The sequence below is a fragment of the Cricetulus griseus genome, chromosome 5 (assembly GCF_003668045.3).
Source record: "Cricetulus griseus strain 17A/GY chromosome 5, alternate assembly CriGri-PICRH-1.0, whole genome shotgun sequence".
Classification (NCBI taxonomy): domain Eukaryota; kingdom Metazoa; phylum Chordata; class Mammalia; order Rodentia; family Cricetidae; genus Cricetulus; species Cricetulus griseus.
Window position 1 is genome coordinate 180,864,609 of NC_048598.1, and position 51,127 is coordinate 180,915,735.

Genomic DNA, 51,127 nt, shown 5'->3' on the forward strand with positions numbered 1-51,127 from the left:
ATGGCATTTTATCATAGCAACAGGAACCCTAACCAAGATACTTCTTTGGCTTGGTTTGGTTTGGTTTGGAACAGGGTCTTGCTGGATATCCCAGACTGCCATCAAAGTCACAGTGCTCTGCCACAGCCTCCCTGTGTTGGAATTGTAGGCTGGTGCCACTATACCTGGCCCACGTGATAGATTTCCGTTGGTCAGTTGCTTTAAGACAAGATCTCATTATGCAACCCTGCCTGACCTGGAACTCGCTATGTAGACTGGCCTGGTCTCAATCTACAGAAATTCTCCTGCCTCTGCTCCCTGGGTGCCAGGGTTGCAGGCGTGGGCCACCACACCTGGCACATGATAGATTTTTTTTTAGGGGGGCAGTTTGAGGCAGGGTTTTTCTGTGTAGCTTTTGAGCCTGTCCTGGAACTCTTTTGCTCTTTAGAGATCCGCCTGCCTCCTCTGCCTCCCAGAGCACTGGGATTAAAGCCGTGCGCCGCCGCCACCACCCCTGGGCCCACATGATAGATTTTTAACTGATGCTCAGAGTAAATGAAGAACATGCCACAATATGGAAACCCTTAATAAAATATGTAGTAAGAAGTAAGTCATGGGCTGGAGAGATGGCTCAGAGGTTAAGAGCACTGAATGTTCTTCCAGAGGTCCTGAGTTCGATTCCCAGCAACCTCATGGTGGCTCACAATCATCCGTTATGAGATCTGGTGCCCTTTTCTGGTGTACAGATATACATGGAAGTAGAATCAATCAATAACTAAATCAATAAAATCAATCAATCAGTAAATAAATAAATAAAAAAGAAGTAAGTCGTAGGAGGTTTTGTAGAACTAAAAATTATCCGTTTCATGAATACATATAGATTCAATAAAAGTAGCCAAGCATCGTGGCACACCTCTGTAACTCCACTTCAGAATGCAGGTGGAGGACTGTTGCAAATTTGATTCCAGCCAAGGATATGTATCGAGGCCCTGTCTCCCACAAAAAAAAAAAAAAAAAAAAAAAAATAAGTAAGTAAATCGTATAGAAGAAAACCAAAGAAATGCGGCTGTAGGGCCCGGGGAGAGGAGTGGGAAGGCCCTGTTCACATGGGCGCAACTCTGGTTTTGGGCGGTGGGAGTGCAAGTACCCGTTACATTATAAAAACCAGCACGTGAAATTCATCCCAAGGATGATGGTGCCTCTAGCTCTTCAAACTAAGACCCATTTAACCAAGGATCGACAACAAATAAAAGCCCTACAAGCCCAGCAAGGGGAGGCTGAGGCAGGAAACCTGCAAGTCAAGCCTAGATGGGGATAAACAGCAAGATCCTGTCTTTAAACAACAGCAAAAAAAAAAAAAAATCCATTTAAGGAAAATAAAATTAGCCTGGCGTTGGTGGCACACGCCTTTAATCCCAGCACTCGGGAGGCAGAGACTGGCAGATCTCTATGGGATCAAGGCCAGCCTGGTCTACAGAGTGAGTCCCAGGACAGCCAAGGCTGCCCAGAGAAACCCTGTCTCAAAAAACCAAAAATGGGGAATAATAATGGAGAAGGAAAACGGAATTACAAAGGAATCCAGAGAAGGGATATTCCCAAAAAAGAATGAGACAGTCAGCCCCACAAATAGCCAGGGAAAAGATAATTAATCCAGAATGCAGAGCCTGGCTGGCAGCCACTGCTATGACTCTGTCAAGGCCAGGCCTGGGTGAGGAACTGAACATCGAGCTGCCCACACCACTGAGAACACAGGTCACAGTGAGGGCTGAAAAGACCGAGTTAGCAGGGCACAGCACCTGTGCTTCCAGGGGTGACACCTTTCTTTGCTACTCCTGGTCACAGGGCACCCAAAGAGTAAACCCTTTTCCTGCTCCCCACCTGAGTGTAGGGCACGAACGTCTAAGTTCTGGACAGAAAGGTATGGTTTGCATACCTTGCAGAGGATCACGGGAGAAAGTGGTTGGTCACTGGTGAATATTGGGAAGTGATTGACTCCTGAGGGCTCTGACCTCATGAAAGATTTACGATTTCGTAGTGTCGTTAGAAGCAGTAGACCCTGGAAGGTGGAGCCTGTTTGAAGGAAATAGGTCTTTGAAGGGGTCTCTGTCCACACACATACCTGCCTGGCTGCCATGAAATGAGTAGCTTCCACCACACACTTCTGCCATCCTGACATTGTCTTCCCTCAGGCCCAAAACAGTGGAGCCAGCTACAGACTAAAATCTCTGAACTTATGAGACAAAAATAAATCTCTTCTACTTTAAACTGTTTCTGACATTTGTCTGTGAAGAAAACCTGCCTAACTCAGGAGAGTGAGCGTGTGTCTAAAGTCAGCCTCCAAGCACCACCCACAAAGAAATCCTATCAGGGCCCTTTTCAACCTCTTCAGCCCTCTCTCTGGCTACAACCTAAGGGAGTAGCTGAAGTCCTAAAAATGTAACTCACACCAAGGAAAATGAGACAGGAGGTACTTGGGTCCCAGAAGAATAGCGGCCTGGCTACCTGCCCAGACTTGCAGCAAAGAGGAATGAACTCCGATGGATGAGTTAAATGCTCTCTCCATGTTTGTACTGCTGTCACAATATGCTCCACGCTGGGAAACTTATCAATAACGAAAGCTTACCTCTCATGTTTCTAAAAGCTAGAGGTCCAAGATCAAGACGCTAGCAAGTTGTGTATGGTGAGAGTTAATCTCTGCTGCCAAGATGGTACCTGCAGCATCCTCCCACTGGGTCATCAGAGAACAATGGTGAACTCCCCACTTTAAGCCCTTTTGTAAGGGCAGAACCTTGAGTTAGTTCACTTTGGGTTTAAGGTCTTGGAAGGACACAATGTCAAGCTGTAGAGTTGCCCTGAGTTTTCTATCTCAGAGGGAAGTTGTATACTCCTTGGCTGAGCCAACTATGCCAATCCTAGCTCAGGTAAGCACAGAGTCCACTCAAATCAACCATGACACCAGGGGGAAATCTCAAGAAAACTGAAGTCTTACCACAGGGAGGAGTTGGCTTCTGGGCCCTTGTGCTATCTGGTTTTATGTCAACTTGACACAAGCTAAAAATCATCTGAGAGGAGGGAATGTCAGTTAAGAAAATGCTTCCATAAGATGGGGCTGTTATCAAGCATGGAGGTCACTTTCTTAATTAGTGATGGATGGGAGAGGGACCAGGCCATTGTGGGTGGTGCTTTCCCTGGTCTGGTTGTCCTGGGTTCTGTAAGAAAGCAGGCTGAACAAGCCATGAAGACCAAGCCAGTAAGGAGCACCCTTCCATGAAGTCTACCTCAGCTCCTGCCTCCAGGTCCCTGCCCTGTTTGAGTGCCTGTCCTGAATTCCTTCAGTGATGAACAGTGGTGAGGAAGCCTAATAAACCCTTTCCTTCCCAAGTTGCTCTGGTCACAGTGTTTAATCAAGTGACCCACTAAGACGGCCCTGTAGGCCAGTCCTGATCAGGCCTCCTGGGGGCCTGCCTCTGCCTCCTGCACTCTGTCCTGTGTCCTCTCCAATGAGCCCTTTCTCTTTCTTCATTCATCCAAAGCCGTGCATCTTGGGGGGTCCAGCACCAGGTACAGTCCTGCCCCCAGAGAATTCCCACATACCTACAGGTTTGGCACACACCTGCCCTACCCAGAGTGAGCCACAGAGGTAATAGCCCCTTTGCCCACCTCTGGCTAAGGAAGTCTTTGCATTTCTTTCTCTTCTCTCGTTTTCACAAGTGAAGTTGCTCAGGTCTTAACATGAGGGTGGTCCCCAGCTCCTCACTTTATCCTGGGCTGAAGGCTTAGCAAAGGAGCTCCTAGGAGGCAGGGTAAACCATAAAAATGAGGAAGGAGTAGATGGCTTTTCTGAGGGCCGCTGGTTGGTATCCCTCTTGTTTCTTTGCTCAGAGGAATCCGATCACAGAAAGTTTCTCCTGTTAAGATAAGTGGGCTTGATTTTGGTGAATCCCGATTTCGTTATTTTGAGACCACTGTTCTGTAGCAAACGTGAGGGTGCCTGAGAGTGGACGATGAAGGGTCACAGGTTCAGACTTTCCCCTGTGGTGGGATCAGACTGGCAAGACCAGTCTGGCCCCGTCCCACTGTCACTCCAAATAATATCAAAATAAAGATGGAATGGGTATTCCTAGGCGTCCCTCCCTCCTCAGAAGCCCTAGCTTGGGACCCAAGGGGACCCAAAGCCTCATCTAGCTCCTAGGACAGCCTCTATACCTTCTTGTGGTTCTGCCATGCGTGGTCATGTCTGGGATTTGACTTTGAAAGCCTGCCGTAGTGTCATGGTAGCAGAGAAAACACTGACTCCTGATCCCAAGATCAGCACCCCAAGCTCAACGGGCAGCACACCAGAGCCTGAGGGTTCTGCTTCCTCTTGGCCTGGCCCCAGGAAGACAATAAGGACCTGGCAGGTGCTCCCCAACACAACTCACAAGAGCCTGCCTCCTCTAACATTAGCCAGTGTGGCATGGATAATGCTGAGGTCTTCAAGGTCTGCCCAGGCATCGCACACAACAAACATAGTCCTCACCCCTGCCCTGACCCCTGACCAAAGTCTGACTAGAGAAAGGTAGAGCCAGCTGAGCGGTGGTGGCGCACGCCTTTAATCCCAGCACTCGGGAGGCAGAGGCAGATGGATCTCTGTGAGTTCGAGACCAGCCTGGTCTACAGAGTGAGTTCCAGGACAGCCTCCAAAGCCACAGAGAAACCCTGTCTCGGAAAAAAGAGAGAGAGAGAGAGAGAGAGAGAGAGAGAGAGAGAGAGGGTAGAGCCAAGAGCCATAATGCACACACCCCTCTCACCTGCGCCAGAAAAGGACTACGGAAGAGTTATTCTATGGCTTTGCCCTACCTTTCCTTCCCCGCCCCCGTTGGGCTGAAGATGTCATTCAGTCGGCAGAGTGTTTGTCTATCATGCAAGCATCCTGAGTTTCATACAACACCCCTTTTACAAAAGGGTGGTGGGCACAGTGTTCGTGCCTATAATCCCAGCTCTGGGAAGTAGGGCAGAAAGAGCGGTGGTTCAAGGCCATGATCCCCAGATTCAGAGTGAATTCAAGGCCACCTGTGAGACATGAGACCCTGTCTCCATAAATAAGCAGACTGTGTAGGTCAGGAAGGTGGCACCCGTGTTCTCAGCTGCTGAGGAGGCCAAGGCAGGAAGGCCACTGGAGCCCAGGAGTTTGGGACCAATCGAACTGTGTACCAGTATGAGAGCCCATCTCAGAAATGAACAGTTGGGAAAGCTGAGAGGAGACCGCTGTACTCGCTGCTCTTGCGGAGGACTGGAGTTCAGGTCCCAGCACCTGGGCTGTGGGAACAAGTCTTGAGCACCCTGGGGTTAGGCTCCAGGTCTGCAGACATCTCTGAACTCTGGTTAAAATTTCAGATCTTGGGACGGTCAAGCTCCATACAGTAATGCCACTGTCTCTCGGGACAGTGCAAGTTGAGCACACCACAGGTCCCACCCTGGGACATGGGCACAGGTGGTTAATGTATCCAAACAGGGCTTCTCTGACCCTCCAGTGAGCCTTGCCACATAAGTTGGAAATGTCACGTGACCTTGTCTGGTAGGGGGTGATGAAGGTGAACGTGCTGTTGATGATATCACAGATGGGTCAGTCCCTTGGAGGGTTACGGCTCCTGGGGACAGCCTCCGCCCCAGGGCATAGCCTTGATGCCCATTTCTCTTCCTCCTGACTCTTGTCCAAGCACTCGGGGAGTATTTCCCTCCCCAACCCCCACAGGCCTTCCAGAAGCACCCTCCCCACCACGCCCTCCAGTGCAAGCCACCTCTCTCCTCTCCTTAGGCTGTCTTCACTGGTTGGTTCACTCTCTAAGGTGGCTTAGTGTAGGGGAAGCTGTAGCCACGCCTGCTTAGGGGCTGGCTACAGGTGTGCCTGACCACTCCTTCAAGGGCGTGGTCAGGGTGACATAGAGTGAGGGATGCTTATGTGGTTGGTTGCTTTTGCTGTCATCTTTGGCTTGTTGTACAGACTGCTGCCCGCCGGCTGGCTAGGTAGCTCTGTAAGTAAGGCTTTTCCCTATTAAATTCCCTTGTATTTTTACCTGGCTAGCCTTTGACCTATGATGTCTAAGGCTTCGTATGATCTCAGACTCCCCTTCTGAAACAGGCACATTCAGGGACCTCACAGTGAACGTACCCCGACACTCCATCCTTCCAAAACCTACTTGAGGGCTTAGGAGGAATCCTCCATACCTCACAGGGCGTGGGGCCCCTATTCTGTTCACTGCCCACCTCCCTGTCCTTTTGCAGTCATCAACTTCCTTACTCAACGCTTCGCCTGAGGTACTCAGTGGGGGTCCCCATGACTACAGCTCTTCCCCCCATCTCAAGTGGTACCTTTGCCAAGCCACCACTCACAGCCCTGGGACACCTAATGTTTGAGGGTCCATGTCCAAACTTCTGTCCATGTACTCAGGACCCGCTCTCGCCAGTGCCTCTCCCGGAAGCCTATCATCCCCAGTCCTCTCGAGGCTTGTGGGTCAAGGTCAGCACCTAGCACCAGGGTTTATTAACCAAGACTGAATGACTGAGCACAAAGGGACCCCTAGCTCCCTTCTCTACCACATCTGGCCACACAAGCCATTCAAGAAGTTGGGGAAAGAGGCGGGCAGTGGTGGCGCCCACCTTTAATCCCAGCAGGTGGATCTCTGTGAGTTCAAGGCCAGTCTGATCTACAGAATGAGTTCCAGGACAGCCAAAACTGTTAAATAGAGAAACTTCCTCTGCGGGGAAGAAGTTAGGAAAGGGACAGCCAGATGTATCTGACGCTTTAGCAAATGTGAGCACAGAGACAAGAGTGGACAGATAGGATGGTCCTGCCTTCAACAAGAGAAGGACACAGGCAACACCCCAGATGCTCAGAATTACAGCTCACCTCTTGGGCCTCATCCATTGCGCCCCCCGTCCAAGACCACACAGAGCCAAAGACAGCCAGGGTCTGCGCACTAACTGAGGGACTCCTGCAGCCAGCCCATGCACACTCTACAGGGTCACTGTCCTGCGTGCACCACAGGCCTCCACTCTCTCAGCTTGTCAGTAGGTTGCAGTGTCTTGGGGTGTAGAACCCAGAGCCAAGGCCTTCGGGGTGCTCATCAGGCACTGTGGGGGATATAGTCTGAGGTAGGGACAAGGCCCAGTATGGAAGCCAGAGAGGCACTAGCCACCCTCCACCAAGTGAGGGGAACAGACACATGGGCCATCCCTGTGTCTCCGAGGACAGCTGCTTGCAAAGCAGGCGATGCTCTAAATTCAGACTCAGAGAAGCAGCTCTCTGGGTAGGGAAGGGACATCCAGAGGTGGGCACAGGTGGGCACAGTCAGTGCATCCAGAGGTGGGCACAGGGATGGAGCTGCCCTGCTGGGCACAGCTGAATCCACACCCCGCTACAGCAGGTCAGACCGGACAGCAGACCTCCTACTCTGAATCACAAGGGTGTAAATCAATGTGAGGACCAGGCAATGCAGTGACACAGGCCTGGCAGGCCATGGGGGTCCGCATGGCGCTGCAGACGCCAGGCCAGCCATTACCCCTTACAGTTAAGGCCCCCTCAAACAGCCTCATTAAAGCCCCTCCCCAAATGCCCCAAAGAGACCCTCCTAGGCCCGGTGAACTCAGTCACTGCAGATTTGGAGTGGAAGTCAGGGAGAGACCACAGACAGACATCAAAGCCTGTGCACTGGGCCAGGGCACTGCGGGACTGGCCAGTGTCTGGGGCAGGGCCAGGCTGGGGTGACACGAGGCCAGACTGCTCTTCTGGCGGAGGTTGCATGCAGCTTCAACTTGGGAACAGAGCTGGCACCTGGTCCCATTTGACACTGGCAGTCATGAGCCCACGTCACCCACAGACAGAAGAGGATGTTTGTACATGAAGGGGATGGATGCGAGGACACTTCTGAACCTGAGTGGGAAGGGCGGGGACATGAGGCCTGGACAACTGTGAACACTGAAGAACTGGGGGCACAGGAGGGTCAGGATACCTCAGGAAGAGCAGAGTCTGTAGGAACAGACGCAGGGAGATGGGAGAAGAGGCAGTGTCTCTGACACAGGGCCATAATAACAGACCCACCCAGGAACGACTGAGAACCACCTCAAGAAGAGACCCAGAAGTTTGCTCCAGAAGTACCTGGCTGCCCATGGCCGCCAGCACTCACCAGTCCTTGCCACTCTGCCCAGCTCTTAGGCAGGGGACTCGTGAAACAGGAAAAACAGCCAGGCTTTGTGTACAAAACTGTAAACACAAGTCTTTAAAATGACAGAGGCTTCCTTGGCCCCAAACTCTGAGCCAGGGGCTCCTACCGTGTAAGTCTAGATCTCCTGGAACACTGACCTCCCTCCCCACCCCGGCAGCCCAGCAGCAGGCGGGAGCTGAGGCATCTCCACTTGGGACCAGGCCTCACCAACTGCCCTGTGCATCGAGGAGAGCCAGTGGAGTGGGAGCTGAAGGTCCGTGGTCCGAGAGATTCCTGAGATGAAGAAGCAGACGCGGCCCCGGCACCCCAGGCACTGCACAGGTACTCACAGCACCTGTCCCTAATGGGAGCCTGCCTCATCCCATCCCATGCAAACCACACGCGCGCGCAGCAGCTAGTCCAGCGTCTGTGCGGCCCGCGGGGGGGGGCCTGTCACGTGTCCAACGCGTCACGAGTGGGTGAGGGCCCGTGGGGACGCACTGGCGGACCATGCAGTGGTGCAGGCGGCGGCACCGAATTGCGCTGGGAAGGAGGTGGCTGCAGCTCAAGCGCAAGCGCAGGTGGTGGGAAGTCGCGAACCTGGCGACGGTACTCGAGGAACGTGCAGGCCTTGGTGGCCAGTGCCACCACGTTCTTGCCCACGAAGATGGCCGAGACTCGGCTATCTCGGAAGAGCGCCATGTTGGCTGCACGGGCCAGCACAGCCACCACGTTGACAGTGGCCAGGCTGAGCACCGGGTACAACATCATCTTCTGCGGTGCGATGTGCTCCCCTTGCATGCTGACCTCGCTGAGCGCCACGCAGGGCAGCACCAGCAGCAGCATGTAGCAATAGAAAAAGGTGAGGCCTTCGGCCCACAGCGGCAGCCCGGTGCGCGGCGGCTCCCAGAGATTGGCCTGCATGTCCAGCAGATCCAGCAGATCTAAGGCCACCCAGAAGAGGCGGCCGCGAAGGTCTTCGCGCTTTCGGAAGGTGCGCACGTACTCCATGCGGTCTAGTGCCACAAGCAACAAGAACAGTCCTGGCACGCACACGGACAGCAGCAGTGTCAGCGCCTTGCGAGCCACCGGGTCGGCCGCTCCACGCCGCGCTGCCTTGTAGTTCTGAAAGATGAAATAGAGCTTGATCTCCAGCACGAAGATATAGAGGAACCAGAGGATCATAGCGTAGCCACGCTTGGCCGTGCGCACCTCGGCGCCCACCCACACGGCCACGTAGCGCAGCACCAGCAAGAAGCACACGTCGCCTACCAACACGATTATGCACACCCCGATCTTGCGCGGGCCCTGGTTCTGCTCCACCAGGTACGCGTCCATGACTGCCATACTGCCCATGATCACCAGCGTGGTCAGGCACACGTGGCGCCGGTCCGGAGGCGGCAGCACCATGGTCAGCGGCCCGGGCTCTGCCCTGGCGCGCGCAGTCCCCACGCAAAGCGGGACGAGGTCCTGCTGTGTCCCAGAGCAACGTCCGCGACACTCAACCCTCCGGCATGGCGCAGCGCAGCCGGGCGCGGGGTTTGTCCAGCTGCCCGGAGCGCGCTGCCGCTCCTGGCCGGCGAGCTCGGAACCTGGGAGAGACCAGAGACAAGTCAGATTGTGCTGTAGAGGCGGTAGCGCTGGGGTTGGCAGGGAGCACCACAGCCTCCCCAGGCCTGCGCGCGGTGCTGTCCCCACGCCCGGTGCAGGAGGCCTCCTTGGACGCACGCACGCGCCGCTGCTGGCACCCGAGACCTGCAGCCAGGAAACGGGGCCTCCAGAGGGCGCTGCAGCCCCACCTGAGGGACCATCTCATTCCCGCCACCGCCAGGAAGGAAATGGAACGGAAGTGGTCCCCCGCCCCCCTCCCACACACACACACACACACATACCCGCCGCCACTCGCATTCTAAAAACCCTGGTGATTTGTGGCGGCTGGACCCACATCTCCGTCTCTCCTGGCTCTGACAGCCTGGACCACAGCGCCAAGACCCGCGGCTTTAGGCCGCTTGTTTGGAGGTCGTGGGCATCCTTTCCTGGTGCTGTGCTGTACTAGGCGCACAAGGAGAATTGGAGACCCGGGTCCCACCCTGGAGACAAGGCACTGAGCGAGTTTTCCGATCCTTAGATGGACAGTCATCCAAATCCTGAGATACCCATCCTACAAGCGCCGCCCCCCCCCCGCGCACACACACACACACACACACACACACACACACACACACACACACACACCCGTGCTTTTCTGCGACGGCCTTACACCACCACCCTCCCCCTTTCCTCTCTCCCCTTCCTGGGGCTGTCTAGGACAAAGCAGACCATTATCGTCCCTGACCCATCGCTGCTAGCCGTCGCCCAGGAGAAGTGTTCTCCTCCTGACCACACCTCCTGCTGTGTCCTCTATCTGAGCCAACACATTTGCACTTCCAGTTCCTCCGGCCTGTCGGTGGGCTTCTGCGGCCGGCTTCCCTCCACCTCCAGGGCCAACCTCGGGAAAGCTCTGGCAGGACTGTCTCTTCCTAAGTCCCTAGTACTGGCTGCCACGTCTGTGGTACCCAGATTGTGGGTTCTGATATCCGGGCCTGTTCACACTTCTGGCAGCCTTCACCCATCCAACCGAAAGTCACTTCCAATCAGGGCTCTACTCTCCCCTCCTCAACACCTGGCGTGAGGCCTCTGTTTGCTGTCCTGTCTAGACAAAGACATAAAACTTATTTGCCACCCTCGACAGAGATGCATTCAGCCTGCTCCTGGCGACACCACAGTCACCCTCAAAGTCCACAGCCCTTTCTCATCTCAGCTTTTGCTGCTCTATTCGCCCCTTGGGCTCTCACAGCCACACCACAGCTAACAAGGTGTTTAGGGAGTCATCTGCCCACACCAGGACTCTAAGGAGCCACACAGTCCTGCTACTCAGGGACACACCACATTTTCACGCCCACTGGTAGGTGCTCACTCCTCTCCCAGGAGCGCGGACTGGGCCCACTCCTGTCCACCGGGAACCCCACTGGCTACAGCCAAACACTGACAGCTTTCCTTCCTCTAAGCAGTTTGTCCAGGCCAAAGAGTCTCTGCGGGCTAATCCTCTCTCCCCGTCATCTGCACGCCATCACTCCTTTGCTCAGTCACTGTCAAATGCCAAACGCCACGAGCAAAAGGCTTTAAAGTAGTAATGGACAGACCTCCAACCCCTAGGAGTGCCCCGGCCTCCGGAAAGCCAGAACCCAAACCCCGCGTCCCCTCCCCCACATTCTGTCCTAGCCATGTTCCCAGGGACCAAGGCCAGGTCCACCTCCCCTGGGTGTCTCAAGCCAGGCCCAAATGTCCGTCCCTGCCAAGCCTGCCCATTGCTCAAGCATCACACACAGATTCAGGCCTCCAAGCTCTAATACGCCTGCCTGTTCCTCAGCTTCGCAAGGACCCCCCACTCGCGTGGTACCTCCAAAGGAGGGGCTGAGGCAAAGAATGGTCCTCCCTCCTCGACCCCGGAGAGGAGGGTCTAACGGCCCCCAGCAGGTCGCGTCTCGGCTTGTCTTTCCCCATTAAAGGTTTCCCCAGTAGTGCCTGGGCCTGGTTCCGCCGCCATGCAGCTGCCCCTGCCCATCCCACGGCACGCAGCCTGGGGGCGGGAATAGCACAGGCCCAGCTGGCCGCCACCGCCGTGCCGCTGCAGCCGCCGCCTACCGCCCAGCTCCCCCGACCCGGTCGGCCCAGCAGCCCGCCTCCTGCTGCCCCACCGTTCGTTCGCATCCCGCGCCTACCCGGCCGGCCAGATGCAGCGCGCCGGCGGCCGGCCCCGCCGAGCCTCAGCGCGGGGGCCCAGGCGCTCGGTGCTGCGCTCCGCCCCTCCGCCGCGGGCACCGCCTCCAGCCGAGGCCCCGCCTCGCGCCCCCGGGACGCCCAGACCCTAGCCAAGAGCGGACCCAGGTCCTAGGGCCGTTGCGTGGTACGGGTTGCCATGACGACAGTTCTGAGCCGCTCCTGCGCCCATGACAGGTGGCACTAGGTGCCAGACAACCTGCCATCCGCCCCAGACCACGTGGTCTGTCCATTTGGCCTCAACACACCGCAAAAAATGAGGCAGATGGGTATCATCGGTCCCCCACACACCCCGAAATCCCTCTGTAGCCCTCCAATCTCAGACCCTGACGGCCACTAAAGTGACTGCTCACCTACAACAGGCAGACCACTGGACCGGGACCTGCGGAGGGTGGGGCGGAGCTGATCGCCCCGCTGCTAGCCACTAGCCCCAATTATACCTCCTGGCCAGACTCCCCAGTGGGCCACAAAGACACACGTGTCAGGGCCTAGACCTTAGCTCTATAATTGTATACCCTGTGGGCTAAATCCAAACTGTGCGGCTCCCAGAAGAAGGCCCGCATGGGAGCGCATCAGAGTGCGTTAGCAAGGCTCCAGGCTTGACCTCTCTCCAGGTCCTGTCCTCTCTGAGCGTCCCATTTCTAATCTGCCACGCTGAGGGCAGGACTCCCCTGTCGCTGGAGGAGGACAACTAGGGAGGCTTGCTGGTTACCTACACTCCCCGCCCCGCGCGCGCCCGGCGCTGCAGTGCCCTTGCCTCTGAAGCTGGGTGGAGCTGAGCTTCCCCCAAACCTGTCAGCACCCTAAATAAGACATGGGGCACACTGGTGGCCAATTGTGAATGGGTGGCAGGTTTTGTTCTGGTGACTAATTTGTGGCCCTCCCTTGACTCTGGGGAGCTAGAATAGCAGGCCAGAGTGGGCTACCCTGGGGGGTGGGGGGAGGTCCAATATAGCCACCAGCAGAGAGTAGTGAAGAGTGGGTAATAAGTAGTATCGATGCCACCAACCCACTCTCTCCCTCTAAGCAGTGCCCAGGAAGAGACTCTGCATCTAGCAATGAGCCATTCAGATCTCCTCAGCCTCAGGGAGCAGGGGGCTGGACATCAGGGCCAGGCCAGACCCATCTTGGAGAGAGGAGACAGCAGTTGAGAGCCCTGAGCCTGGGAGCAACACCCCCTGGAGGACTCTAGCAAGACTGAGATGGGGTACTGGGAGGAGAGGGATGGGCAGCCCTGTCAGGCCTGTCCCGTCTGTTTCTTCCTCCTTCACTCCTGCATCCTCTCATCACGGTTAATCCAGCCCTCACCTGAGACCTGCAAGCTTGCCTCAGTGCCCTGTATCTCATGTTGGCATCCTCGAACCTCTGGCCAGATGATCAGACGTGGGAAAAGGGACAACTCTACAGCTGTGTTCATGGTCAAGACCACGAAAAGAGACATCACCCTGGACCATATGGGTGGCCCAGAGTCTTTACAAAGGTCCTTAAGAGAGAAAGGCTGCCAATGAGATGATGAGACAGACTTAGTAGACTTCCTAGGGGAGGTCTCATCCTCTCTGAGGAGCAGATGGAAGGTGGGGCGGGGGAGCAGGAGGAGGGGAGAGAGGGGAGCTGGAATTGGAATGTAAAAAATAAATTAATAAATATATATTTTTTAAAGATTTTATTTATTTATTATGTATGTATACATATGTATGTATACAACATTCTGCTTCCGTGTATATCTGCACACCAGAAGAGGGCACCAGATCTCATAACGGATGGTTGTGAGCCACCATGTGGTTGCTGGGAATTGAACTCAGGACCTCTGGAAGAGCAGTCAGTGCTCTTAACCTCTGAGCCATCTCTCCAGCCCTCTAATAAATATATTTTTAAAGACTTCAAAAGAGAGAGAAAGGCTGGAGGGTTGGCTCAGAGGGATGTGAAGAGGCCACAGCAGTGAGCGGCTCTGAAGGAAGTCCCGGGCCAGGAGGCCAGGGGCATGGACTTCTAGAAGGTGGTTACCTCAGCACGTGGACTCTACATGGTCTCAGGAAGAAGCCGCTTTGATTACAGCCAGCTGAGGCTTGGGCCTATACCAACGCACAGGTAAGTTTGCTGCTTCAAGCAGTTTGTTACAGCCACAGTGAGAAGCCAATACAATTTCTGGCCCGAAGCAACTCCACACGAGTAAATCCAGAAAGCTTTGAGGTGTTGTCCATAAGTAAGAGAAAGCCAGCACTGTGACCATACCTGTAGTCCCAGCTTCTCAGGACTGCAGCAGGACGACAGCGTGAGCTCAGTATCTTACAGCATGACAAAAATTAACCCAAAATGTACATAGGCCCTAATATAAATGCAAAGTTAGGAAACTTTCAGAAGAAAAAAAAATCAAAAGAAAAGCCTTACAACCTGAGGCAAAAAAAAAAAAAATAGATTCTTAGATATGACACGAAAGCACTATTCATCAAAGGTAAATTGGGAATTGGGGTGAAACTCGGGGCAGAGAGATAGCCTAGCCCAGGCAAGGCCCTGGGTTCATCCTGCAATACACACACGAAAAGATATGTTATAAACTGATAAATGAACTTCGTAAGAATCTACAACCTTCTGCTTGAACTAGAGGTATGTGTGGCTAAGTGAAATAGAGTATCTTTAGCATTATTGGGGTCCCCTGTCAACCAGCAGAACCAAGAGAGGAGGGAAACATTGTTCTCCAAAAGTTACTATTAAGAGAATTAAAAAGTCAGCTGGGCAGTGGTGAGGCAAGAATATTTAAGACATAACAGTACAGGCAGGGTGGGGAAACACAAAGACTTGCATTAGTTGGAGCTACAGTTCCTGAAATGTTTGATAAGGCATCCCAGGGTGCCACAGTGAATTCTCAGGGAACACTGCAGCCATTTGGGAGCAAAGGGTTGTTTTGAAACAAGAGTCTCATTGTGTAGCCAGCCCTGGCTGTCATGGAACTCACTCTGTAGACCAAGCTGGCTTGAACTCACAGAGATCCACCTGCCTCAGCCTCCTGAGTGCTGGGATTAAAATACACTTGATTATTTTACATTTAAGGGGACATAACACAGAAACATACAGCCTGTCAGATACCTCCTGACGGAGAGAGCTCAGAGTTCCAACACTGGGAACATTCTCCTTTGCTTACCTCTTTAACAAACTGGGTTGGCAACCATTGCTGTGGTAAGAAAGCAAATTCCAGGTGAAAGCCAAGGCAAACCAGGAAACTCAATCAAATTAAAGCTTGAAAGTTAGACCCAGAACCCTTTCAACAAGCAAGTGCAGTTGTTTAAAAACTAAACCAAGGGTTTGTGTCTTTCACTTATTTCCATTTATGTACCCTTCACTTATTTTCAACTGTAATTATTTTTTTCTTTTGAGACAAGGTCTTATGAATCCCTAACTAGCTCCAACCTGTTGATCTTTAATTTCTGATTCTCTTGCCGGCACCTTCTGAGTGCTGGGATCATGGGCCCGTGCCATTACATCCAGCTTGCCAGGTGCTGGGAACAGAACTCAGGACACACAAGCTAAGCAAGAACTCTCCCAGCTGACTTACAACCCCAGCTCCCAGCTAACCTCCTAGGACAGTTGAGAAATTGCTGTGTTGTTTGGCCCAACAAATCAACAGAATGATTAGGTCTTTCTTTTGTTGGTCTGTGTGTGTTTGTGTGCACATGTACACACTTAGAAGCCAGAGATCAATATCAGGCATATTCCAGTTTAGTTCTCCACCTTGTTTTTTGAAATAGGGTCTCACTGAACCTGGAGCTCACCAATTGACTGAACTGGCCGGCTAACGATTGCCTAGGATTCTCTTGCCTCTTGTTTCCAGTTCCTGTTTAGTAGACGAAAGACTCCATGCCCAGCTTTTTACATGGTTACCATGCTTTCTTGTCAAGCATTCTACCCACTGAGCTATCTCCCCTCTTTTTGACCAAAGGATGTCCAAGGAAATTAGTGAGACACACATGGAGCTCGGAGACCTCCAGGCCTGCAGCAAACAGCGAGAGCCACAGAGGGGCAGCTAACAATCGCTGCCGTGTCCCTCAGGTTTGCGTGTGGGTGAGAGGTGACATTGACTCATCTAGTTCCTGGCTCCCTGGCTTGCATCCCAGGGCTTCAGAGGCCTGATAGTTGTCCCTATCACATTCATTGTCCCTATTACCACATTGTAATGTCCCTAGGGTACAATGGTGATGCAGGGCAGAGTGGTTCGGGGAAAGCTCTGGTCCACAAAGAGGAAGTAGGGTTGCAGACATACCACACTGGAGAAAGAGTTTGGCCCACACTCTCTCTCATCAATAAGATCCCCCTGACTGCCAGGTGCTGTGACTTACAGGTCCTTTCTCTTAGGATGAGTATGAGGGTACCACCATCCCCAGGCTGTCACTTCCTGCTCGTACAACCTCAGGTGACCTCATTTTCCTAGCGACTGCTTGTGGGAGACCCGGGGCTCAGGCCTCAGACTTGGATCTTGGCTTCATCACTCCAGTGTGGCCCCATCCCACGCCAGGGATCTCACCTAGTCTCTAGTCCAAAATTCAATTTGTAGAGCTTAACTGCCTACCATGAGCCACGCTCACACGGCATGGAGAAGGTACCAAAGTTGGACCCCTTGGCTGGCTGCACACACCCTCAGCTTACTAAACTCTCAGACCCAGACAGTTCATGACCAGGACATGGAACCCTGTTCCTAGATCAGCCGGAACCCACATAGTTCCCCGGGGCAGGCCTCACCTCCCTTCTGTTGGACCTCAGAACCTCTCCCAAGTCAGAAGAGGCCATTTAAAATAAAGACCAGACCTAGGCCCTGCTACACTCTGGCTCTACTTCCTACCACCTTCTTCTCATGCATGAAATTTTTTTAAAGATTATTATATATACAATATTCTGCTTCCATGTATCCCTGCACACCAGAAGAGGGCACCAGATCTCATTACAGATGGTTGTGAGCCACCATGTGGTTGCTGGGAATTGAACTCAGGACTCTGGAAGAACAGCCAGTGTTCTTAACCATCTCTCCAGCCCCCTCATGCATGAGATTTACCGCTCCAAACAAGTGGAGCTGTCCTCATTTGTCCCACCCTCCTTGGGCTTCTTTCTGTCAGGATCCCGCCACACCACAGCCCCCCTCTAGCCAGTGCCCTGCACAGCCTTCCCAGCAGCCACTGGCCCACTGCATGTCTACTTAGACACTAAGTCTACTTAGTGTCTCCTCTCTCCCAGATTTATTTTTTTAATATTTATTTATTTCATATACACTGTTCTACCTACATGCCAGAAGAGGGCACCAGACTGAATTGTAGATGGTTGTGAGCCACCATGTGGTTGCTGGGAATTGAACTCAGGACCTCTGGAAGAGCAGTCAGTGCTCTTAACCTCTGAGCTATCTCTCCAGCCCTGCTCTCTCCCAGATTTAAGCTGTGGGTTGACTCTGGCCCCATCCCACCCCTACCCCATCAAAGAGTACCTTGTGATTTTGACCAATGACTAAGGGAAGAGACAACTATGGCCAGAGAATGAGAGAACCAGGGCAAGGGTTAAGGATGCTCCCAAACCCCCACCCCAGGCACCCTAAGAACAGGGACAGCTCTGAGCTCGGGAGTTCCTACAAAGCATTAGAGGCACCTGCAGGGAGGACACAAGGCATGAGACTTCATGACCATACCTGGAGACACTGTGCACAGAGGCCGTAGAAGCTGAGGGGACTCTCGAGGGCACGGAGGCGGGAGTCAACACTGCTAAGCTACTACAGCTGGTGAGAATGTCCGTTCTGTGTTGACCTGTAAGTCCCTATTGTAAGTACCCAGTAGTCTTTATTTTTTCTGCAAATGAGCAGAGGTGTGGGCCACAGACCTTCCTGTGGCAGCAAGATCCTTCCTGAAGGACTGGCTGCCTGAAGCAGAGAGCTGTCTGCTGAGCAGCCCCTCCTCTTGGCACTGCTCTCAAAGTAGCTGGCTGTTTGGGACATTTGACCATCACTCTGAGAATATGCCACCATAACTGACTCCTAGGGGCCTTGCCCCACTCCCAACAACTCTACACAGCTCCACCTGTCTAGAAAGGCAAGATCCAGAAGCCACTCTCACTCGTGACGGGAAGAGGGCGGTCTCTGCTGTGACTCAGCAAGAAGCCAGTAGTACCTGCTCTAAATCCTCTGCATATACATTATATGCATTGTGGTTGGGTCACCTGGTGTTCTTGTGGGGCTCCCAACGGTCGGGGTGGGGTTGCCTGACTCTTTGGCCTCTCAGAATCCATCTCCTCCCACCAGGTTGCCTCAAACAGCCTTGATATGACTTATGTAGCCAGTCTTTTTGTTGTTGCTGTTTTGTTTGTTTCAAGACAGGGTTTCCTCTGTGTAGCCTTGGCTGTCTTGGAACTCACTCTGTAGATAAGGCTAGCCCAGAACCCACAGATATCCACCTGCTTCCGCCTCCCAAGTGCTGGAATTAAAGGAATGTGCCACCACCATCCGGTCTCTATTTTTTTTTAGAAAGATATTTTTATTTTTTAGACGAAAAATAGCATTTTGTTTGGATAATTGATATATTTGCCTATCAGAATATTCATATCAATATAATTTCATAACACTTACTTAGGTGTTAGGGTTTTTTATTTTCAAAAAATTTTCATTTCACATACCAACACCATTTCCCCCTCTCTCCCCTTCTCCATCTCAGGCCCATCCACTCCTCAGAGGGGGTAAGTGCTCCCTTGGGGAGTCAACAGTGCCTTGTCATGCTGTGTTTGGTTACTAACACTAGAAGGCCTTTTTGTTTTTTGTTTTTTGAGGGTTTTTTTGTTTGTTTGGTTGGTTGGTTTTTCCAGACAGGGTTTCTCTGTGGCTTTGGAGCCATGCCGATTAGTGTAAATAGAATCCTCCGTTAGCATGTCCTGCACCCCTTCAGACTGTATAACCAGGCTGCTCAGCTTTCTCCTCCAGTCAAGTGGGAGACATCCGAGATGTCCCCTGGTGTACAGTATGCCCAAAAGGCTTCCTCAGAATATCTTTCATGTACTGGAGATTTGTATCCACAGTAGTGCAGGCTGATCTGGTAACACCACCAACAGTGGCGACTGTGTTATCAACAGTGAACACACCAGAACAGAGGCAGAAGATGACGGGTGACACAATTACTCAACACCCAAGGGTTAGGAGCTGTAGTGCTAACTTGCACTGCCTGCCACTACCACTAGCTACTGCTCAAAGCTGAGGGTTTCGTTGACTGCTGCAGGCAGAGCAAGATTCCTCTAACCTGAGCGGCTGGGGCTGTCCTCTGGCTCCTGAGGCCTCAACCCCATGCACCTCTAGCTCCCGGGGCTTTGGACCACAAGCTTGAGTCAGCTGGTCGGTCGGTCCGTCGGGTTTCTGGGCCAAGGGTTACTGATGCTAGAACTACTCTACTCTGATTTCCATGGAGTAAAATGACACCGGCTAACTAAGGAGCTAACAGCGATTGCCAAGGTCCCTGTGATTAAACAGGAGACAGCTATGTGCCCTGAGCTTCTCTCTTAGATGACACCTGGACATCTCCTCTGCCAAAGCTGGAGGTCCACAGGACACGAAGATGCTCAGCGTCCACACAGGTATACATGGCCGTGACCTGCTTGCCCAGGACCATCGAACCACACGGCATGCAGGACAAAATTACGTAGTTTGCTGTGCCCAAAAGATAGACGTGACATACATGTTATGAACCTGTGAAACCAATGTTCAGGATGCCTTCAGCAGAGACCTTCCCAGCACCCACACCTCGACCTGTTCTAGCACAAACGCCGTGAATGAGGTTATTGTGCAAGTCTTTTGCTGGACAATTTATGTCTGGGTTTTATCTTCTGGTACCAGGTGCATCTTTAGCCTTGCTTTTTTATTTATTTTATGGCCTTGTTAAATGTCATACTGAAACACGGGGCCTTTTTTTTTTTTTTTTTCTTTTGGTTTTTCTGTGTAATAGCACTGGCTGGAACTCACTCTGTAGATCATGACGGCCTTGAACTCACAGAGACCCCAGTGCTGTGACTACAGGCATGCACAACTCATCTAGCTTCAAGATTTGAGTTTTTACACTCAGGATTGCATCATCCTTGGCTTCTCACAGCATTGTGGGCGTTATGCATTCTGCTACTGGGCAGTCCCTGCAGGCCTTCTGTGCACACACCACTGTTTCTCTGGGACAGGCCCCGAAGTGGTTCTTCAGCTCCACTGAGAGCAGTCCTTTACCAACCCAAAGCGGTACCTCAGCACACCCTTCTTCCAGTTTAACTGGTTGCTGAGAAGATGGCATTCTGGCTTAGGTGTCAGGCATTCTCGGTTCCTGTCCTATGCTCAGGTATTATTGACATCCTAATACTCATATCTATACCAAACCGCTTACAAATGCAACTGACACTCCCAGCTCAAACTGTCCCCCCAACAACACCCCCAGCCGAGAAGATGGAAATGAAATCCAATTTCACACAAGCTAGACAAGTGTTCCACCACTGAGACACATCCTATTATGTTGTCTTTTAACAAACACAAGTTTCTAACTTTGATAAGGGTTGCAATGACCAAACTTCCCCTCACAGTCAGCATATTTTGGTGTCAGAAAACCACCTCGGGTATTCCCCTGTGGCCTCAAGCACAGGGGTGCTTGTCTTTGCATAGTAGGTTCCCTTGGGTGGGAAGCATGTCCTCTCTGGTTTCAGGGCAGGGCCCCCGCTTCCGCCTGCTTGTCTCCAATGTGCCTGGGGTGGCCAGGGCTTTAGTCCTTGTGTCAGTATGAGATCCTCCTGACCTTAAGATCGGGTTGGGGTGTTAGGGACAACTCGGTCACTCTCCCTCAAAGTCAGGGGGGGATAGTGTCAGGTGGCCCATAATGTCCCATGTTAGGCTGCAGGCAAGGACACCTGAACACCAAGCATCGCCAATTTGAGAGGGTTGTGGTCAACTGACACTTGGCTTTATTCCCACCTGACTCTGTGGAAGCTCAGGACACAGAACAGTGAGACAATATATGTGAGCTGTCTCAAGCCCTTGTGTGCGGAAAAAGCTGGTACTGAAGTCCTTCCCAAGAGACAACTCCCGACAGCTTGACCAAGGATGGGTCCTATGTTTTAGCCCCTATGATGGGCTCTCTCCTTCGAAAGATCTCAGACCGGAGTCCCAGTGAGACACACACACACACACACACACACACACACACACACACACACACACACACACGGGATTAAGTTCCAGCTGGTCTGTGTTTGGATTTTTTTTTTTTTTCTAGACAAGGCTTCTCTGTGGCTTTGGAGCCTATCCTGGAACTCTCTCTCTGGAGACCAGGCTGGCCTCAAACTCACAGAGATTTGCCTACCTCTGCCTCCCAAGCCTGGGATTAAAGGCGTGTGCCACCAACGCCCAGCTGCATTTAGATTTTTAAGGTCAAGTTCCAAAGGGCCACCAGAAATCCTATAGCAGGGCAGTTTTCAGAGGCAGGGAGCTTAAGTGGACTTGTTTATAGCCCAAATCACAGTCATGAGGAGCCAAGGACAGTCCTGTTCCCACAGGCCCTGGACCAGAGCTGGAACCCACACGTGAGGGGGGCGGGTGATGGGGGATGGGGCATGGGGCGGGGGAGGGAGCTGCAGGCCAGAAGGAATAGCAGAGGCCCAGCAGCAGGCAGGAGGTTCCAGTGACTCTAGGAGCAACTCTAGGAAGAACCTGTTAGACACCAGTCCTCCGGAAGTGTGCTAGGAACAGTCACTGGGACAAACCAGCATGGTGCCCTGCCCCAGGGCCAGAGGCCACCAGTACCAGGACTATCAGCCCAGACATGAGCCGTCACTCTTACCACACCACAGCAGGCAAGCAGGAAAACCCCATGAGAGAAAGTTCTAGCAGAGGGTCCAAGGTGCCCAGAGTCTGGTCATGGCCTCAGACCTGAGTTTTAGCAGGAGGCTAGAGGTTGCCTAGTGGGACCTACCACCTGTCCAGTGTCTGGCCATTGTTTGGAGCTGGGGATAGGAAGGAAGCCAGGGCTAGAGCCCGCTGGCTGGGAGAAGCCTGGGCTAGGAGAGAGCCATCCCACCAGGCTGTGGCTACATCCTGGACACAGGCTGCTTTGTGAGACCTGAGCTGGCCCAGCAGCCTTCGGAACAAAGGCCTTCTGTACACGCCGAAGCTTCCCCTCCTCCTCTCTCCCAGGCAGAGCCCCCAGGGCTCCCATCCATCCAGCTCCCCCAGACAGAGCACACGCGCTCGCACGCGCACGCACACACACACACACACACACACACACACACACACACACACACACACACACACACACACACCACACACCACACACACACACACACACACACACACACACACGTCAGGCACATCCGTAGCCCAGTATAGGAAGAGACTCTGCTGTAGGAGGCACAGGGAAACAACTAGAGCTGTTCCACTCAGGGGAGGCACAATACTTCCTGCACTGTGGGGCATGTGTGACTCCAGCACAGTGACAACCATGCACCACGAATATCCCAGTGTCCCAACAAGAGGACGTTAAAGGAACAGTGGAAGAGGGCAGCAGCCTGGTATCCCCACAGACAGCTCTACCATGCATGCGTAGGTCCCCTCCAAACTTCTCAGGAGGACTAGCCCATGGCGACTCCAAAACTGCAGCCAACAGGGCTCTGGACCTCTGCCCCCACGCCGGCCCCAGTCTGCTCCTCTGAGACCCTATAAAGACCCCTACACAAGTGGGCACATCCTGGGGCCTTCAGTGACCAGGAGCCATGATCCAAATCAAGCCAGGCAGGGCACCAGCCAGCCTGGCCAACTCCCGCTGACACTGACTCTGTAGTTGGTGCAATACACTCTTCAGAGAGGCCTCCTGGGCACTCAGTGTCCTGATCACCTTGGCTGCCTGCAGGCCTTGGGGTCCTGGTGACTTGTCCTTACTTCTCACCAGCCGATGGGGTCTTTGGGGCGGGGCAGGGTTACTGGATGGCTCCCAGGAACCCTGCAGGGCCACCAACTCCCTTTCGACCGCTTCCTGCAAGGTCTTCCTTATGGTGCTCCACTCTGGCCGCTGACCTATGCCTCCAACCTGTATGAGAGAAGATAGAGAGGCACCTGAGCCAAGGGCAGCTCTGTTCCCAGGATGACGGACAGGCCCAGGTGCGCCAAACAACCCTGCAGCTCCAGAACTTGAAGGCCAGGTGTTAGCTCATGGATCATTCCCACCACAGAAAGACAGGCCATCCCAGGGACCAGTTAATAAAAACAAAACAAACAAACAAAAAAAAAACAACTGGCTAGGTTGAAAACATTTGGCCCTCAGAGAGTACCTGGAGCCCACACCAGCACCAGCTGGGACACAAGGACCCAAAACCCAGGGCAGCAGGATCTCTAACCTCAACTCTCCAGGGCTCCAGGCCTACTGGCTGCTGGACCACTGGGCAGTTTCTTTCTAGTCTACCACATTCCGTGAGACCCTTCAGGACATAAAGGAAGATTCCAGAGACACCCACTACATCCAGGATTCAGTGCAGCGTCCCCCACCAACCTGTTCCACCGTTTGTCTTCCCACTGCTAGGGTGGGGGTGGGGGGGCATAGGGTATTACTTCTAACCCTTAAGGCAGACCCTATCAAAAGATCTTGTAGATGGCAGGCCTGGAGTGAAGGCCACACTGACGAGGTCTTCGCAGCCACTAAGCCACTCCAAAGACCCCAAAGAGCCACCTTGAGTCCTGGGTGCTCTGCTACATGGGCTCTGCCTTCATGGTTCTTTTTTTTTTTTTTTTTTTTTTTTTTTTTTTGGTTTTTCGAGACAAGATTTCTCTGTGGCTTTGGAGGCTGTCCTGGAACTAGCTCTTGTAGACCAGGCTGGTCTCAAACTCACAGAGATCTGCCTGCCTCTGCCTCCTGAGTGCAGGGGCCGTATGGCTGACCAACAGGCATATGCATGGTGGAATGGGGTTACAAGGGCAGGCAGTCTGCACGGGGTTGCCTACCTCTCTATGGGGGTCCCTGGGGAAAGTCCGAAGGTGGCAGTGAAGGATGGCAGGGCCCCTTCCCTGCAAGCCGATGCTGTTGGAATTTGCTGTCCCAATATATCACCATCAAATTTAAACTTTTTTTTTTGTTTTTTTAAGACAGGGTTTCTCTGTGTAGCTTTGGAGCCTATCCTGGCACTAGCTCTGGAGACAAGGCTGGCCTCGAACTCACAGAGATCCACCATCAAATTTAATCCAAATAAGTAAGGTAATTCATCCAGAGACTTAGTCAAATGGTTAATGCACACCCCCCCCAAAAAAAATAGCACGTCCAGATTAGGGGGGAAAAAAAAGGCAGGGCTGGAGGGTGGGTTGGGAAGAGTGGGGCACAGCAGCTGCCTGGGAGCTCACCTGGGCTTCCCATGCCGCCCGCCGGGGCTCAGCCACTTCCTGGAGCTCCTCCTGCAGGGCCTGCAACTCTTGCTTTACCAGCGCCAGCTCACGGAGCCCATGTTCAGAGATCATGGGCAGCACTGTGGGCTGTGAGGTCACAGCGGGACTCTCCAACGAACAGGCATCCAGAACTGTATCCTGCAGAGACCCCAGTGAGATGGTCAGGGACACACATGGGGACAGAAGATGTAGACGTCGATGGGGCAGGGGTGGCCTCCCCAGGTCCCACTGTGGACAGGGCAGCTCATGACTCCCCGGCTACCACTTCTCTAGCATTCAGGGAAGCACAGAAAGAAGACTTCTGGGAGAACCAGAGGTGAGGACCAGAAACATGAGGCCTCCGCTGAGGCCCAGAAGATGTCCTGAGCAGAGGACCCCTTAGAGCCCCCTCTCTCCTCCTTCCTCAAGGTAGGAGGATCTTCCAAACCCTACCACCAATGAGCCTAGGGCTCCCGGCCAGGGCCAAGGCCAGGGCCAGGAAGGGTGGGGGCAGCAGGGAAGACTTTCTCACCATCCACTGCCAGAAGACCAGCTCGCAGCGCCGCCACTCCAAAGCTGCCTCCAGACGGATGTTCTCACTCTCCAGTGCCTGCAGAAGCTAGAGAAAAAGACACAGCTGGGCCAGACTGTCCCTGACCACCTCCCAGGCCAAGCCCTAGTCCAGGGGGCCTTTGGCCAGAGTGCTTTGCCCAACAGTCCGCTGACTAGAGGCTGTCCCAAAGCCTGAACAAATGAGGAGGCCCAAGACTGCGGAGCCTGCTGGGCCATCCCATGTAACTTTGGGAACCCCCAAAGGTGCTGGGGATTTGTGCACAGGACAGGGCCATGGGACGCAGCTCATGCAGGAGAGGGAAGGGCGGGGCCAGGTCAGAAGATAACCACTGCCTGCCCTCAGCAGAGCAAAGCCTGCCCTCAGCAGAGCAAAGCCTGCTCTCAGCAGAGCAAAGCCTGCTAGTCCTTCACTAGCAGCTTTGCATCAGGGGCAGAGCAATCCCCATGCTCTGACCTCTCCTTCCTGAGGAACACTGACTGGCTGGAGCCAGAAGCTCCTTGTCTCCCTCCCTTGGTCTCCTGGCTGGGAACCCCAACTTGGAGGCGCCCTTCTAAACACAGATCATCCAACACACCTGCTCCTCCTAGAAGACAGAATGCTTAGTAGTCTGTACATTGAGAGTACCTCTGGATGCCCTGCAGGTGCCAAGTCTAGTCAGAGGCCCAACCCACACAGAACCTAAGTGCTCCACCCTTGACACTTGGATGGGGGACCCAGAGAGGACGCTTGCAGAAGACAGCCCAGGCCAAGCCCTCCTGACCTAAGACCTATACCCCTGCCCCTCACAGAGGATGCAGGAAGGGTCCATGGCCTGAGAAACTGGGGAGAGAGACCTTGAATGCTAGCCAAGGCCAGTCCACTGGGGCAAGCCCAACACAGACAGGGGGCAGAGCCACTATAGCCATGGAGAGAGGTGGAAGAGTGGTGAGAGACATAAGGGACCAGATCAGGGTGAGGGGGACACACAGGGTTGTCTGCGGGCCTACCACCCAGCACCAAAAAGCAAAGACCCTACCCACAGCCACAATGTACCTAAACACACCATCAGAAAAGCAGATAAGACAGATTCCAAGAATAATCCCCAGGAGGCCACGTGCCCCTAGACTGTGGGGTTGTGAGTGTGGGATGGAGGAGCAAATAAGTCCCTCCACCTTCCACCCTCAATTCTGCAGTCTCCTGATGCAGCTATCGCCCCGAACCTCCTCCCCAGTAGCAGCAACAACACAGAGGGTGCAAACAGAAGGCCGTGAACTCTACACTGACCAAGGGAAAGCACTGGGGATGCAGCAGCATGCATGCCTGACTGCTAATACACCCATGCAGGCGTCACTCCAGAAACTCCCGGGACCTGACTGTGGGTGGGCTGGATCCAGGCTTTATCCAGCACCCCAACAAACACACACAGGAAGAAGCTGATCTGTGGCCTTGGTTCACCTAACTCCAGTCCTGTGTCATCAGCACAGACAAGCTGCTGAGGCTAGAGGTGCCTTAACCACTCCCTCCCAGCACGCCCCCAGTGGTCCTACAGCAAAGCCCCAGGCAGCACTGGATTTAGCATGGGAGGACCTGGCTGTGATCCAAGGGAGTCAGTTCCAAAAACAGCAGGATCTCCATGACACAGGCTAACAACAGCTAGCCAAGAGGAACCCCTGTGGGGGCCGTGATCAGTGGTGTGATCAGTGGTGTAGCAGAAACCAGAGGCCTCCAGCCAGACCAATGACTCCAGGCAATGAACACTTGTGAGTAAAAATGAATGGGCTAAAGGGTAAACTGTGTATGACTCAACGGGCCACAGCACAGCTTCCGTGACAAAGTTTCTTCTTCCTTTTTTATTTATTTATTTATTTATTTTTGGTTTGTTTTGTTTTTGGGGGTTTTTTGTTTTGTTTGGTTTGGTTTGGGTTTTGTTTTTCTCTGTGGCTTTGGAGGCTGCCCTGGCACCACCACCACCTGGCCATTTTTTGCTTGGTTTTGTTTTTTGATTTTTCTTTTTTTTAAATTTGGTTTTGACCCAGGCGTTGGTGGCGCACGCCTTTAATCCCAGCACTCGGGAGGCAGAGGCAGTCAGATCTCTCTGAGTTCGAGGCCAGCCTGGTCTCCACAGCGAGTGCCAGGACAGGCTCCAAAGCTACAGAGAAACCCTGTCTCGAGGAAAAAAAAAAAAAAAAAATGGTTTTGATTGGGGGGGGCAGCTAGGGCAGATTTGAGGAAATGGGGAGATAAGTGGAATCAGAATGCATGATGTGAAATCCACAAAGAATGGATGAAAGTAAAAAATAAAACAAAAGGATCTTCAAATGTTGTCTCAGCACCGCAAGGCCAAGCACTGGCCCTAACAGGCTGGGCTCAGCCCAGGATTTATTCAGGGATACAGGTCCAGCTGGCACCAATGGTCAGACACCAGACCAGGTGAACACACTTGGTTCACAGCAAGGCATAACAAACCACCCAGAGAGCCAGGCAGGTAAGTGGTGGTGGCACACACCTTTTTTTTTTTTTTTTTTTTTTTGGTTTTTCGAGACAGGGTTTCTCTGTGTAGCTTTGGAGCCTATCCTGGCACTCGCTCTGGAGACCAGGCTGGCCTCAAACTCACAGAGATCCACCTGCCTCTGCCTCCAGAGTGCTGGGATTAAAGGCAGTGGTGCACACCTTGGGAGGCAGAGGCAGGCAGATGTCAGTGAATTCCAGGCCAGCCTGGTCTACAAAGTGAGTTCCAGGACACAGAGAAACCCTGTCTCGAAAAAACAAAAACAACAACAAAAGCACCCAGGGCACAGAAGCCCCAATCTGGAATCTCCCAACCAGCCTTGCAGTATGAGCCTGGCAAGATGACAGAAACCATGGAAACCAGGGTTCTAGCCATCTGATCCTCACCCCTTGATCCTCCAGTCCCACCTGCCCAGCCACAGGACAGGACAGACTTTTGACAAGGTGGAGGAGTACAGTCCTGGGCCACAGAAGGAAGGGAGTTGGGCCTAGAAGAAGATGTCACCCAAGCTGAGCTCCAGCTTGGCTGCAATACATGTCCAATGCCAACAGCCAGTCAACCACTCGGCATGGTCTATAGTCTAGCCCTTAAGTGATGACCAGTGCTGGACCTAACCAGTAAACCCCAGAGATAAGCTGACCAAAAGGAAGAAACCAGTGATAGGTGAGTTGGGCCCTAGAAAGACAAGGAGGAAGGTCAGCACAATGGGGGGAGGGGGACAAGTGGGAAGAACTGAATATCCTGGGAGAAGCTGGGATGGGGCCAATACTGATGCTCTTCTCAGCCTCAGACAGTAGCCACCTCATCACCAGGTCTCATGGCCTGCTGTCTTCCAGGTCTGCTCTCTCTCTTTTTTTTTATTTATTTTATTTATTTTTATTATGTATACAACATTCTGCTTCCATGTATATCTGCACACCAGAAAAGGGCACCAGATCTTATAACAGATGGTTGTGAGCCACCATGTGGTTGCTGGGAATTGAACTCAGGACCTCTGGAAGAGCAGTCAGTGCTCTTAACCTCTGAGCCATCTCTCCAGCCCCCAGACTCTCTTAAGATTTAGGTATACTTGGGAACATCAGAAGCCCATTGCCTAGGGCAGCCGGGCTTGCCAAGAACCAAATGGCTCCTGGGCAGCAAAGCAGAACTGAGGCCTACAAACAACCAGGGCCTGTACACTGACCTACCTCAGTAGACCTCCCCACGCAGACCCCTGGAGAGCCTAGCCCCAGGCTCTGAAGAGCAGCTAGCTATCCCCACGCATACTCGCCCTCTAACAGCTCCAGACACATCAGATAGAGCTGGCAGCTTCATTCCAGACCTGAGATCAGTGTTCCTCCCAGTGGTCCCCCCTCCTGGACACGGCACCCCTCCAACCCCGACAGTGCCTGGACAGATAACAGGCGCATGCAATACCTAGTCTGCCTTCCTGGGCATCAATGGAACAGGGAGAATCCTAAGGGACATACTGGTCACCCACAATAGCGAATGACAGTGGGTTTGGAAAATACCCAGAGACACAGAAGTCAAAGCCTAATCCTAGCCCAGGAGTCCCCAACAGACTGCGCCCCACCCCAGGCAGCAGCACCCACTCCAGTACCCAGCCAACACTCACCTGCTGACCGTTCTCTGGGTCCCTGAGCATCTCTGTTTCGGCAACAGAAAGATGGCCAAGTCTCTGTTGGCTGTGACACCCACTGGTGTACAGGTGGATCTGCAACAAAGTGATACACCCAGGCTGTGGAACCACCCTGCAGCCAGATCTCTCTCAGCTGGATGTGGGCGCCTTAGAGACCACTTATAACCAGGAAGGACAGAGCCGGGCTCAGGGTGAACCAGTAATGCCGGGGCAAGGGGATGCAGAGTTGGGACACGAGGCAGTTTCACCCAGGGCTTCCACACCTCGATCACCAGGAGGACACACGGAATGTGCGCAGGGCCCTGCTCCGCTGATAAAGGGGAGGCCTAGCCTACGGGCCAGAGCTGGGGGACCCCAGCGGTGGGTCCAGTGAGCCAAGAGTGCTGACAGAGACAGACCACAGGGAAAGGCAGTGCAGAGCACAGGGTAAATGGGTCCAGTATGGAGAGCCGTGTGCCTGGGCTACCTTGCTGAGGAGGGTGCACTGCTCCTGCTGACTGGACATAAGGCAACGCCACCTAAACCGCAGCTTTCCCATCAACCATTCCACTAGTCGGAGATCCACCGGTCTCTCTGTTTGCACGTGGGGTGCAGGAATTTCACGGCTGGCCAGGATATCACACTAGAGAGGGAACAAGAGTCAGCCCTGCTATACACCCCATCTCATCTTAAAGGGCGGAGCAGACAGGGAGGTGTGCTGCTAACATAGAAGCATGAATATATATATATATATATATATATATATACACATATATATATATCATATATCCCATATATACATCCCATATACACCCTATATACAACACATATACATCCTACATATATATCATATATATATATCCTATGTATACATCATATATATATATATCCTATATATACACCATATCTATATATGTATATATATATATATATCCCATATATACATCCCATATATACATCATATATATATGTCCTACATATATATATATATATATATATATATATATATATATATATATATACTCAGCCCGGAAGCTGGATGAGCCCTTCTGAAGACTGCATCAAGGGCAGATACCATGTCACTTGGGACCACAGAGAAACCCATACAGCCTCACTGCATACTCACCTCACACTGGGGCAACTCATCACCCAACTGCACACGGGTCTGGGCAAGCAGCTGCTCAAGCCACGGCCCTCGTGCCAGGAGCCAGGACAGGGCCAGCAGCAGTTCCCGGCTCCCCTGAGAACCACCCTCGGGAGACTGCAACAGCGCAGACCTAGGGTAGCCTTGGGAGACCAGTGCTGACTTCACCACGCGGGCTTGGGCCTCTGGAGTAGGAGGAAATCACCAGGTCAGGGGGTGCCAACCTGGAGATGTCACCTGGATCCTTCCGGGGACCCGGGTGCACCCCTAAGCTGAGAACCCGCTCCGAGTGGACAAAGGAGGCCCGGGGGCAGGATGTCTGTGAACGGTTGGCCAGTCTCAGAGCCATTGCCAGCCAGGGTGAGCTAGGGAGAGGGTGGTGGAAAACAAGACTTCAGGAGGTGGGCGGGACAGAGCGGCTAGAGATGGGGGTGCCTGCCGGAGGGGGCTTTGGAGTTGAAAAAGGAGGACTTACTGAGTTAGGGCAGAGTGAGGTCGACCGAGTTGGGGAAGTGGCAACAAGGGCCCTGGGGCGCGGCTTTCAGGGAGGGCGGGGCTCACCTGGTGCAAGGTCGGTGGAGGCATTGTTTGCAGCAAGCGGTGAGAGCACGCGGAAGAGAAGCTGCCAGAGCGCTGGGGCCTGCAGCGAAGGAGGTTGGCAGTCAGCGGGCATCAAGGTATCGCCTACATCGGCCCGTGACAACACCATCCCCGACTCCGACCCCGACCCCGACCCCGGTAGCCTCACCGCCTCTGGACGGTCAAACTTAGCCCGGCGGAAGATCTCGGGACTGGGCCCAGCGGGCAGGGACCGACTCAGCGCAGCGATCGCCTCAGGCAGGGCCCTGGCCGCCCCTTCCACCCGGCGCCCCCGCCGCCCCATGCAGCCAGCACCAGGCAGCCTCGGATCGCCCGCCCGGGCCCGCCCGGGACCAGCCACGGATCGCCGCTTGGGACGGGCCCGCCTTCTCTGCCCGGGTCCAATGAGCGGTCAGGCTGGCGTTTGAGTGACGACCAGTCTATCCCGTAGGCAGGCACTTCCGGGGTCTGGTGGGCGTGGCCCGGGACTTTGGAACTCGCCAATCAGCACCGCTAGTCACCAACCTCCTTGGCAACCTCCCGCGCGGGTGGCGCGGGGCTGGAGGGCGCGCATGCGCCCGAGTGTCCCCGGGAGGCTCCGCCCTAGCCCCGAGAGCGTGTCTCTGCGAAGCCGCCCCGGAGCCCGCCGCCAGGGGGCGCCGGGGACCCGCGAGGAGAAGCGGAGCCCTGCAAAGTGGGTGGCGAGTTCCGGGGGCCACGTCGCCAGGAGTGTGTTGAGAAAGCAAGCATCCTCCCTCTCCTGTGCAACCCCACACCTCCTTGTCCCCGTCTTCATCCTTGCTCCGGCCACCAGAAGTCGAGCTTTTGAGGGAGATTCTGTTTGGAGAAGGCTGCGGCCGTCTCTTTAGCTTTGCACTTGGTTTCGCGCACCGGGGTGTCGATCCCGGTTAAGCCGCGGGAACCCGGCCAGGAAACACGTAGACGTGCACAGCCGCTAGCTACAATGAGCCCGGAGTCCGACCTGGTTAGCGTGCCGCGGGGAAAGAGGCCGCGCCACAGGCGGACAGGAATTAATTAGTTAATTAATGCTCAGCCATGGGCATGAGGCTTGCGACGAGGCCGGGGAGGAAAGACCACATCAAATGCTCCTGTCTGCGTGGAGGGGGCGGGACAGCGGCCGGACGCTGCCCACGGGATCCGGGGACGAGCCTGCAGGCGACCAAAGGCGGGGAGCGCACGGCGGGGGCGGGGGCCTGTACGCTCCAGCGGGCACCAGCCAAGCTTTGTGCACTCGGTGTCACCAGAAATAGCTGGGACGGACAGTGGACGGTGCTGTGCGCGCTCTACCTTTCAATAGAGCCACAGCCTCCGGGAAAGAGGCAGGTGGAGAGGGTGCGGTGCGGAAGAGGAAACTGAGGTCAGAGGGAGGGGCGAAGGACCCTAGGCACCTGCCACTTTAACCGCGTCCGCAGGGTGGCCACGCCCTCCGGAAGTGCGGCGGGGCTGTTGGCCCACCTTTACAGCCCTCCCCGTGCTCCTGCTCCCCGCTTTACCCCTCCCCCCGCATGTGACATCTTGCTGCAGACTTTCTTCTGCTCACTTGGGTGCCCTCGGCTATGCTGCCGCAGGCTGTCCTCCTTCCTGGGCCCTTGCCAAGCAAGCAGCTAGGGCTGCTGGTGCCAAATGGCCAAGCCCAGCTAGACTCTACCTGTCCCGACCGCCCTGGGTCTAGGGCCCTGCTTCTGCACACCCTCACACTTCCCAGCACAAAGACGACAGAGAGATCTTGGCTACTGTGCTCAGGAACTCCAGATAAACCCTCAAGGAGCCCTTTGCCTCTCAGGGCCTCTTTTGCAGTAATGATGAGCTGACATACTCGTTCCTACAGGCCTCAGGCTTCCGAGAGTTCACCCAAGTCTGCCCCCGTTGGGAGACATGGAACTGGGTGCAGGGGCCTGGGATGATGCAGGGTCCTCGAGGGTGGAAGACAATAGGAGAACAGGAGCTTCTGCCCTTCACCCATGCCGGTCTCTTCAGGGTCCTCTGCGGGTGTTGTTGGACACCCGAGACCTGGAGGTCTGTACCAACACTCACACCCCTTCTGGTAGGAAACTTGTCACTGAAAGCGCTGCGGACTCTCCCTGTTGAGATTCCAGATCACTCAGTCACACACACACACACACACACTGCTATAGGCCACTTACAGGACTTAAATATCGGGCTCATTCCTACAGTATAGGTGCCAAAGTACTAAGGCAGGCAAAGCCAGGGTCACTGCTGAGACCTTTGTGGCCTTGTTAAGTTTAAAAGGATCTTGAATGGCCGGCGAGAGGTCTGAGAGTAGGGGAAGCCGAGAGTTGTCTGGCCCTACAAGAGTTTCCAGAAAGCCCTTTCTACTGCCGCAAAACCAGCCCTCAAATCCCATTAGCGCACCAGGCCACCAGGGCATCCCTGGGGGCGGGGGCGGGGGGCAAATATGGATGTGGTATCTGTTGAGCAGCTGCAGGAACACCCACAAGGGGACACTTCTGGGGACAGGGTGGAGTTGCAGGAAGTGGAAATGAAGTAGGCAAGGAGTCCACACGACTCCCCCCAGAAGAATCTGGAAAAGGGAACTGTAACGGCTCCCACTGATTCACCCTCTGAACTGTGGCCAGCCCCACCCACTCCCAGGCTCCGTGTTCCCGCTGACCCTGTTGGCCAGGGCCTCACCCCAGGCCATAGCCACAAAGGGCTGCAGGAATTTTGTGGATCCTAAAGTTAGAGGTAGGCCTGAACTCCTGCCACGGCGTCGCAGCGCTCCCCCGATCCCCCCAACACACACTGGTAGACAAACACACACAGGCCTTCCAAAAGGTCAGGTTTTATTGATGGCATGAAGGGCTACAGAGAGCCCCTGATGTCTAGGGTTAAGGCCTGGCAGGTGCCTGGGCGGGTAGGGGGAGTTTCCACAACCTGTAAGAAGAAACAGAGACATCTGTGAGTGCATCTCCAAGTTTTGTTACTCACTCCAATAGGGCTGACCCTCTATCCTGGAGATGGGCGGACTGGGTGCAATTGGAGATGTGGCTATACCTGGGTCTACTTGAAAGTGTGGCTCTCGGCTCCACCTCGCCCAAAGCCTGAAAAAAAAAAAAAACAGAAATAAATAGGGGATCAATAGGTTGGGGGAGAGGGGCAGCTGACGTGGGAGCCAGTTAGAGACCCAACAACATACCTTTGGGCCCAAACATGGCTGAGTAGCAGGGATGGTTGCAGTAGGGCTTGCCTTCATGCTGCAAGGAAAAGAACACGACAGGGTGCCTTCATTTCAGCCACGCCCCTCTCCGACTTGCCCCCGCCTCCCCATCCTCCCTCTGCCCCTAGCAGTCCCTTACCTCGGCATGGCCCCCAGAGGTCAGTGTCTTCCCACATTTCTCACACTTTAGGCAGGGACGATGCCAGTCCTTGCCTAGTGATGTCACCCGCTCGGCTGCAAAGGCACAAACCCACTATGAGAAGCCAGGGTCCCTGCAGACCCTCTTCTGCTGTGCACAGCACACCCATGCTCGGTTCTCTCAATGTGGTAGTCTACCCCGGGTTCCCAGACTGCCCCTGTGCTCCAGAGAGGGGCCACCTCTGGGACTCTCACGTCAGTCCTGTGGCACAGTAAGGGTAAGCCTTACTGGAGGGATCCCTCCTCCCCCTCTGCCTCAGGTTTCCTGGAGACAGGTTTCTCTGTGTTACAGCCCTCGCTGTCCTGGAACTCGCATTGTAAGCCAGGCTGGTCTTGAACTTACAGAGAGTCTCCTGCCTCTGCCTCCCAAGTGCCTGGGCCACCCCAACCCAGCTCATTGGCGGGACATTTTCAAGCGCTACCACAGGACTGTGACCCCTGAGGGCTGCTTGTAGGGCTGGAGAGGAGGAGGCCTTCAAGTTGAGGAACAAGGCAGGGTGGGGTTAGAGAGAGAAGGTCTGGAGGGTGTGAGAGGCCGGGTCGACTGGGTTAAGTCCTCTGCCCTCGGTGCTGGCTGCTGGGCAAATGAGCCTGAAGGCACCGGCCGCAGCGGGGACGAGGGTACACTCCTTGCTCAAACACCCTCTTGTGGGGGGACCCAAGGGCGCGCGAAGCAAGTAAATGAGCACACCCGAGATCGCACCCCCGGACGTGGTTTTCCGCGTCTGTTTCTACTTAGCGTTGGGAGGGGCCGCCCCAGACCCGCGTTCCTTCCTATCCCGCAGGGACCCCGCCCAGGGCGCGCAGAGAGAAGGCCGGAGAGAGGCGGATGCAGAGGCGAGGGTCGCACAGAGAGGGGCAGACCCAAAAGCATGGGACTCTCTGGAGAGCTGGAGACCCACAGGCAAGGAGGCCAAGAGACCGCCCCAGAAACTAGGACAGCGAGTGGGCAGAGAAGTCGGTTCCATCTGACACCAAGTCGTCCCACCCTGACGCCGCCCTCAAGGTCCGCAGGTTCGATCCTAGGCGATGCCCGGGACTCTAGGCACTCCGGCCCACCCGAACCACCCAGCCCGGTCCACCCCCAGGGCACCTTCCGCGACCCGCCTGCTGTGCGCCCGCGGGCATGCGGAGAGTGGGGCGGGGGGACCCGAGCGTGCTCACCGAAATACACCTCCTTGTCGCACTTGGGGCACTTCGGCATGGCGGAACTTGGTCCTGCACGAGTGGCTGCAACTAGAAGGAAGTAGGTAGGTTGGAGGCTCCGGACTGGGTGGTGTCCGCCTGGTCCGCGCTTTTCAGGGACCCCGCGGCCCTGCCCTCCAAGGCCCCGCCCCCGCCCCCCGCCCCCTCTGTCCGGGACTTGGACCCCTGGGATCGCTGATCCTGGCCGGCTGGCCAAGAATGGTCATCTGGTCCAGGCTCGTCTCTGGCAGGACAAAGTGGCCAAGTGCCATGCAGGGGCGTTGGGTCTTCGGGGACCCTCTGAGGAGCCAGGCAGCTCCCGCGGGCCCAGGCCCCGCCCCCCGCCTAGGGCAGGGCAAGCCTGCGGTCCTGAATGGGAGACGTCCGTCCTCCCTCGAAAGAAATGCCCTATCAGGGCCACCTTGCGCCTTGCACCTGCGAGAGCTTGTAGGAAGCGGGGTGGGCACAGGAAACTTCCGAAGTTCAGTAAAGCCGGGCGTGGTGTGATTGCCCGTGCTACCAAAACTGGTGAGGCTAGTCTGCTCTCTAGTGTGAGACCCCCTTTTCAAAACACACACGCGCGCGCGCGCGCACACACTCACACTCACGCGCACGCACACACATACACAAGCGCGCGCACACACAAGTGCGCACGCATACACACGCGCGCGCACACACTTACACTCGAGCGCGCGCGCACGCGCGCACACACACGAATAAAGCACAGATAGATGCAAATTATCATTAAGGATTTGCATATATTTTGATCCTGCCTTCTCTAGAGTGTGGAGGGCATTCAGAGTCTCAGCCTTGTAGCCCAACCCCACCCCCAGCCCTTCCCAGATCTAACCCACGCAGACGCCAGGAGGTCTAGCCTGGCCGAAGCAAGTGAACACCCTGACCTTTGCCAGCTGACTGGACTGCAGCCACAACTTAACCAGGGGAATTCAGAAGAGGGGACTCCCATCCAGAAAGCCCTTCCCCGCCACAGAGACAACGGAATCTAAGCTTGAGGACCCACCAACTTGAGGTTGGAGACTGGAGGTCAAAACAAGGAATGCAGGCGAGGCCACGCCCAGGTCGCTTCCCTGATGCCTGAGGCACAAGCGAAGACGTTCTGTCCTTATCTCTGAGAAAGCGCCCAGGGCTCAGCGGTCCAAGTCCACCGCCCAGCCAAGGAGGAGGCTGAGCCGTGATTGGTACCAGGTAGAGACTGGACTACCCCTACAGTAAATAAGGAGGGCTACTGGGTTTGCACTGGCCCAGGGAACCTGCGTTTCAGAGAGCTCTGTAGATTTGCAGACCATCGTGGTCACCACATTCAGGCCTCCACCTTGGTTGGGGCTCTGACCCCTTGCCTAACAGGCTGATGCTGTGACTGCTGTTAGCTGGGCGTTCGGCTCCCACCCTTCATCTCCCTGTGCTGTGGAACTTACTAACCAGTCCTAACATGTGGACCTCCTTTCACACGCCCTATTACCAGAGTCTTCATCTGCCCCTTGACACACTCCTTTCAAAACAAGACATCATCTCAGGGCCAGTCCAGGTTCCACTCTTTCAGCTCACAAAACCATCCTTGACAATGCCCAGGGACCCTGTGTCTTGGGCTCAACCCTGACTGAGCCTTTTGTTCACACTCACCTACCCATTAGCTGTCTTCAGTCCTCAAGGATCTGGATAACTTCACCTCAGAGCCCTTAAGCTGTGGGGTTACAGATGCACTGTGTCTAATACAAGAGCCATGCCCACAGGTGCAAACACCCCTCCCCAGAACACTCTACCCTCCTCCCAGGGACCCTAACTTGAGGGCACAGGTTTGCTCCAAACCGGGGTTCCACAAATCCCCAGATCTATAAAGACATTTTGAAGCCCTTTACTGCCAGCTGGGGGATCCAGAGCAGGGTGCACACAGGCCCTACAAGGATGGACATCCATTCTCTAGCCTGCCGTTACTGAAGACCCACTGTGAGGCTTGGGTTGGCATTACTGAGTGGTTTCTGGACTTACAGCCACCAGCCCAACCCTCCCTTAGTCACTTATCATAGTCTTCAGCCCTTCTGGTGAAAAAAAAACAGTCCAAACTTGGTAGCTCCTGTAGACCTAGTCTACAGAGGAGAGGGGGGGGGACAGAGGTGGGCACCCTATGGGCAGAGGCTCTGGAGGGGAATTCTGAACAAACCCTTGGTGACTGATATCGAGACCAGGGGAGGCCCAGAACCATCTGAAAGGGTGGTGTCTCTGTCGCCAGATTCTGGGGCCTAGCCACAAACAAAGCACACTACTTCACTGTCCGTGGAAGAAGCCAACTACTGCCTGCCAGGGCCATGCGCTGGGTGGAGACACAGGGCACCTGGCAGACTGCCTCCCTCTAGAGGGGAGTGTGCCAGAGGCTGAGTGCTTGGATTCACATGCATAACCAGGGCCGGCAGGCATACCTGTGTGTGGGGGGGGTGGGGAATGTCCTTTGGGATGGCTCTAGGGTCCTGTATGTGGCCTCAGAGCAAATGGCTGTCCATGTTTCTCTCCAGCTGAACCCCAGGACTCCTTGACAGACCCTTCCCACCTCTCACCCAAGAGACACTCGCTAAGGCAGGTTGGTCAATAACCCTGGCTATTTTCCTTCCATCCATTGCCCCACCCCAGAGATAGCTCCTTCCTGGATTCAGGGCACACCCTGCACTAAGGAGCCTTCCCTCCAAAAAGCCAGAATGAGTCTTCTTGGCCTCCCCGTAATGTTGTTTCCTGTTGCTATGGTTACATCATGGGAGGGTGTCAAGACAGAGGCCAAAGGCTGATATCTTCTTTGTTGGTACACAGAGTTTTCCCAGACATTGGATTCAGACACAAAGACAACCACAGGCTGGTACAGTTCCACAGGCTTGTGGTGGGTGAGGGCCGTGCCAGAACCCTAAACAGAAAGGTCACCTGTTCAATGTCCTGGTCTACAGAGCCAGATCTGGTCAAGAAAGAAAGGGAAGGAAGGAAGGAAGGAAGGAAGGAAGGAAGGAAGGAAGGAATAGAGAAAAGAAAAAGAAAAACAAGATTTTTTTGCTGAGATTGAGGTATTTTAGCTTTATGGGGATTTTTTTTAGCTAGATGGGGACTCTTACCACACCCATATAACTCCATGTGAAGGTAAATGCACCTCTATTTCCAAAGATGACTCTGAAGTCCTGAGTGTGCTCTAAGACTCTGTTGCACACAGAGGAGAAAAAGCCAGGGATGGCGATGAAGTGATAAGCAATGTAATGCCATCTTTGTTTACTTAGGTCTCGGCCTTTTAGTCCCTCAAAAGTCATGTCTGCCTTGGAAACACAATTGAGATTTCCATGACCTTGATCATGGTCCAGATGTATTAACCAGAATAATTAATGTTTAAATAAACTTACCATAAGCTGGAAAAGGTTTAAGTTGAAACTATTTGTTCATGTTATGTCTGAAATAATGTCGGTGCTCTGCCAGAAGCAAGTGCTTCAAGGTTACCCTGAATCTCACCTAACTTTGATGTGAGTTATGACTTTGGTGAGTTTTTTTTTTTTTCTGGGTTTTCCAAGACAGGGTTTCTCTGTGGCTTTGGAGCCTGTCCTGGAACTAGCTCTTGTGGACCAGGCTGGTCTCAAACTCAAACAGAGATCCACCTGCCTCTGCCTCCCGAGTGCTGGGATTAAAGGTGTGCATCACCACTGCCCCACTAAGGGACACATCTTTAATCCAGGCACTTGGGAGGCAGAAGACAGCCTGGTCTACAGAATGAGTTCCTGGACAGCCAGGGCTACACAGAGAAGCCCTGCTTAGGAAAGAAAAGGAAAGAAGGAGAAAGAAAGAAAGAAAGAAAGAAAGAAAGAAAGAAAGAAAGAAAGAGAAGAAGGAGGGAGAGGAGAGAGAGAGAGAGAGAGAGAGAGAGAAAGGGGGGAAGGAAGGAAGGAAGGAAGGAAGGAAGGAAGGAAGGAAGGAAGGAAGGAAGGGAGAAGCCCCCCCCCAAGCTGTACCAAAAGACCTTGAGGCCTGAGCCTGCTCTTGGCCTGAGAACTCTTTTTCAGCACTTGGAGGTGGAGGCAAGGAGATCAGGCAGTCAGCCTCAGCTACATAAAACATTTAAGGTCGCACGCCTTTAATCCCAGCACTTGGGAGGCAGAGGCAGGCAGATCTCTGTGAGTTCGAGACCAGCCTGGTCTCCAGAACGAGTGCCAGGATAGGCTCCAAAGCTACACAGAGAAACCCTGTCTGGAAAAACAAACAAACAAAACAAACATTTAAGGTTAGCCTGGGCTAAATGAGACAACAACAAATACACACCCCAGACACATACACACCACACAAACACACCACACACACATCACACCACACACACCAGACACACACACACATCACACCACACATACACACCACACACACCCATCACACCACACATACACACCACACACACACACACACACACACACACTCAAGGAGAACTGTTTCAAAGTTTCCATAGTGTCAGCAAATGTTCCCTGCTGCTGCTTCTATCTGGACCTCTAGTTTTAGCTCTCAACCCAACTCGGCTGAGGCTCAGCTGGTGCCCAAACCCTGCCAGCCTCCCTGAGGCCCAGCTCCACTCTCACCTGCTTCCTCGTATCCCAGGCTATTTCTGGAGGTGGACAACTGACCAGGAAGTCAAGTATGGAGGCCTGGGGTGCTCTGCCCAAACACTCACAGGGCACACACTGTGTGTACCAGGGCAGCATAGAGGGTGTGGGGGAGGGGAGGCTGCAGAGTCATATTGGTGCTCAAGCCTTCTCTGCACACACCCATGCGCCCTCCACTGGCTACGATATACCATTCCCTGAGGCCAACCAGAGAAGGTAGGGGTGGGCCCTGTGGGCTGGATGACCACTGAAGAATCTCAATACCCCCTCCCATCAGGAAAGTTCAGCAACTCAGGGAAGGGCCTCTGCAGTGTGGTAAAAACTACTCTTATCTGCTGCTGGCTCTAACTGAGGGTGTAGTCACATGTGGGGATGTTCATTTAAGGGCTAGAGGTCAGCTGAGCCTGCCCTATGGCCTCTGCTCTCAGGTGCACATGCTGCCAGAGAACATGCCGAGCCCTGCATGTTCAGAGGCAGGACAGGCCTCCCTGGGGCCCACCCTCCCTCAGACCAGTTGAGGGCATGTACAAGTTCCCAGGACCTATTTTCAGCAGTTTGTCTCAGGGGACCCCCGTCTGGCATAAGATCTGGCCCTAGGGTGGGCCTGCTGGGATGGCTGGCCAGTGAGAGGGGGTTGAACACTGTCCTTCCTCTGCCCCTTGGGCTTAGAGGGTCAGCAATGAACTTTCTCCTTTTCCAGAAGTAACATGACAAGGCCAGGAGGTTGGTAGCTGAGAGTGGTAGTAGGGGGGTCCTTAACCACCCTTCTCCCAGCAGGACTGGATTCCCTATCTAGGACCCATAATCTGGTCAGATCCAGGGTCCCCTGAACCCTGCCTTCCGTGCAGCTGGGCCCTGTGCCCAGCCACTGCTTCCTGCAGAACTGCCTGGCATTCCAGCTTCCCCCAGAGCAGCCGCAGAGGCCTGCTTGTGGCCTGGAGCCCACCTCCAGAGCTAGCCTGGCCCTTGGAAAAAGAGCCGCCTACACCTGGCGCCCTGGGCTTTGGCCAGCCTGCACCGCACCCACTCCGTAGCCAGAGCACTGGCGTGCACACGGTGATCTTTTGGATCCCCTGCCCACAGGCTTCAGCCAGCAGCCAAAGAGCAAGACCAGCCATGCCAGACCCTGAGATAAACAGGATCTGCAGACAGCCAGGAGCTTGAGGAAGACCCCGGCAGAGGGGTCGCCAGGGCTGATGCAGAAGTGTCACTGGCCCAGAAGACACAAGGAAGGCAGGCGGGAGGGTACTGGTGGTCTGGAATGTTGGTCGGAGGATATAAAACTAAGTGGAGGGGGGGACAGAGAGAGAGGGACAGAGAAAGAGGTTGTGCACCCCACAAAGAAGCCCCTCTGAGCATACCAGCAGGAGTCCAGAGGGGGCTGTGGGAGGGCCTTGGTGAAGAGTGCGGCAAGCCTACAAAGGTGGGCGGTGGGTGGGTGGTAGGGTGTGTCAGGGGAACTCCCGGAACACGTCTAAACTGTGCAGAGCAGCCGGGGCTGAGGCTCCTTGTGAGGTCCTGGCCTCGGCTGGCAGAATTTGGGATGAGGTGAAGCGGTCAGATGGCATCTAGAGGCATCCCCCAGGCTAGGCGTCCGTTCGTTTAGGAGATGGAAGCTCAGGGCACTCTCCCAGAGAAGGGCGGATGCCAGAGACAAAGGCTTCCATTCTCTCCTCCGGCTCGGGTGCATCAGAAGCCGGTGCCACTGACGCGACCTGGCAATGCAGTGGACACCGCCTGGCAACAAGGCCCAGACAAACAGTCGCAGCGCCGCCACGTTTCCACGACAACTCCTTGGAAACAAACACCACGCAGCGCGTCATCTTCCCCGGCAGGAAAAGGCCAGATCCTGCCCCGCCCCTCTGATGCACAGCAAAGCTGGCCGCAGGGCGGGGATGGATGGATGCGCCTGCCCTGGGAAGACCCCTGCCCTCGTGGCCCAGCCAGGGGAGTCCCCTTCTTTCCTTCAAAGGTCCCGCCCGGGGTTGGGGAGCGCTGAGGGCCCGCCCCCTCTGTGTTCCTCCAGGCCGAGCTGGTGGAAGTCTTCCTGCTCCGTAGGGGAGCGCAGGCAATTCATCGTCCCCTCCACCCCCACGCATCGCCAACCAGCAAGAGCGCGCGCGGGGGGGCTGCCCGGCTCAATCCAAAATGTGCAGCCAAGAAGCGGGGTCTCGGGGGAGAGGGGGAGCCCCAGAGCCCAATACCTGCTGGCGCTCCCCTGCTCCCCTGGGCGAGCGTGGAGAGCTCCAGACACCGGAGCCGACCCATGCTGCGCGGCCAGGGGCGCAGCGTCGCCCACAGGACAGTAGGCCCAGACACACCAGGCAGGGTCAACGGCCTAGAAGGCCGGACAAGAGGTCAGGGTCGAGCCTGAAAAGACTTCGTGCTCCATGGCAGTGACCAGATCTGGGAGCTGCTTGCCCCAAACGCTTTAGGTACCCGAGGCTTGGACTGCAAATGGAGCAGGACTACATGGGGCCCCAATCAGATGATGTCCCCAAAAACGTCAAAATGAAATACAGGGGCGCCGTCTAGTGGGCACTCGGGGAAAACAAGTGGAGGAAGGACACACCCACTGACGAGAAGCCGGTTCCAGTCCCAGACCCTGGGCCGCATGAGAAGGCCCAATTCACTACCTCACTACAAACCCAGTCACACCCTCGCCTAGCCGACAGTCCCCATTCTGTTCGTGGCCCACCCACTTGCCCTGTGGACTGCCAGGCCCCACCCAGCTCTCACCAGCCTTCCACACTCGGCACAAGACCTTTCTGGTCACCTGTCTCCAGGCCCTATCACATGGCTCCTGCTTGTTCTCAAGTCGGACCTCATATACCAAGGATCCAGTGCCCGGAGCTGTGTCCCAGGGTCCTAGGCTCGTCCCCATGTATATAACACACCTCTAAATGCTTCAGTGTGTCTTTAATGGATCCCATCTGTCATTATCTGGACCCCTGGTCCAAGACACCCCCTCCCCCCCACTTCCCACACATTTCAACGTTGGCATTGATGCCTGATCAAGTCTCTCCAGTTCAGAAATGTGTCTGACTATCAAAACCGGGCCCAGGAATGCCAGGGAACATCTGTGAAGAGACAAAGGGTCGCTACTCTGTCTTGGGTTCACACCTACCCCCCACACACACACACACACTGGGTCCTGCAATCCTCAAACCATTTATTGACAGCAAAAGTCTCCGTAGCTGTGAACCACGTGAGGGGCAGGTAGGGAGTAGTGTGGGAACCAGCAAAGGGCTCCGGGTGGGGGGTGGGGGGGTGGTTGGGTGGTTGGGGGGGTGCTGCCACCCTGGGAATGCTGTGAGCTCATGGCCATCACCGGCAAGCAGAGCATAAATAATACTGGTGGGCATGTGTGGGCAACAGGGATATCATAGGAGCGCCACCTCGGAGAGCTATCGGGAACATGGGAACAGAGGGACAGACAGAATGCTGGGCACGGGGGCATAGGACACATGAGGCTACGGGGGGCACCCGGACACAAAGGGGCAGTTGGGTAACAACTGCTGAGGTGCTGAGGTGACAAGTGACAAGGAAATAGCATTGGAATTCTGGGCTGTTCTGGACATTACCCAGCAGACTTCCAACTCAAGCACTCAGGCCCCCAGGTTTGCAGGCAAGACACACTGAGGCAGGGCTAGGCAGCGGGTCGTTTTCCCTCAGGGTCCCGTAGGCGACCCTGAGGACAGCATCTGCAGATCTAGGGCTGAACTGTGCCTTCAGGGTCCTTGTCATAGATATAGCTTCCCACAGCACCGGTGTTCACTCCTGGGGAGACAAGCGGCAGGGGTGGCTGAGCAGGAACAAACAAGGGTCTGGGGAAGGAAAGAGGTCCCCATGTCCTCTACCCCCCGACTATACTCACCCTTGGGTCCAAAGAGAATTCCATAGCAAGGCTTGTGGCAGTAGGGCTGGCCGTCATGCTGTGGGCAGTGCAGAAAGAGTACTCAGCCGGACCCACCCCCCTCCCTTCCCCAGATGCAGTGAGACTGTCAGTCAGTCTGCTCCCTGAGAACTTAGGTCATGTGCAGGCCCACTCACTTTTGACAGGAATAGCAGAGCTCCAAGGAGTATCGGCAGAATGTGCCCTCTAGTGGCCTAGGGCAATCCCAGGTCAGGGAGTGTGACGGCAGCAGAATTCCTTGCTTCCAGTAACCTACCCCCACCCTACAGGTTCCCAATCCTTACTCCAGCATGGTCTTCCTCCTGCACCTCCCTTAAGACCTGTTTGGCTCCTGCATCCCCATGGCACCCCTTACCTCAGCATGCCCGCCAGGGGTCAGTGTCTTGGAGCAGCGCTCACAGCGCAAGCAGGGCCGGTGCCAGTCCTTGCCCAGAGAGGTCACCTTCTCAGCTGAAAGGGAGGATGGTGATGTGGTAACCCCACCCCTGAGGCGCAGTACCCCCCCCCCAACCAGGAGACTGGGTAGTCACTTACCAAAGTACACCCTCTTGTTGCATCGAGGACACATATTGGGTTCCCCAGTGAATGTGGTGACGCTCGAGGCTGGAAGGGTGCAGTTGGGTCAGGGTGGACCTTGGCCACCCATACCTAACCCCCACCCAGAGTCCATCCCACCTTTGCTGGGACCCTTGGGGGGTCCGCTGGCCTTCCGCTCCTCGGTTCGCACCACAGGGACCTCGATGGGGCCGGTGATCTGAGGGCCCTCAGTCAGAGGCTTCTCGTAGATGTAGGAACCAGCGCCCCCTATATTCACACCTGTAGGTGGCAGGCATGCCGGCGGAGATTAACGGTTGGAGGCCTTGACACACACCCACCCATCTCTCACACAGCAGAACTTCTAAAGCTGCTTCATGACTCTTCAGGGTAGGAGGGGCACAGGGAAGGAGGAGAAGGAGGTAGGAGCAGATGAAGCTCACACACCACCACCGCCCCCAGCAACCATAGGAGCTGTTCTAGGACTCAGGCCTAGCTGAGACCCTGGCTCACCTTTGGGTCCAAACAGTGTGGCATAGCAGGGCTTGTGGCAGAAAGGCTTCCCATCATGCTCAGCGTGGCCCCCGGGGGTCAGCGTCTTGTTGCAGCGCTCACACTTGAGACAGAACTTGTGCCAGTCCTTGCCCAGAGAGCTCACCTTCTCAGCTGTAGGGAGGAGGAGGGGGGAGGAAGGAGGAGGAGGAGGAGGTTGGGTCAGCATTCCTGTTTCTCTTCTTGCAGCTCCATCATTTCACGCCACCTGGTAGACATCACGCCCCACCCCACCCATGGTGGCTCCAAGATTAGTTCAGAGACTCCCTCAGCCATCCTGGAGCCCCTTTTCTCCTCGCTCAAGCCACATGGTCTCAGCACACGCACACACACACTAGGTCTAACCCCTTGATGTCTGTTGACTGCATCCTTCCTTAAAACACCTGCCTCACACTCATAGTGTCCCCTTCCCCATAGAGCCTAACTGAGCTAGCAGAGGTCCTACTACTGAGACAAAAGCCCTTGATCTTCACCAGCACCGGGTGAGGGACCACCAGTCCTGGTTGCCGCAAGAGCCACCGGACGGAATCCCTATTTGGCTTCCTTGTCCTAAGCCCTGAGATCTCTCTCCACCCACTGCCTCCAGCTGCCAGTTTGGCGCCAAAGGTTTGTGACTAGCAGCTGAGGATCCTGAGCTTGCTCCCCGCCAGCCCCCCTCCCTCCAGGGCTATGACTGCGGAGCCACATCCCAACGGACGGAAGCTTAGGCCTCCCCAAGGGAGTAAGGCAGGAAAAGGGTGGAGAAGTGGGCAGGAAGAAGGGCCTAAGCTGAGAGCAGGGCCGGAATTCCAAAGGGAAGAGGCCAGGCCAGAGTGGCGGGGGAGGCGGGAGGGGTGTTATGCTTGCTTGGTTCTGGCACTCGGCTCTGAGGACAGCAGAAACAACTCTCCAGCCTTTCTTTCTCAAGAGTGGTCCAGTGGTCCCTTTGGGGCCAAGCCTCCTCTGGACAACCTTGGCAAACGCTAGGGCCAGGGAGCCCAGACTACTCTGAGAGCCTCTCCCTCCTCCAGGAGCTGCTGCTGCTGGGCAGCGAGCCTGGATCCTCCATGCAGCCAAACCTGGCTCTCTACAGCCCTAACTTGCTGTGCATGGACAGGACAGGGCGTCCTCCAGGAACCCCTAGACCCTTGCCCTGGACGGTGTCACTTAGCTCCCTTTGTGATACTAAGACGCAGGTGAGCCAGACATAGCCCTGCTATGCCCACACCAGAACAGGCAAGAGCTACCTGGATAGAAGGCAGGCTTGGCTCCCATCCTCTCTCCATACAGAGATAAGGAGATTGTTGGGATGGCCATCAGTGGCTGTGGCAGCTGCAGCTCGAGGCTGCCAAAACCACTCTGCTCTGGCCAGCTCTGGGATGTGGGCCATGTGGGGGCAGGGAACTGACCCTCAGACCCACTGGTTGGGTCGATGGCCCCATTACATACGTAAATTGGGAATACAGCATCGATTGGGTCTCATAGCTTGGGAGGGAATGGTCTCCTACCAGCCCACGTGTTCTGGAGGGAAATTAGACTCAGAGCACCCTGAGGTCCCTTTGGCCCAGAGTTTACTCAGATATGCGCTGCTACAGCACAGCCTAGCCGGGTGGAAAGGGCAGCATTCTGGAGGCCCACCCTCCCCATCACCTTCCCAAAGGACAGAAGCCAGCCCACTCTGAGCAGCCTTTGTTTTCAGCTGAGAGCCAGAGGCGCCCAAGCAGGCAGCGTGTTTTTTCCGGGTGGCCTGTTGGCCAAGGCCCCAGAGAGTCCAGAGCTTGCCCGACCAGGGGCAAAGTCATGAAGAAAGGCCCTGAGGACTGTCCTCACCCTGAGACCAGTCAGACATCCCTCTAAGGAAAAGGACTGACATCAGGCAATATGTCCCCTCCAGGAGGCAACAGGAAACCCCTGGCTCCAGGCCACCCAGAACAACTCCAAGCCAAATCCGGTCCCTCCCCTCTGGGAACAAACAAAAGTGGCCTCTCCTCTCCTCCTGTCAGCTCAAGAAGCCCCCTGACCCATACACGAACTACTGTTCTGAAATGGCCATACAAGGGGACCCTGTCTTTTCCGGCCGGAAGTCGTCTTCTATTCTGGCCCCGAGTCTATCTTTCGGTGGGCAGCGACACTGAAACTCTGAAAAAGTTGTTCAGCCCGGAGCATAGCCCCTGGAGGTGAGCAGTTCAAGGACCAAGTGATGCCTGATAAAGGTGACAGCCTTCAAAGGCCACCTTAGCAAGAACCAAACATTCCTGCATACTATTGCCTACTTCCCTGACGGCCTTGACCTCCAAGAGGTCAGGGCTCTAACCACTTAGTGCACTCTCAAGCTCATGGAGACCTATGTGCTGCCAGGGCCCCACCCCGGGTGAAACCGCCGAGGCAAATGGCCAAGAAAGGGAGCAAGCTGGGGCACGTAAGAGGCGGAGGACAAGGTCGCCCCCGCTTGGACTGAATCCGGGATCCCAGCGGATCCCAGACCTGGTCCAGCGGTCTGGGCAGAGGTCGGAGGGAGGACTAGGGTCACTCACTACTGCGGGTCACACTACTGGGCCCACGTGCAGGCTGGGAGGCAGCTACGGGATGAGGCGGAGATGCCGGGGCTCAGGGGATCTTATCGGACCAGTCCCGGGCGTCTGACTTGGTTAGATCCCGCCCCGAATAGCTGCTACTGAAGGCGATGAGCCGAACATGCGGCTGGCCGGGAGGGTGGGGGGCTCCCAGCCCTGGCAGACCAGGACTTTGCTTACCTCGCCCGGTGCCTACTGGCCGCTTCCGAACACACCGACGCCACCGCCTCTCCAGGATCCCAGGTGGCCTCCCCTGCCCGGCTCAGCGCCCCCACCTTCGAGCCTCCGGCCGCACCCGAGTGGGCAGCGTGGCGAGCTTAGCCACCGGCCGCGCATCCCAAGACCAGCTGCGCACCTCGATCCGTGCACACTACGGGGCGTGGCTCTGCGCCCGGGGCCTGGAGGCGAAGGCGGACGGCGGGAGAATACTCACCGAAGTACACGGTCTTGTCACACTTGGGACACTTGGAGGCCATGGTCGGTGCGCTCGATCGGTCCGCGCCCTCCACCCGCGCTCGTCTCGGCGCCGCCGCCCGCGCCTGCCCTGCCCGCCCCCGGTCGTCCATTGGCTCGCAGGCCTGGGCGGGGCCTCTGGAGCCCGCCCCCGGGACGCCGGCAGCTGGGCGCATGGCAGGCGGGGGCGCACCTGCCGGGGTCGGAGGGGCCGGGCCCGGCGCCCCCTACCCGACAGTGAGGTTGGCGTCCACAGGGATCACCCGAGGATTCCATGGTAACCTGGCCTCTAGCTGGAGAGCAGACTTGGGGGGGTCCCCAGTTCCAGGCCCCGGCTGGCTCGTGGCGGGAGGGGGCGCGAGAAACCCGGGGGTGGGGGACGCCCCTCCACTCCCCGCCTCCCGGCGCCGCCTCCCTTTGTTGCCTCGTTTCCATAGCAACCGTCTCGCAGCCCAGAAGCTCGAAGCATCGGATTCCGGGCGGGGCGCCTCGGTCCTGTCTGTGGTGCTGAAGGAGGGGCGGGCGAGGCTCACTAGTAAGCGCCGCCACTTCCAAAAACAGCCTGAGAAACCACTGGGAGGAGTGGGGGCGGGGTGGGGCCAGCCAGGGCAGGCTCTCAGGGGCCGCAGGTGCACTTGCGCCCTGCGGGTCCTCCTCCTCCCCAAGTGTGTCCTTGGAGGAGTGGGTACCTGCGAGTTTCCTTGGCATCAAGTGTCGTGAGCTAATACCCCCACATCTGTGAGCGCCCCAAGCCCGAGACTGCTGCGGGTCTTCCTCGGGCCCGGGTCTCTGACTCCCAGAATTCTGGCCCCAGTGCATTTGGTAAGGTGGCTGCGGAGGCAGAAATCCTGCTAGTTAGTCCTCAGGAACAGCCCCCCTCCCGTTTCTCCTTCCCATTAGGGGCTGGCTTGTTTACCTATTCCTACTTACGGATCCCATCCTGGAACTCCTGAAGATAAATGCACAGGGACACAGGGACCCACAGGCCTCTCTCTGAGCCTTGGGTCTGGAAAACAAACACCCTATATGTCCCTAACCCTGATGCCTGACCCCGGTATGAGCAACTGACTCCAGAAACGCCATCTGCCCTGTCTTCACTGCTGTGCAGAGCACCCGTATTTCATTTCTCTGCCCAGCCCAAGGACTGGGAGCCGAGTGGCCCCAGGCGCCGGGCTTGTTGGTGATCCCTGGCCTACTAGTAGCAGGGCTCCATGCGGTGGGCCCCTCCCTCTTCCTTGCTACTGCCATTTCCATGGTGACAACAGCCCAGAAACATGTGCCGCCCCCTCCGAGCCTGACTGACCAGCCTGACCAGCTCTCCCCCTGGGCACCTCTGAAGGCATGTCAGCCAACGAGAGAGGCAGGTAAGCTGGCCTCCCAGTGCCTTCCTGGACAGGGTCCCTTCATTCATAGCCAAGTTCCTGTTCAGGCTGGACTCATAGGTGCCTGGACTCCCAACCCAAGCATCCATTACCATGCCCCTCCACAGCTCCCCATCTTAGGAGTCCTGCAGACCCTAGCTACCAGCCTGCTTGATCACCCACCACTAATATTTGTAGTGGAAGACAGGGCTAACTGGGCTAGGCCCAGGTTGTCATTGGGAAAGGCCTCAAGGCTGTCTCAAGGGATCGAGCAGGGTGGGGCAAGAGAGCTTAATTGCTGCTGTTGTCCCTGGGCATTGATGGAGGGCTATGGGGTAGTCCTGGGCCTGGCAAGAAGGCACTTGGGCCAACGACAGAACAGTGGCCCTGGCCTGCACATCTGAGGCTGTGGAGCACAAAAGGGCAGTTAACAGGTCAGCATGGGCAGGAACAGAAAGGCACCTCTGGATACACATCAGCCAAGGGAAGAGGGAGGTGAGGGCTTCCACAGTGCCTTCCTGGACATGACCCCTTTATTCACAGGCAGGTTCTGTTCAGCCTGGATTCCCAGGTGGCCTGGCTGCCAACTGAATCATCTCTTACCGTGCCCTCTCATTACTGGTCATTCTTGCAGGGCGTACAGCAGGTCACCCCTCTTCTCTACAGCCCCAGCAAGATAAAAAAAAAAGCATCTTGCAATTGTATTTCCTTGTGTCCACCTTTAGAGCAGGGTCACAGATCTGCTGCAGGAAACCCGTAGCTGGGCCGGGTTAGTTGTGGCAAGCCTTGGGATGAAGGCTCTGAGCTATGACTTGGGCAGGTAGGTACGCAAGCAGATTTCTAGGACCCGTCTTCAAGTCAGTGCCAGTCCCTCGGGTCAGGAGTGCCTGGCCCTCATAGAATGTCCCCTGCCCATTTTCTTCATCAAAAAGGGCTTCAGGATAGAGTAGAGTAATTTCTGGGGCCCACCAGTCACCATTCTTTGTCTTGGGTTTCATTTCCTAGCAGCCGGAGGTAGGCACATAGCCCAAGACGTACTTGCTGTGTTTCTAAATGGACACTGGAGCTGAGGTATTGAGGGAAGTCAAGAATACCAGGATGGAACTGGAAACTGTCTTCTGGGAGGGGCCCTCTCATGGGTTTGTCTTGGCCTGGACCTAGGAATGTCTCAAAGGACAGCCTTTGGGGAAAGTCCCTGTGCCTGAGGATAAGGAAACTATGTCAGAAGGCGCTTCATCTGCACCATGCTCCCTGCAGACTCCCACATGGGAAACGGACTCAGGAGGTCCTTGAAGACAGGACAGGCCCTAGAGCAGTAGGACAAGGCAGAGACCAGGAACAACCTCGAGAAGCAGCTCAATGACCCTACAAAGATGGGGTACATGTCACAGCCCTGTCCCAGACACCTGGCCTGTCACTCTGATAAGCCCCATCACAGGTTCAGTAGAGTCAAGATACCCCCTTATCTATACCCAGAGTGGGCACATAAGTGGTTTCTATTTTAATTCCCCATCTGAGATTTCCACGGATCCCAGGCGCCTGGGTAGGGCAGAAGCAGGAGGCAGAGGCCAAAACCCCCCAGTTTTCAGGGAGGGGCTGGCTGACTGTTCTCTTGGTCAGCTTAGAGGCAGCAGCCTGAGGGATGGCTTGTAGAGCCAGCCCTCCTTCCTCTGGTAGCTGGCCAGACCTGCACCTGTCCCTAGGCCAGCAAGGATAGGCACAGGCGGAGATAAGATTTCTGAGCAGAAATATGAGCAAATACTTGAGAAAAGCACACCTGCTGGGT

General features: G+C 55.1%; 4 protein-coding genes and 1 long non-coding RNA gene across 8 annotated transcripts; 1 reads left to right on the plus strand and 4 right to left on the minus strand.

The window, feature by feature from the left end:
* Positions 1–6,605: 6,605 nt before the first annotated feature.
* Positions 6,606–12,036, minus strand: Tmem121 (transmembrane protein 121). 3 transcript variants are annotated; one of them, XM_027416686.2, is made up of 2 exons: positions 11,924–12,036; positions 6,606–9,754 (listed from the first exon to the last, which is right to left on the minus strand). In XM_027416686.2, the coding sequence occupies exon 2, from the start codon at positions 9,570–9,572 to the stop codon at positions 8,616–8,618; it is 957 nt and encodes a 318-aa protein (XP_027272487.1). In that variant the 5' UTR covers positions 9,573–9,754; positions 11,924–12,036; the 3' UTR covers positions 6,606–8,615. The 3 variants fall into 3 exon arrangements, with proteins under 3 accessions (XP_027272487.1, XP_027272486.1, XP_027272488.1); XM_027416685.2 differs by having other exon boundaries at positions 11,900–11,961; XM_027416687.2 differs by lacking the exon at positions 11,924–12,036 and adding an exon at positions 11,602–11,792.
* Positions 12,037–20,441: 8,405 nt separating this feature from the next.
* On the minus strand, positions 20,442–31,149 carry Tedc1 (tubulin epsilon and delta complex 1). The gene is made up of 8 exons (XM_027416683.2): positions 30,936–31,149; positions 30,749–30,827; positions 30,170–30,372; positions 29,531–29,686; positions 29,041–29,139; positions 24,896–24,982; positions 24,343–24,522; positions 20,442–23,041 (listed from the first exon to the last, which is right to left on the minus strand). Exons 1-8 carry the CDS (start codon positions 31,068–31,070, stop codon positions 22,712–22,714), a joined length of 1,269 nt encoding a protein of 422 aa, XP_027272484.1. The 5' UTR covers positions 31,071–31,149; the 3' UTR covers positions 20,442–22,711.
* Positions 31,150–31,964: 815 nt separating this feature from the next.
* On the plus strand, positions 31,965–38,758 carry LOC118238856. The gene is made up of 2 exons (XR_004770140.1): positions 31,965–32,144; positions 34,949–38,758. It is a non-coding gene; the product is annotated as an uncharacterized LOC118238856 (long non-coding RNA).
* Positions 33,571–40,096, minus strand: Crip1 (cysteine rich protein 1). Of its 2 annotated transcripts, XM_035445284.1 has the most exons (6): positions 39,950–40,096; positions 35,328–35,399; positions 34,105–34,199; positions 33,945–34,002; positions 33,803–33,849; positions 33,571–33,682 (listed from the first exon to the last, which is right to left on the minus strand). In XM_035445284.1, exons 2-5 carry the CDS (start codon positions 35,365–35,367, stop codon positions 33,809–33,811), a joined length of 234 nt encoding a protein of 77 aa, XP_035301175.1. In that variant the 5' UTR covers positions 35,368–35,399; positions 39,950–40,096; the 3' UTR covers positions 33,571–33,682; positions 33,803–33,808. The 2 variants fall into 2 exon arrangements, with proteins under 2 accessions (XP_035301175.1, XP_027272485.1); XM_027416684.2 differs by lacking the exon at positions 39,950–40,096 and having other exon boundaries at positions 35,328–35,459.
* Positions 40,097–43,125: 3,029 nt separating this feature from the next.
* Crip2 (cysteine rich protein 2) lies at positions 43,126–48,111 on the minus strand. The gene is made up of 7 exons (XM_027416681.2): positions 47,961–48,111; positions 44,937–45,089; positions 44,565–44,705; positions 44,424–44,492; positions 44,245–44,339; positions 43,851–43,908; positions 43,126–43,753 (listed from the first exon to the last, which is right to left on the minus strand). Exons 1-7 carry the CDS (start codon positions 48,091–48,093, stop codon positions 43,686–43,688), a joined length of 717 nt encoding a protein of 238 aa, XP_027272482.2. The 5' UTR covers positions 48,094–48,111; the 3' UTR covers positions 43,126–43,685.
* Between the last annotated feature and the right edge of the window lie 3,016 nt (positions 48,112–51,127).

Bases quoted from the DNA above. Each gene is read 5' to 3' on its own strand.
- Tedc1 (XM_027416683.2), bottom strand. From the start codon at position 31,070: ATGGGGCGGCGGGGGCGCCGGGTGGAAGGGGCGGCCAGGGCCCTGCCT. The intron at 30,828-30,935 runs GTGAGGCTACCG...CCTTCGCTGCAG, and splicing joins AGTTTGACCGTCCAGAGGCG to GCCCCAGCGCTCTGGCAGCT. The intron at 30,373-30,748 runs GTGAGCCCCGCC...CTCCTACTCCAG, and splicing joins CTCCACCGACCTTGCACCAG to AGGCCCAAGCCCGCGTGGTG.
- Crip1 (XM_035445284.1), bottom strand. From the start codon at position 35,367: ATGCCGAAGTGCCCCAAGTGCGACAAGGAGGTGTATTTCG. The intron at 34,003-34,104 runs GTAAGGGACTGC...TTTTCCTTGCAG, and splicing joins CCTCTGGGGGCCATGCCGAG to CATGAAGGCAAGCCCTACTG. The intron at 33,850-33,944 runs GTATGTTGTTGG...TTTTTTTTTCAG, and splicing joins AGCCATGTTTGGGCCCAAAG to GCTTTGGGCGAGGTGGAGCC.
- Crip2 (XM_027416681.2), bottom strand. From the start codon at position 48,093: ATGGACGACCGGGGGCGGGCAGGGCAGGCGCGGGCGGCGGCGCCGAGA. The intron at 45,090-47,960 runs GTGAGTATTCTC...TCCTCCCTACAG, and splicing joins TGACAAGACCGTGTACTTCG to CTGAGAAGGTGAGCTCTCTG. The intron at 44,493-44,564 runs GTGGGATGGACT...GCACCCTTCCAG, and splicing joins CCCCAAGGGTCCCAGCAAAG to CCTCGAGCGTCACCACATTC.